The following is a 72089-nucleotide window of genomic DNA, read 5'->3' on the forward strand; positions in this document are numbered from 1 at the left end:
AGGGAAATTTTCATCTTTCTAAACATCCCAACGAATGATTTTACAGGTTCTTTGTTTCTTCTTTGTTTTAAATGTAAACAGAAAGAACATGTTCACAATTTTAATAGAAGATGATGGGCGCAAAGCGCCTAAAAGCCCAGTAATTATAAATTGTAGGATTACAAATTAACGTTTCAATTTCAACCCCATTACACAAAAAGGGTAAAAATTAAAATATTACCTGTATGTTCTTGGAGCATAAAGTGGGAAGGTAAGATTAAAAAATCCTTTGTAAGAAGGAGAATACGCCATATTAGGAGAGAAGTATATTGCACTTGCATTTAACTAAAACGATTCATTCATACTTGAACTTTTTTTTCATGTGATCTTTAACTCTTGGCATTCTCTTCCTTTTCCCAACTTCAAAGAGTAAAGAAATTTAGAATAAATGAATTCCTTAGGATTTGCTGCAACATCTGCCACAGTAGAGAGATAATAATACATTAATCCTAGAAAAATAATCATAAGTAGTGCCCTTAATAAAAATAAAATCTATGTAAAAACGGAAATTTTAATTTCTAAAAAAGACAAAAATCTGTACCTGGGTCATGCGTATCATTTACTCCGGGTCTATTGAATCTTGTCTGAAGTGCGAATGAGAAGAAGAAAGCTCTATAAAAAATTCAGATAAATTCCTGTATATTCATATACATATATAAACAATATAGATGTGTATATATGTAAGGAATCATGTATATTTATATTTATCCTGAAGAATGCCTACATGAAACATAATGGCGATACAATAAAACTTCAAATCATGTTTTGAATACTTATTCTCTTATTTGTATATGTAAATATATCTCTATCTATGTATATGTATATTTATATATATATATATATATATATATACATTGCATATTCATATTCCTGATATACATTTCAGGAATATATAGTAAATATTTGGCTGTGACGCATTTGGACTATTAGATATTATTTTTATCAATTCAAAATTAACAAAAAATGTAAACAAAGGTTTGCAACTTCCCGGACGGCGGGTTTGTTCAATGAACTGTAGTATCAGTTCCAGATAGCCAAGATGATTTAATATAAATACTTTTTGATGTTGTAACAAAGCAAATAGTTTATCTAATCACTTATCAAGATACACTATAGCGCATTTGCTGTAATTCACCATCTCATGTTTATTAAAGTCATAACTTAGGTCTATAAGTCGTCTTTCTACTTTAGGGTTTACTCTTCTCACAGTAAAATATCATGATGATTTATAAAAAATTCAAAATCACCTAGAAAGTGCCATGTTGTGTAAATGAAGTAAAGCAGTTCTATTCGGGAACACGGGGTTAATATTAATCTCTTTGATGTCGGGAATATGGGAGACGGTGTCCTTGTGTAGATATAGATCTCCAACATGCTAAAGAGGCAACAGTTATTTTCATAATCATTTTAGCATAACATTATCTTAACAAAATCAAACTGGATACATCAAAAGTACATTAATTCCTTATATTTTATAAAATGTCAACTTCACCGTCACAAGACAAATTCTTGGATGATAGTTAACTCATTTAATTTTCCGGGTTATATGAGAAACTAGCTAAAGTGCCCCCACCGTTGCCCAAGTTAAAATTATTATTCATAGTTGCTTTCATCGTATACCTGCGATTGGTATTAAATCAAGATTTTAGCTGAAGTGCCCGGCGTTGTCCGTGGAATTATAAAAATTTCCAACATTTGTTTAGCCTACTCACTTTAAGGATACCAATGGACTAAAAAATGTCGTCCAATTTGGTCCAGATGTTTGGTCAGCTATATAATATATAATATATTATATATAAGATGAGCGAATTAGATTGATTCGTTGGAGTATTGTGTTAGACTTGGATACCTTTATTCCACAGTTCTCTTCTGTGACGGATTCCATTTTCATCCTCACTTCTTCAAATGGATCAACATAATCTCTGATCAATAATTCATTTAATAAGAAATGAAGTATTATTTAAGAATTGCCGTAACGGGGGGGGGNAGATAAGATAAGATAAGATAAGATAAGATAAGATAAGATAAGATAAGATAAGATAAGATAAGATAAGATAAGATAAGATAAGATAAGATAAGATAAGATAAGATAAGATAAGATAAGATAAGATAAGATAAGATAAGATAAGATAAGATAAGATAAGATAAGATAAGATAAGATAAGATAAGATAAGATAAGATAAGATAAGATAAGATAAGATAAGATAAGATAAGATAAGATAAGATAAGATAAGATAAGATAAGATAAGATAAAAATCTGCAACTATTTATTTTATATATTGTTTACCCTATGTATGTATTATGGCAATTATGTGGAGATTATATTTTATATAAGAGACGATAAATTAGGTTTTTATCTATCTCTCTTTGGAGACGACATTTTCCGTACATTGGACCGCATCGAGAGTAACCCAGCTTATTCAACCTTGACAAGACAATTAAGAAGATAGGGGATTATGTGAACAAAATAAATAAATTATTTCCTAAGAAAGAAGCTCTCTCTATCATCAGCTTCGATGCGCGCGCTGACAAACAGCAAAAGCGCACTCAAAGGTAAAACAACCAGCCAGGTTCGATAAAGAGTTCTCATTTTTGAATCGAAGATTTCACTTTGCTCCAATAACTTTATTCCATGTCTTTTTCACTTTTCAAGCTGTAACCAGCATAATTGTTCAGAATTTCAGTGTGAGTCCTACACCGCCAACCGCCTAAACAAACCATGAAAACAGGTAATTATGTGTCTACCTGCATTAGTATCTATCTGTCTACCTTTCAAACATCTCTCTATACCTGGCTGCTTTTGTTGGGCTCCAGGCAATTGGCCTAATACCTGTTTTCAAACCCCCCCCCCCCCTCCCACGCCCAACGGCTGCTCGTACCACCCTTAATTCTTGGTTTACCTGCCGTAAATATCGGGGAATAGATAATCAGAAAAAGTAAACATGATCTATCGTAGGATAATTACAAAATATTAGATGTAAGTCTTTAAGATTAGAGCCACTGAATATATAAATAAATGGATTAACCATTTATTTATATATTTAGTAGTAATTACTTTAGTATAGTTCAAATGAATACATATTACATGCGCACCTTAAATCATGGAACAATATATATATATATATATATATACATATAATTAAATATAATATATAATAAAATATAATAATTATATATAATATAATATAATATATAATATAATATATGATAATTTAAGGCAAGAAATATATATATATACATATTTCTTGCCTTAAATTATTCAAAACATTCTATATTCATATGATGAATAAATAATAAAGATACGTTTTTATCATTTAATTCATAAATTTTTCACATAGTTAAATCCTTATCTTTAGAGTGGTCCTGGATGTCACACATCAATTAATTTATTGGTATATTTAAAATGTGAAACTTGCTTGATAATATGTTAAACGCCTGGGCAGTCTTAAATTTGAGGATTGTTTAATACAGAGTGTCCCAAAAAACATGTGAATTCAGTGACGAATTCGATATCGTCTTTTCAAATAATTCTTTGATTTAGTATAGTGATACCTACTGAGAAAGCTGTAATCTGTAAGAGTTTCGTCTGCTATGTTTACATTTTGTTTGTTTATGTTTTGACTGCATACGGTTGTACTTAGTAAAACAAGAAAATTACAGTATACAAACAAAGTAAACTTGTCCGTATTCACTGTTCATCTTGCGGAGACATTATAGACACATCTTTACGGTCTTTTACCCTTTTCATTAAATAAACTCTAGCAGACATAATAATATTATGGTTTTTGAAATTAGGTATTACAATGCTAATTCATAACATAGACGATATCGAATTCGTCACTGAATTCCCATGTTTTTTGGGACACCCTGTATCTAAATTAATTTTATCCCTTTAGGGTATGACCATCACAGGATATCGAATAGGAATTGAAATAATATGTTCATCTGTAACACAAACGTTCTGGCTTTCTAGATTAAAATTGCATTACATATTTTCAAAATGTGGGTTATTGAAGACGACCTTGAAACAAGTATATGTTTTTTAATGTAGCGGGGTCTGTAATACGTCATGTTTAATGTACAAGGTTACCGGGTGCATATAAGGGAGGGTCTATAGTACTCTTGCCCACTCTGGGATTTATGGGCAAAATTTAAAATCGGGTGTTGTAATACAGGGTGTCCCACGAAACATGACAGTATGCAAGACAACTTGAATATCGTCTTGATTTTTGATATAATTTGCTGCATTTATTTGTCAACCTAATGTTAGAAGTAAATTTCTAGAGATAATAATCACAAAATTCTCCTAGTCCTACCATTTCCAAAATGTGGTCTGCATTTTTTGGGCTTTCAATATTGCCCGAGATATGAACAATTTCGTTCAGATTTCGACAATTTTGCTTTTATTTAACAAAATTGAAATCTGAACCAAACTCTTTATATCTCAGGAAATATTGAAAGCACAAAAAACGCAGACCACTTTTTGGAAATGCCTGGGCTAGGAAAATTATGTGATAATTGTTTCAAGAATCGATCATACATGTTAAAGTAGATAGAAGACTAAATGTCACAAATAAATTCAAATATCAAAGACGACTTTCAAGTCGTCTTGCTATTGTCATGTTTCGTGGGACACCCTGTAGGTAAAAATATAGCTTGTCCCCATCTGCAAAAGGGTGTTTTCCCCCTTAAAAAGTAGTTGAAAGGCCATTTTTTGTCTTAACTAAGCCAGTTTTGACATACAAGGAACCTGGATGCAAGAAACGGACTAAACAAATTACGCACAATCGTCTCTGAAGTCTCAACTCATCCTTTGTGGGTGACCCTGTATGAAGTATACATCCTATTCTTGATATAATGATGTAAACAAAGATTGCTTACAACATTTTGTCTATTTTGTAAATGTCATGTTTATTATCAGTACTCCCCCTCTAACCCATATTGGATTTTTCGCCCCCACCTCAGAAAAGTGCTAGTTGCGCCCATGCTTTCAAGTATTGCAAAAGTATTGCATCATTTGTTTAACATTTTTTTATTTTGTACAAATTTAAAATATAAAAAAAAATATTTATGGTTTTCCAAGAAAAACACAAAAGTTTGATATCCACAGTGGGTTCCATGATTTCAGTAATAAGAAAAGAACGATAAACAGTAGTTCTAACGAATCCCAAACCAAAATCTGAGGCAAATTCAGGAAATTTGAAGCTTGTAAAACTAAGAAATGTATGCATTTAACTATTTTTCTATTTTTTTTTAAATTGTCTTAATTAACTATTTCCACAAGGTGTTAATGAAACTTTCTTTATTCGGGTTTAATTTTTTATAATTTTGGATATTTGTGATCGAAAGACTCCAAAAATGACGTCTGAAGCACCAAAATTATGGAAATTATGTCAATTTAAAATTCGATCCTTTTGTTTGAATGAGTTAAAAAATTTGTTATCTGTGTTTTTCATCCATATTATGTAATTTAGTTAAGGTCTCAAAGAAGAAAATTCTTTTTAAAAAATCTAAACCAAGGCCGGGAATTAAATGAATCGGAATTTTTATTAGAGATGGAAATTACTAGAGCTAGAGCTAAGAAATGAAAAATAGTGGACATTTCAAATAAGATACGATCAAAGTATAACAAGAAGGGCCAGAGTGAAGATCATTTATTTCAAGATTTTGTATCTTTTATGTATATTTAATATCTCTTATTTCATAAAATATACATTGTTGAACAGATCTTGTTTCTTTTACGTTTCAGAATATCTCGATATCAATAATCATCCAAGCCAAAATTTTAAATTTTTAAATGTTTTAACTTTCATATTTTTCATTGATGTTCATTGTTCGGTAATTTTATTCAGAATTCGAAAATATAAAAACCGAACCATGTATAAGAGTCGTTTTACCTTCAAGAACGTTATTTTTTAATACCCTTAATATAATACCTACCTACCTAACTAACTACCACCTATTACACCTATCCATCTCTCTATCTATCCCTCTAAATATTTAAATGTATCTACACAACAATCAATCTAGGCTCTAGCTAACAATTCGGGAATTCCCACCCGAATTTTGCTTGTCCCTTCCCTGCACTAGGTTTCCAGCGAAAAAGAAAAAAAGTTTTGCGAAAATTTAGCATTATTTTCGCGACAATTTCGCTTTATTTTTGCGAAATAGAAAATGCGAGAATTTCGCGAAAAAGCGCGAAAATTTTCAACAAAAAAGGGAAAATTTCGCGATTAAAATGGAATGTCTGCAAAAAACCCGAAAATTCCATGAAATATTTGCGAAATGCGACCGGAAATTTTAGCATTTTTCCGCGAAACGTTTCGTTCGCTGGAAACCCTACCTGCACCTGTGAAATATGTGAGCGCCTGAGCACTTGTTAGTCATACGTTTACTCCGTCGGAGAGTGTTTCACTGTTCCAAGTCCTTACTCTTCAGGATACAAAGGCTCTCTCTGCAAAGTGAGACTTTTCTTTGATTTGAATACGTTTAAAAGATTAAAAGATTTTGCGAGTATTTAAGAAAATGTTGGTAGGAATCCTGGTTACTTTACTCTTCCCAGGATTTATTTTGGCTCAAGGTAGGTTTTTATATTTATTTAAATCTTTAATGGTTTACAATCTAAATGTTTTTAAAACGTTATGTTAGGTACTTTTTTATAACACGAAATGTTTTTTTTTCAGCAGATGTATAAATACTAATTAGGATAGAATGAGAGGCCTTGGGATATTAAAAAAATTAAAACTAATTTCTCATCACATATGTTTAATAGTATCAAAGTATAAAACGCCTAGATGTATTATGTAGGATAAAACGCATGTAATTAATAATGTATTTTTATCATTTACTCAATCTATTTAATTCATCAACAAATGTTTAAGCACTTATTGTATTGTATGTAATATGCATATTATGCAATATGTATATTGTATAGTTGTCGTGAGACGTGAAACTTAATTTAGTACAAAAATATTTTTAAATAAAAACATGACAGTCGGTCCATGAAACATTGTGTATTAGGATGTTTATCTGTTTTTTGATTGAATAATAAATTGATTATATATAAATATATATGTACAATATGCCTCACATAAAAGTTGGACCAAATGGGCTGAAATTTGTTAAGGGAACACTGGGGGTGACGAAATCTATTTTTTGTTTTAGTTGTTCCAATTATTTTAGTTTCTTCTGCCAAACATAAACTAATTGTTTCCAAATTTACATTAAAGAAATTAAACTCAATGAGTCCGCCAGGTAGAAGTAATTGCATAAAAAACAACGTCTATTAAGCCCCAACAAATCAAGGAGACCTCGTTAACGCTACATGCACTCCAGTCCAGCTAGTTGTTGCAATTATTTTTGTTTCTTTGACCGAAATTCTGCCAAACATAAACTGATTATTTCCAAATTCACATTAAAGAAATTACACTCAATGAGTCCGCCTCTCAATCTAATTCTATAATATCATCCATTCAAAGTAATTTCTCCTAGATTAACCTATTTAACCTATAGGCTTTGTTTTCCATAGAAACTTGCATTTCCTTTTTCACTAATACATTGTAATTTTTATATAACAAACATTATGTTATGCTTTTCATATGTACGAATTAAGGTAGTTTAATGATAATCCAATCAACATTTCAATATCTATGCACATTAACATTATGGGATATTTAATGCGTGTGTTTATTTTCCAATATTTCCATCAGTATGTTCAAATATTTGTTTAAAGAGAGGAGGTGATGGGTCTTGGGCGTTTCTGTGTTTAAATTTACAAAGTTAACAAAGAGAAGGAGAAACAGGGAAATGACATTTCCGTCGAAAAATCAACAATGCATAACATATAATAACAAAACAGACAGTCATTAACAGTTCCAGCGAAGTTTACAGTAGATATAATAAGCTTAACAGCTGCTTGCAATGAAATTCTAATTTAAGTATAGGGTGCTTAAATAATAACAACTCAAAATTTACAAAAGTCTTAGAGTTGAAAAGAACAAGAAGACTAATTGGTAACCTAAATATCTTCAACCCATCTTAAAAAGACAGACAGAGAACAAAAAATTACTATTCACAGGGTTGCTCGATCTATGACATTACTAATTTCTGGCACCAATACTTTTTGAAAAAGAAAAACCCTTCACCCAATCAACTCCATGAGGTTGTATATATATATTTTTAAAAGAATTGTAGACTTCAAAAAGGAATGCGAATAAATGTACAAACAATAACATGAACATGAGTATACATTTCTAATTAAACTGTTGCATATTTTAAATAAGTCTTGACTTAAATAACTCCCTGGAAAGATTTAGGGCACAACAATGAGAGGATATGCTAGATAAATTCTGTCATTCAATCCGCCCTGATAAAGGAACTTTTGTGGGGATATTATAAATCTTGAACACTTGATTTCGATATCCAATTTATATGGGTACTTTTAAATTTGAGGAATTAAATTTATCCGTGGATCTGTATAAGATGGAGAATGGGGATCAATGTTTGTTTCCGATATACTCAACACACATTCTGACTTCTGAGTTGAAACTTTATAATTGGATACCCTTATCCTGATCATCCAATCTAAATATCAACAGAGCTGGGAACTTTTGAATGGTGGATATCGGGATTAAGGCTTAATCCACTCTTTTTCTTAATCTCCAGATTAACATAATCTTGCAAGATTATCTTAAAAGAGTATGAAAAACGATAAAATTCAAATTAATATTTAATCATCTGAGAAACTGTAGCAGCCAATCAGAGAAAAGCGGGCAACCAATGAGAGAACAGAAATATTCTCATTGGAGAAAACAATCAACGGATATCCAAGGAGAGAGAAAAAGAGTGGATTAAGGACTAAAATGAAAAGTTTCCACAGTGGATATTCGGATCAAGAAGTCAGGATTAAAGTTTATCCATTCTAAAGTTTTCAGCTCTGTAGAAACTTTTAATTTTTCTTAATCTGCTCTTTAACTGGATATCACATTTTCTACTTTATGTAATAAAGACACGTTAGATTACACATACAGATATGATGATACATCGATTGGACTAATATCCTGTAATATATTCTTTATCAATGTGTAATGTAATCTATGTTATCCATGCTAGTAATATATATCTTAGTTATCTGTATCTGTATGTTGACCCTGCCGGGCTAGCCGGTCAGTTTTGTTCACCTGTATATAAAATAAATTAGTTCAATACGATTTTTCGTTTAATACGGACGTATACATAGCCTTGAGTTTTGGCTAAGGATAGAGAGTCTTGAGTTTTGGCTAGAGTTAGAGTCAGTTAGATTCTAATTAGACTTTGAGTATAGTTATCTCGGATCTAGATTGCTTAAAATCGGACTGAACTAAAGTAAGCAGTTCACAAGCCTGCTTTTTAGATTTATTTAGACAAATATAAATTTAATCATGCTAATTTAATAAACACATTGAGGACATATAGTCCTTAAGAACGTTAGTCTTAATAAACATTAATCCAAATTTTAAATGTGCATCTCTAATCCCTAAAAGTTGATTTAAAGACTAGATTAGTCTTGAGATTAGCAAAAAGAGAGGATCTCGATATCCACCATTCTAAAGTTTTCAGCTCTGGATAAATTGTAAAGATAAAGATTTGAGCAGGAATTTACTCGCATTCATTACTTCAGATCGGTTCACCGACAAAGGGTCAAACAACAAAGGGTAAAACGACACTGGGTCAAACGAAAAAGGGTCAAAAGCGCGACAAAGGGTAAAACGACATAGGGTCAAAAAAAGCGACATAGGGGCAAATTATCTTTAAATTTTCACATCTGTTACAGTTAGTATTTATTTATTATTATTTAGGGTTAGGTTAGATTAAGACACTTTCTGGGCCGAGCGCTGTGGCTAGGACAGGCTAGGGGGCCGAGCGCTGCGGCCACGGGTTAGGTTAGTTAAGAGACTTTCTGGGCCTAGCGCTGTGGCTAGGACAGGCTAGGGGGGCCGAGCGCTGCGGCCACATGGTCAATTATATCCATGTCTAACATATAAGATCCATGTACAAAATTGATAGAGGGGTTGTGAGTTTCCTATGATTCAAATCAAAAATTTTTTAATCATTTTGACATTTTGTCATTTGACCCTTTGTCGCACTTTTGACCCTTTGTCGTTTGACCCTTTTTTGTTTGACCCTTTGTCGTTTGACCCTTTGTCGTAATATAGAAACATGTCAACTTGAAAAACTTTTAACCTCTAACTGCAATCTCCAATATTTTTTTCTTTTATAATTTTACTGTCATTACTATTATTATTATTATGTATATTTTTATTATAATTATTATAATGTTTTCCTAAATTATTTGTTTTACCTAAAAATGAAATATTTAGATTATATAGATGACTGCATAGACGTCGCCGGGGCTAAGCATAAACTCTCAGAGTCTTATATAGGTGAAACTGTTGCTGGTTTAATTTTGTAAATCCTTCTTAAATTGTTTCATGGTCTCTACTTTTTCTTTCTTTTTAGTAAAATGTTATTCTCTAACGACCTCATCAATTTGACCTTTCTTGTCCTTCTCACCAAATTAAATTTGTCTAACCCTCTTTGTCTTTGTTCTATCTTGAAAGCGCGTCAAAATGTGACAAAACAGGTCAGCCGATCATCGAAACTGTAGAGGTTTTTTCTCTTTCAGCACAAATTAAGATTCGGGAAATATCCTTGTGGGAAATCATCATTTGAAAAAATTACTCCGAAAAAGGTGTATTTGGAAAGATTTTAAAGAGTCGACAGGTGATAAAACTACGTGGATGTGTGAATTTTCGGACATAAGTTCTTTTATATCTTCTCCACCCTAATTAGTGAGCGTCCTTCCTTATCCGAGCGTTGCTCCCTAACATATCTCATCTTTTATCTTTTCCGCATTTACGTCAAATTAGCTAACTCAGATTTTTGCACAAACTCAGACTTAAAATTCCTATATCTTTACAACTCGAAGTATGAATTGTTTTAGCTAAGTTTGAAATATTAAAGGTTTAATCCATCAAGTTGCCAAAATATATGGATTAGCAAATTTAATTCGTAGCAACAACTTAGTTCATTGAGCTTCTCCTTCTGTCTAGTTCAGTGTGTTCTATTGGCATTTTAACCGACTTCACAACCTTATCTCCGCTATTTTGATTTTGCTTTTTTACATTTATTCCATAGGTCCAGATGGATGCAACAAGTGTAAATGTATGCCTTTTGGTAGCGGGTGTACCAAGTAAGATATATTTTTAAAAATGTTATTTTAATTCTGTCGATGACAATGAAGTTGCAGTTGCATTTTTTTTACTTTCATACACTCCCTGAGAACTAAAATGCCCCACTTATGGCACAAAAATAGGAGAAGCTAAAACAAGCGCTTTAAAGTGCTCGTTGTTTAAAATGATATCCCAGAAGATTTTGAGGGTATAATAATATTATTATTATTATTATTATTATTATTTATTAAATCTCAAGACTAGAAACCTTCAATGTGTCAACTGTTTATTGCGCCACTGTGGTATTTAGGATTTCAAATGTTTTCCAGATTCATTTGAATCCGTAAAGTCCGCCGTCGCCGTACGGAACCATTCTGGAAGCTGTTAATAATAGAAATCATTAACAATTTCAGAAATCATGAGCGGAAACTTTCTTTACCAACCTTTTAATACATCTAACCCCCTAAATTCTTCACAGAATTAGGTGTAACATGTTTAAATAAAGTTTACGGTACGATTATTCCTCATGAAATAGATCCGGAAAAATCGTTTTGCAAACATGTTTTTCAGCAAATCACATCTAGCTCTGTAAAGTATCTATGAGGTCGATTTTTACTAAATTGATATGTTAAGTTCGGTTCCATTCTTAATTTCCTCAAAGATTTTTTCTTGTAAATCTTTTGCCTTATCCAATGTTTGTTGTATTTTAGTTGTACATTTCTCGTTGGCTTTTTTATTTAAAGTTGAGTTTCCATTATTTTCTAGAGTTCTTCATAGTTTTTGATATTTGCTTAGATTTCCTGATGATGCTAGTGATGAATTTTATGTAAATCCATCATTCCTGAAAAATCATGATTTGTTTACCCTAGAAAGTTCTGCGACCCAACTGTTGATAAGGTTGAGGCTGAGGCTAACTTGTGCATTGATAACAATGGCAACATCCACGAGGTAATTTATTATGAATAACAAAAAATTGTGAAATGTACGACAATTCAAAGAAAGAGTAAAAATGTTGTCCAAGTACTCAAAACGCAGCTAAAGATTGAGAACCGTCATATACATACTCTGTTTGCTTTGATAGTTGCTTGTAATAAAATTACCTTTATTTTTTAGAACGTTTCAATTATTTCTTATTAATGTTATTTTATTTTAGCCTGGAGATTCATATACACATGTTGATGGATGCAACACTTGTGTGTGCAAAGAATATGGTGGAAGATGCACGCGAAAACTTTGCTTGCAAGAAGTATAAGATAATTTTTTTTAATCTACTAAATCCCATTTAGAAATTTATTTGTAATTTTTATTTTATTGGAGGAGCCAAATTATCAATTTTAGAAAAATCAATGTTGGTCAAACTTATCATTTTATTTGAAAATGATTCAAAAATCAAAATATCAAAAAAAGGTGTATTTTTTGAATGAAAATCAAAAACTTGTGATACTGTATTTATACAAAGATATTATTGTAGTCTCGGGAGTTCCTTTCTGTGTGCAATGATACAATTGGAAATATTAAATTTTCTGAAGAAAGCTGGTTATCAGCTGATGGATGTAACAAGTGTGCATGTGGACCACTCGGGATAATTTGCACTAAGTAAACCTTTCTTCTTCTATGTATATTAAAAAGTATTCTGCAATTTTGATTTAATATTAATTTGTTCTCGTGCAGGCACATAAACATGTTAAATTTTATACAACCTTTTCACACATACAGTTTTAATTTTAGAGTTACTCTCAATATGTGTATAACAGAACTTATTACTCGCCAAAAACTTTATTTTTATATCTCTGCAACCTTGATGACGTAGATCTTTAAAACTTTAAACTTTGACATGTTGTGCTTTAGAATTCATATGTTCATATACGGAATCTGATCAACATCAGGTGGCGAGTATTTACAGCCCTTTTCATCTCGTTCAGATTAATATTTTCAGATCTGATTCCAAAAAGCAATGCTATTTTACTAGCAACGAATTTAGGTTTACTTTTAATTAGCAGCTTCTTTTTGTTTCCATGGTTTTACTGTTAACCTATCTGTCTTCAAGCTTGTTTAGAAGCAAGAAATCGCCGTTTAATTACAGCTGGAAACCTATCTAAAAAAAATTGGCTTCCAAATGTGTTTAAAATCCGTTGTATTGTAACGTTATAAGTACTCTTACTAGCTAGTTAGTGCTTACCTGTATTAGTTATTATAACGTTATTTTGCAGAAAACTCTGCTTGCGCCATGACGGGGTCGAAAAAAAAGCAAAAACTGAACTTGGGGATATTGTTGACGAAACTGGCGACTCTCCTTGCAGGTTAAAATACAAATTGTATATGTATATTTTTGTTTTTAAATTTAAAAAGCAATAATGACTTGAAAATAAATTGATTATAATTTGAACATTTCAAATTTACATAAATGATGTATAAACATACATTTAAAACATTTCAACGTTGACAGAATTTTAGCTAATGAAGACAATAGAAAGGTAGTCCATATTAAAGAAACATATGTCTTATACTCGGTACAAAGCACATGTTTTGTTAAGACATTTTTGATTTGTTTATATTAAGAATTCATATAAATGTATTCTTAAAAAGATCTGAAACCAGGAATCCAAAGTAACGTAATCGCACGCCAAAAAATAGCAAAGTCCCGAAAAACAGAAAACTTGGATAGTAGTACAACAGGTTATCAGAATGTCCCAATAAACAAGTCAGTATATTCAAAGACGACTTTAAATAATTGTCAACCATTTTTTTAATAATCCTTATTACCCAGATTAAATGACGGAGTAACTAAATTCCCTGGAGATATTTGGCTAACTGAAGATAGTTGTAACGTCTGCACATGCACAGGTTTTTAATGTTGAAATTGGTAATTTCCAATTGCGAGTTTTACTTCACTCGGTACTTTATTAAAACAATGTATGGTATAAATAAATTTCCAGATACCAAATTTAATGAATTTGAGCTAGGTCGCTGAGCTACCTACCGCGCGCCGTGGAGTTTACATTTAAGAGATATGGACAAATTCATTATATCCGTCCCAGTTTTTATAAAGCAGAACGGTCCAATAGGTAACAAGCTCTTACCCAAAGTAGATGAGAATTTTGCCAATAACTTTATTTAAACGAAAGCTAAAAAGAAGGCCAAGGCGTGATACTCTTTAAAAGTTGACCTAGCCTTCATCGAAAAGATATTGATGCAACTTTTCACAGATGGTCTAGATCTCTTAACAACTTATATATACTAAACATAGACTTGGTGACTGAGTTGATTATTTGATTAAGGTATGAATGGGAAGATCGAGTGTACTAAAGAAGGATGCAGGGTTCGACTCTTGAGACTCACAGACCCTGACAAGGTATCCCTTGCGGTTTGATTTAAATTTTCATATTCTTATGTTCTTGTTCGTTTGTTCTAAATGTAAGTATTGCGAGTATCAAAAAGAGAACAAATCCATGAATAATATATATAAATAGTCATGAATGTAAATTTTACTTCTGTTATATATATATATATATATATATATATATATATATATAAGCTTTGTTTGAAAATTTGTGCAGATTTCAAGGCAAAGCTGGGTTTACAAGCTAGCATCTTTTAAAACCAAACTAAAAACATTTATTTTTATATAGAGATAAGAATATATAAATATATGTATATTAGCTAGGAAACCCAATTTTGCTTGGAAACTAAGTTTTCCCTATGAAAAAAATAGAGGTACTTCTGCTCAGCGGGTCCTGTTTATTTTTTTACTATATTTTATCCATACCGGAGAATTTACTCGGTAAGAACATATAGTGAACACTTTTTAAAACAAATATTTCAGAGTTAATGCGTCTAGAAGTATCTTAACAACTGTTTTTGCTAAACTTAATATTTGCTAAACTTACAGATGGTACTCCAATTGAAAATGACATTTTAAAAGGTCGTCTTTTATTTTTTATATGTTTTTTTTCTACACCATATCAATTATAAAACCGATATTTTTATAAAAAAAAATACATTTGTATTGCCAATATTTTTGCATTAAAAAAAATGTATTTTTTTATGCAAAAATATTCAGCCTCATTTGTTTCCTGTTCATTTTATACAATAACCTATTCTGAAGACATGTACGCGGTAGTTTTACATCAGACAAATATTTCTTATTCAAATGAAATGCAAAGAATGTATGATCATGTGGTAGGGCGGGCTGGGTCGATTCCTTCTCCTATATATTCCATACTCCTTGGTGGTATCTTACACAAGTACGACGACCTCAAAGGATTGTGATTTTCCCCTCCTTATAATTATAAAGAAGACCTAGTAGTTTAAACTTGTTTCTTATTCAAAATTTAAAATTAACTAATTTAAATGAATATTTTTAGGCTTATGGAAGTAAATCTTCAGTATTGAAAATTTCTTTTTTTCTGCAAGCAGCAATACTTTTCCTGGGTTACATATTTTAACTATCTATGTATAGTAATTAGTATTATGAGATTTTTATGTAAAAAAACTGCTTTGTTTTTGCTCTTAAGGAAACCCTGTATATAAAGGACAATACGACACGTTGTTATTTTGCAGTACAAAAGTTCGAGCCATTGCATGCAAGGTTTCTTCTGAAGGCAAAAACAAGGTTAACGAATGAAATTCCATTCTTTTTGGAAATGCTTGATGCTTTGACTAGTGAATATGAAATAAATATTAGCAAAAGAAAATGATGTCGTGTTTGACCTTAATTATTCTACGTTATCTAAAATAAATTGAAATAAAACAAGGATTTCTCGAGCGTTTTTTATTATACATCAGCTGTATAAAACGGTATTTACTTAAAACTCGTAAACTCGAAAAGTAATTGGTTAAAAAACGCTTTTGAATTGTTAACGCAGAAAATCAGAAACACGGTCTAAATCATGTTCATGTCATACAATAAAAGGAACGGTTATAAAGTTTCGGGAGACATAAGAGGATCAAGCTAACAGAGTTACGTCCCGTTATTCTAATCCCTCCCTCTTCCACTCTTTTGACCTCAATAGTCAATACCTTTATCCCCTTATAAAAAAAACCGACTCTCCTCATTTTAAAACCCCCAACCAAGTTCATAACCCCCCCCCCCAGTATTAAATCTTATTTAAAATTTAAATACACTGCAACTCATGTATTCTATGAATGAATTTTATTTTTTTGTACAGCAATTGTGCATTGAACACAGTACCCTTTACTTGAATAAAAATATATAATATGCTTATATTTTCTCAGGTTTATGGGTCTTACTATTTTAATCTTACTTAATATATAAAAACTAGCAAATATTCTCAGGATAGCAAAAATTTATAGTCTTTAAATATTTGTTGAAAAAAGTTTCATATTCATATCTATGAAAAGAAATTTTACTTTTATAAATGGTTGAGTCACTGCAAACAAGACATAAGAAGAAAATGTATGCGATATTCAAAAATGGCCGAAAATAATTGTGCGATTAACTTACCTCTACGGAAACATTATCGTTATTTTACCATATGCATATGAACGAAGAGAGCTTAATTATATGCAGCGATAACTATAAAACTCTGGAATAGTAAGACGACTTTGAGAATCAAGTTTTAACTTTAGAAAGTTCAATAACCATGAAACACAGCAATTGTGCAGTATAAACAGACCCATTTCACAAGTGCTTGATAAAACTTTTTGCTTTATAATACCATCAAATACACTTAATTAGTGTTATAATGTCGCTTTCCTATTTCATTGTTTTCTGGTTATTGATTTAATCATTTACGTTACGACACAGCCTAGCATTTTAGACGAACAATAATTTCTGGAAACAAATTAACTTTCTATTGACATAATAGTACATAAAAAGCAAACGAAGTGAAAAAATCTAGTCTAAAGTTTAAATTAAATTGGACGAATATTGTTCAATAGCATCTTATTTTCGTTAAATTAAGGTGCAATTTGCCAACATGTATGTATTGAAAACAGCACAATCTTATCTTACTTTCGTTATAAAAGATAAAAAAGAATATCTGTTTCATGGAGCGTTACAAGTGACCCGTAACATTTTCAATTTTATAACAATATTTTGTTTGAGAAAATTTGTCGGAGATATTCATGTCTAATTATATCCAAAAGTTTTCCACTTCAGTTTCTGTGTAGAAGTGACTAACCCGACTAGACCAGAGAGCGTTCTTTTCTTCTTAAAGAGCTACGTCTCGGCCCATTAAAAGAGCGCACCTCTTTCTTAAGCAAACCTCGTCTAAATGTTACGATTTCAACTCGTTTTTCGCCGCATCTCATATTTTGTCTGGGTATCAAAATTTCAGCCCTTTAGATATAGCCTGCTTAATATTTCATAATACTTTTTATATTTATATTTTTTGTTGTAAAGTTAGGCACTCCTCTAGGAACTTTCCGATCCGTGTATCCGAGTAAGATGAATTCTGATTGTATTATTGACAGAACCATTTTTACAGAGAAACCACTCTGAATGGTAATGTGGTACCGCCCCTTACTCTACAAAAGAGCACAATTTTTACGAATATATAAAAAAGTGAATGGATACGAGATGTGCATATTAAATTTAGCAAAATAAAACGTATTGGTACCTCACTTATTGAAGTCTTATCTCGATGTAATGTTCTTTTAAAAGTTCGATTAATCTAAACAGGATAATTTTTCGGACCTGTTTGTGAAGATCAGATTATTTGCATGAGAAGCGTTCTCCCGATAGTGTGGCAGCTTTGACGTCTGCACAGCATAAAGATATTCCAATTAGTCACGAACTTGATTCTTAGAAGCTATGAAAAAAAGCCTTCCGCTAATTACCCACCCTTTCCCTTATTCATTTTTACCCCCTCCTTACCTTATTCCTAATTTATCATCATTGTTTTGTTTAAAATGTGCACTTTACAGTGTACATCCATCTATTTATTTACAATTCTTATTCGCTTTATAATGGGCCAATCAATCAAAACAACCAATTCTGGTTAGGCGGGTACAAACTACATAGTGAATTGTGATTATTTATTTGTATTATCTCGTGCTTTGTAGTTGAATAAAATTATGAAATGAAATATGAAATGATTAGGTAGTTTTTAGATTTTATAAACTATGTAGTATTTGTCTATGAAATGTTTTATTGGTAAATCCAGAAAAAGAGTTTTAATGTTATGAAAGTAAATTTTAGATTTAATTAAAAATAATAAACTTGTTTTCTTCAAAATGTGTACGTTTTCAAATCAACCCAAAGTCAAGTTAAAATCTAACAAACTGTCTGCAAATTAATCTAATTAATGCAGGGTTTTTATTTCTTTTTTCAGCATAGAATCTTTATCTGTTTTGTTCGATTTCCAACATAGATAGAATGAGATAAGTTCATTACATAACTAATTTGGTACTCTGCTTTCTAAGTTATAATTCCTATAAACATTAACATTGTGTGTTTTTCTCCTATCTTTACTCAGGCTACCTTCATACTATTGTATGTATATATTCTATGAATGAAAAACATTTTTGTCTCTGGGTCTAAGAGATTACAAGGCAAAGTCATTTATCAATCCTAACCTAGAATAAACATTATGCAAACGCATTTTATGTTCTAACATTCCTATGTAGACATTTGATGGATAAAAAAATAGTAAAACAAAAGAAACCATTTTAAAGCATTGCTAAAACCAGCTGTCGATAATACATTTAAAAAATGTTGACTTTTTCTCCTAGACGAATTTGATAAAAAAGTTATGACAATAGAGATTCTAAATTCCTCATCACACCCAGAGGAAAAACTAACTTTGCCGACGTGAAAGGTATATAGATCGCTACTGTCAAATCCTACCTTTTTTGCTCGAGTTTTTGGATATATTATTGCATAACACACCAATTATGAAGCATTAAAAGTTATACACAAGACATTAACATTGAATTATGTGACAAAGGAAAAAAACAACAGTGCGAGAAAACCTCGACTCTTGGCACTAGCAGATGGGGTTCTTGGCACTAGCAGATGGGGTTCTTGGTCCTTTATTCGTCATGCATGTATTTAAAGAAGGGTTTATATATATATGCGTGTGATATTTATCACCTAAAAAAAACATGTCAATTTGTAAATCATACAGATATGGAACTTATCAAAGGAACAACGTTATCATTTAAAAGATATTTGCGTAATTTTACATGGTTCCGGCCTACACTACATCCGACCTACAACAGCTTATTAGCATAAAGCTTTTTTTTCGTTTATTCGATGGTCACTTTTTGGAGGTCACTCGTACATTCTATGGGTTGGATACTCAATATTTGTGGGTCGAAAGTACAATATGAATTTTTGTAGGTAGGATGCACTCATTTATTAACATTGTTAGCCAGTTCGAAGCCGGCCAGAGCAGTGCTTTTTATTTACAGTACTTGATATACTGAGGATGCTCAATGTTCTATAAAAAAGGAAGTAAAAGTTCAGTTCTCAGGTAGAAGAGTCATCCTTTCTTTTTTTTTAATACTTCAAATTGAAAAATAGAAAATAATAGTAATAAATTCTATTTGAAATGATGACAAAACGCCAAATAAAACTTTGTTATTTTTATTCTTTATTTGCGATCTAAAAAGGAGTCTACAATCCTGATCAAGAATCATGATAGTCAAGGAATGAGAGGGGGTGGCTAAATCAGCCCCCCCCCCATTTGCGACTCTAAGTATCGTAGAACAAAAGTTTTAAATCGATATTTATTTATATTTTTATTTATTTATCTGGGCAACGAGTATCCAGTTTTCGATAACAAATTTCAAAAATTAATACTTGAATTAAACAAATGTTCATCTTGCACCCACAGATAGAAAATAAGAAATTGATTAAAAACTGTCTTGAGATTGAATGAATGCCAAAATTGACAATTATTTGGCTCGTGTTTATTTCTCTATAAGCAGGTGTTTGGAAATATGTACAATCGTGATGTTTAGAGCCAAGAAATATATAGAACCACCAATTCAAATACGTCGAATCTGTTTGTTGCAGTGGAAAGAGATCAAAACAAAGAATTCAAGGGAAAGACATTATATTTGTGGGGGACAAAGGGAATAAGAGGATATTGCTGTCGTAGTGGTTTTAATAATTATAAAAAGCAAGAATACGTGTGGTCAGGGACGTATTCAGGAATTTGTCCAGGGGGGGGGGCTTAAATTTTTTTCTCTTTCCAGGGGGGGGCTCAGCACCCGTTGGGGCCTGAAAACCCCTGAAATCAACAGATTTCACTGGTCCATGGGGGGGGGGCTTAGCCCCCATAGTACCCCCTGAATACCCCTCTGTGTGGTAAAAGATTATATATATTCATAACGTGAATTAAGATGATATGTTGAACAATTCATTAGAAGCAAAGGAAAAATGACATTAAAAGAAACTTAATTTTTAGTTAAGTGACTGATAATTTTAAGATCTTTTTAGAAAATTGAACCTTGGGAGGAAAAATGTAAACCTTGGGAGGAGGCCAAGGAATAAAAACTTGGAAGGAACGTATCAAATTTTAGAGGGAAATTCCACAAACCTAAGAGAAAAAAAATATTCTTAACTTGAAATCTCGCTAAATGTCACAACGTTTTTCATATAATATTTTTAATATCATATTTAAATGATTTATTTGTATCTGCACAAACTTTATTAACTAGTGTTTTATTGGAAGTTAACTGCCAGGAACACACGTTTAAGCAAACAGTAAACATTTATCAAAGATTTGATCCTTTCCCTTCAGAAATTATGGGAGAACTGGGTTTGTTTACATAGCTCATAGAGTACACACATAGTGCACACTTTTCATTTACTTGATTTGGACGTTCCTCTTTATAGTTTCTTTATCATTTGGGGAGGTTTGAATATTAGGTTTGAGGTGTACTGTTTTAAATTGATACACTTTATTTAATTTATGTAACCATTGAATTGTTTGCTTTGTTTATTGAGTAAGAATATTTCTGTCATTGAGTGCCTAATTTTACTTTATCTAGTTAAGTAGATATGTACGTTTGTTAATTTATTTCTATATATTGTGATAAATCATGATTTCTGATGATTCCAGATTATTGAGATTGCCAATCCTTAGGCTCAACATTTCTTATACAAAACCTTGGCATCCTCTACAATAGCAGACAAACACATGCAAACAGACTCAAATACACAACCGTCTTCCACCATACTCCTTATAAATAACTATATTTTTTTCAATGCAAGTTGGGTTTTAAAGGTTTTTGAAATACTTGCATTAGAATTCAAATGTTTTTAATGTCTCATTATCAAGATTTATTTCATTTAATGAAATGAACGGAACACTTTAATAATCCAACATTTACAGTAGAAATCTTTACAAATTTAGCCTAAATTGAAATTTGGGAAAATGTACAATAAGGAATGAACATCCAAAGGTTTCAATCTCTCATGTAAAAATCGATATGAACTTAGCTAATTATTTCTTTAAAACAAATAAAATAACAAAAGTTTCCTCTTTTTAATGTAAGATGAGATAAGTGAATGTGAAAAACTAGCCCATGCAAAAAGAAGTCAAATTTCGAATTAGTTACCAAAGTTGAAAAAAGCAGGAGTTAGTTGAACTATGTAACACTTGGTTGAACCACTTTCTGTCGATCCAAGTCTCAGAGAAGCGGTTTAATTTAGTCTACTTGATTCAAACTACCTCTAAGCTTCGAATTTAGGTTCCAGGCCTCCACTTTTCCAAGGGGGGGGGGAGTCCCCATAGCCCCCCTCCCCAGCCTAAGTATGACTCCGGTTAGAAAAAATATTGTTTTGAGCAAAAGAAATTTCATATTCTAGCTCCTATCCGCTATCCCACACTTTCTAAATGATGAAATGGTCCCAAGATATCTAAGAAAACCTCGGAGCAAGATACGGAGTCTATCTTGTACTAGTTATTCCCGTCTCGCAGCAGAGTCTCAACTAACTGTAAGGAAACTTTACATATATACATATATTAGGAACATTAAAAAGTTCACGACTGTGAGGAAGGGAAGTTTAAAATTCATTAAACTCAAAAAAAGGCGCGCGTCGCCCAGTTGAACAAAACTACGAATTTTCTATATCATGGGTGTAATGATATAATGAAAAATAAACTTTTTAGGAAAACACATGAAAAGTTGTTTTAATTGCAGACTTTTAATTGATTAATTTCAACAAAAAGATGTGAAAAAATTGTAAAACTTCTTAAAAATATTCTCAGGCCGTTCACACAAAATAGGATAATTTTAGCTAAAAGCAAATTAGTAATGTGGCGAAACAATCAAATATTAGTTTTAAAAATAATAATTTAAACTTTAATGGGACACTATGTATTTTTGTTGCCAACATTTTTTTCATTCTTCTATAAGCTTTAATTTATAGATTTACAAATGCAAAATTTTCTCATGAATTGTTTTTGATTGTATTTGGTTTCATATCATTTATTGGAAATAGAATGTTTGATCTAAATTCGGCGGAAATATAAACTTCGATTCATGGATTTGAACTAAATACATTGAATTATTTAGATAATTTTCAGACTCTACGTATTATTGTAATTTCTGGTTATTACTATAATACATTTAAAATTCGGTATTGATGATAGTAAAAAAATAGGTGTCAATTTTTACTTTTTTGAAAATATATTTCGGTCCGGTATGACCCTCTTCAATTCTAACAATATAAATAACCATCAAAATCAATATCAAAAAATGTAAAAAATCATAAGAAAAAAAAACAAATATAACGAGGAACTAATGAAATAAAAAAGACTTTCTTTACATGGAATAATCGTTAACGTCTGGTTTTGTCAATGATTTCTGAGATATCTTCCGTTTACACCGTTAATAAAATTGAGATCATTGAAGAACAGAATCTTTTAGAAAGAGGAGGAAATACCGTCAATTGAACGTTCATTTATCAGCTACAATGTACAGATTTTTAACTTAAAAGGATTAATATTGTAATTTTTAAAAATGGCAAAAATATATTAATTCAAGGATTTATGCTAACAAGCGAAGATGTTAAAAAATGTGAAAGTTTTAGTCAAGGGGGATGATATGTTGTCAGCCTGTCGCGAGGGAGGGAACCCCCGGACGCCATGAGCCTCCCCTATGCAGACACGAGCCTCCCAAAATTGCTAGGCAGACCAAGCCTCCGCTTTGCAGAAATGAGCATGCGCAACACATCAAAATGTGCCTGTGTAATACAGGAGGTTTTTTAAAACTTGTGTTTTAAGTTTAAATAAAAGATTTTTTTGAAATTTTTTGACATAGTAGCAGAGGCTTTTCAAAGATGAGAAGTATTTATTATCATAAATGGTGCCTAATTATGACTATTAAAGTGGTATCTAAAACTTTAAACATTTTTTAAACAAAAAGAAAAATATTTAGATAAAAAATTTGAATTGAATTTCATTTCATCTTTTGTAATCTTTGATTTTAGCGATACCTTTTTTAGAAGTTCAAATTAAAACTTAAAAAATTTGTATTTATTATTTAAATCTTAACATTTTTCAACAAAGGTATTGTTTAAATCAAAGATTACAACAAAACAAACCAAGTTTACTTCAGAAATATTTCTCCAAATATCTTCCTTTCTGTGTAAGAAATGTTTAAAGTTTCAATATAAATCTTATAAACCACTTTATGAGTCCATATATGTTTCTAATCATGACAATCTACACTTAAGTAAAATTCTTATGCCACTACATCAAAAAAAATTGTTAGAAGTTTTTATCACTCATAAAAACCAAGATTTTAAAAAGAGCTGTGCAGTATTGTGTAGGCTCGTTTACTGCATAGCGGAGGCACGGTCTGCATAGCGTAGGCTTTGTCTGCATAGTGGAGGCTCGGTCTGCCTAGCGAATCTGGGAGGCGTCGGGGGGTTCCCTCCCTGCTGTCGCACAGTTAGGTGGACGGTTTATTAATAAATGACAGGAGTTTGTGGTCTATAATAATCACTTATGCAGCACGCTCTCGGTGTAGTTCCTGGCCTAAACATTAGTAATTAGGATTATCATGCATTATCACTTTATACACTATAACCTCGTTGGTTTTAATCTATTTTCTATAGATAAATGATGACTATGGACAAAGAGGATGGAGAAGACAAGAAAATGATTTTACTGAGACGGTTGAAGGAATGATTTATTTTTCTTGATTAACTAAAAATTAAGAATATTTTTGATATTCTCTTTTTATATGTGAAAAGTAATCAAGCCAAATTATTTATTTTTACAATGTTCCTTTATTATTTCAGGATTTTCTACTTTTTTACACGACAGCATTTTTTGTTCTACTAGCAATATTTAGGTAAGAGTTTAAAATGTGTATATTTCAAGTTTAAAAATTGTCTTAAAATTTCAGTATGTAACCAGATATATTTTCTTATTTGTTAAACCAAATCAAGAGGAGCTACGAGATAATAAAGCGGTACCATTAATGTTGCACAAAGGAATTGAGTCTTTGCCACAAACTCGGGTTTTTAAATCCCAATTTCTTTAAAACCAAATATCGCAGACCGTAGATATTTCAAACTATGAATTCTGGTGGATCAAACAATGTAAGTTTGAAATATGAAAGGTATGCATCATTTTGTTGTTGAGATTTTGGTACTATAAAATTGGAATTTGTGACAAAAACTCAATTCCTTTGACCGTTTTGTTCTATCTATAGTTTACAGACATGAAGTAATACATGTTTTGTTCTATCTATAATTTACAGTGATGAAGTAATACATGTTTTGTTCTATCTATAGTTTACAGTGATGAAGTAATTCATGTTTTGTTCTATCTATAGTTTACAGTGATGAAGTAATACATGTTTTGTTCTATCTATAGTTTACAGTGATGAAGTAATACATGTTTTGTTCTATCTATAGTTTACAGTGATGAAGTAATACATGTTTTGTTCTATCTATAGTTTACAGACATGAAGTAATACATGTTTTGTTCTATCTATAGTTTACAGTGATGAAGTAATACATGTTTTAGTCAATATATAAGGTTTGGCTTTGATTGAAATTGTGCAGAATTTAAAACCAGCGTAATTAATTAAAATTCTATATTGAAGATATACTTTTAAGTTCTAACATAGTGAGTTCAGGTCCAAGTTCTGATCTTGGTCTCAAAATATTTCTTTATTGAACATCCTTGGTCATTCCTTTCATTTTTCTTGCCTATTGTAACTTTTAAAAACTTGAGAAAAATATTTGTTTTCTGTGAATTCAAGAAGCCCCCAAAATATGTCAAAGGTATCTATAATAAATCCTCTTGGGCCACGTTATACTAAATAGTAATTCCCACATAGGGTCATACTGCATCAATTTTCAAGACTGTTTCAACTTTAAAGTGTCGCATTGCCTTAATTATTAGGCATCATCAACATTGGAACTGAGCCAACCACCCATCATTTAGAACTTAAAAAAAATTGTTACCTAAAAATAAATTCTGTGATGGGACGATTTAATATCAAAGAAATTACTGCATAACATGGGCCTCAAAAATTTAAATTTTCAATTAATTTCATGTCATGACTCATTTCCTTGGAAATTTTATGCTAAATTGAAATTTAAAAACCATTTTAAAATTTCAAAAATTTAATAAGGTAAAGCAAAAAAAACAATCCAAAAATTGCTTTCAAACTTCTTTGGTGTTTTTAGCGAGTTTTTGTGCTCAGCTTATTTAATTTTGAATTATTTCAAAATTTGTTTTCAAATTCGTATTCAGCATAAAATATCCAAGAAAATGAGGTGTAACAGGTAATTTTTTGAAATATTTATTTGGAGCATACGCAGTGATTACCGCGATATTAAATCGATCATCCCTTTTATTTAGATAATAGACATGAACAAACATTTTAGAACTTAGCACTTGTTTTAAGTCTAGTTGGTAAAGTGCTTATAGATTTTTTCATAACAGGTTTGCAACCTTTAAATCACTGTGTTCCGTTCAAACCATTCTCCCCCACATGTCTGCTCAAAAATCAATCTTTTTATCCGTCATCGAACTTTCACGATTTAAACGTTTCCGAATTTAATCATCATTAACAAATCTTTTACTGATCAAGTATGAGTTCACATAGATCCAAACTTTGAAGTGTTGCAACGCCTTGGTCAGGTTGGTCTTGGTTGGTTGGTTGGTTGGTTGGTTGGTTGGTTGGTTGGACTTTAAGGGTACTGTTTTGGATCGGGCGTTGCTATTTTGCACAAAGGGTCACTTGAAATTACGCATGCAGCCCCTTTAAAAGGCATAATTTTTTTGTAAACCCATCTTCATCTTGGATGATGGATCACTAAATATTCTTGTAAAATGATTAGTTTTTATTCTTAATGTGTGTGTATAACCTTATACTATGTTTACCTAATTTACTGATGAGAAGAAAAGTTTCTAGTGGATTTAGCGATCAAACTTAGGATTAGTTAGGAACACCATGAGAGCGAAAGGGGGGATGATTTTAAATTTGTAAAAAGTTGGATAAACAAAGTTAGCGGATCAAGTTTAAACCCTAAGAAATTTTAGAGATTCGAAAATGTTTAAAACATTATGCAGCTTAAATCCTTAATCAACACCTGACTTTTTATTTAAATATTTTTTTTTGTCTATGGCTTTGAAAAACGAAAAGCATGGCAAAATTACGAATTTTTGGTAATTCTGGAATCCTCCATGACAGTAGGATTTGTCAATACCAAATCTAAATTTCGATTTATTTCAAATATCCCTAAAGAAGAATTTGGTTTCATAGTTCATGGTTGGTTCATGGTTTCAAGTTTTGAGCCGTGCAGTTTCAGAAAAAAAACTTAAAGTCTTGATTAGCAGCCCCACTGTGCAAAAATGCTAGATTTTTGCTAGAAACCCTAAGTGATACCCATCTTGATTTATTTTAAAAAATTGTGTTTACTTGCTTTTTTGTATAAAAAATAAAAAAATTCAGAATTTGGCTAAGTTGGATTCCAGCTCTAAAAAGCGCCCCAAAGTGTCCACAGTATTTTGTTTTCTAAAGCATTGTGATTTTTAGTGCTCTATCTTTCTGTTTCCTTGTTCCCTTTCTCATAGACCCAGCCTGGTCGACTTTACAGCAGGAAAAAACAAAACAGATTTTATAAATCAAATTCTTTAAAAAGGAAATTTGAGAACTTTAATCTTAATTAAATTAGAGCAAATAATATTTCAAGATTCTCAAAGCAGTTTTTAACTGAGCTCTCAAGTTTTAGTTTTGATTTGGTGTAGAATTTTGCGGCCACAAATTGTACAACATACACAGGACGATATCTTGAAGGTAAACTCTATTTTTATTAAAATAAGACACAGTTTTGAAAAATGCCTAACACAATATTTTTATAAAAAGATGTTTAATAATTTCTCTTCAAAAGAGGACTATGAACTTAAACTAAATTTTAATAAAAATCAGTTGTTCCATCGGTTTGGGCATCAAACATTAAGTTGGCACGGGGTCGAAATATTACTAAATATATATTTTTACTGTTGTTACATTTTGATATCTGCTTTTAAACTCTTGCCTGTCAGGTCGACGTAAATTTCTGACAATTAAAATATTAGACATGCATAAATTTATTCACGCTCTTGTTTTTCAAATTATACAAATTCAATTATTTTCTTCAGATATCTGTTTTATTCTTATTTTTACAGATCTACAAGGTGTTTTTTTATTTCTTTAATTTATGATTCCGGTACTGCATAGGTTTAAATCATTGTGGATTACATTCATTTAACAATTAAGGTTGTTTACACATTTGAAAGTTTGGTATAAATCAAAGACATTATTTAGATTTCCTGTTCTCTTTGGCATACAAATAGGTTCTGGAACGGAAATTGTCTGCTATACTCTGACATTGGCGAGAGGGGGGGGGGGCGACAGGGGTTATAACTCTGCCCCTTCATTTTTCAACCGATCAGGAAACCCTCTCTATGACAAGGCCTAGGTCGTCTTTACTTCCGGCCCGCCCATTCAGAAAACATGATTTTTGGTGAAAGTATGAATTGAGACATAAGCTATGAAATTGCAGATTTAAATGTTTTTATTTCCAAGAATTTTTTTACGGATTATAAAACGACCACTATATAAATAAGCTACTCAGAACTTTTTTAAATTAAGAATATTTTTAATAATGGCGTTTTCATATATTACAGAATCAAAAACACCCTGTACATACTTTTAGGAAAACATAACTGCACTTGGACATCTTGTAGTGAAGGATGTACAAAAGAAATTTTTACTTGCTGGCAGGTAACATGGAGTTCATAGAAACCATCAATTTTAAAATGTGACGGTTAAACTTGTTTTTACAGCCTTCGCAAAAATCTGCAAGGAGGAATAGCTTGAGTCTAGTTTTGTCCCTGACAATAAAAAAATAAAATACCTAGAGTTCATGAAGAGTAAAAACATATCTTATGCACCAAAAACTATTTTATACTAAAATTGTCATTTACTGTTACAAAGGTCAGACTTGAGACATCTATCTGTGAATGAACTGAGAACCAATAGAAGATTAACATGATGATATTAAGATGAATCAAGATAATCAAGAATTAATGAGATATCTTTGTATAATCAAGGATTAAAGAGATATCTTTGTATAATCAAGGATTAATGAGATATCTTTGTATGATCAAGGATTAATAAGATATCTTTGTATAATCAAGAATTAATGAGATATCTTTGTATAATCAAAGTATAATCAAGGATTAATGAGATACCTTTGTATAATCAAGGATTGATGAGATATCTTTGTATAATCAAGGATTAATGAGATATTTTTGTACAATCAAGGATTAATGAAATATCTTTGTATAATCAAGAATTAATCGCATTTTATAAAGCAGAAAACAAGCATTAGGCCTTTTGTTCGCTTTTTATAAGGCAGAAAACGAGCAAAAGCCCTTTTGCTTGCTTTTTATAAAGTAGAAAACGAGCAAAAGGCCCATTGCTCGTTTTTTATAAGGCAGAAAATGAGCAAAAGTCCTTTTCCTCGCTTTTTATAAGTGAACAAATGACGACATATATATTACATTAGGCCCCAAGTGTGGCTACAAAAGATCCCTTTCCAGTTATTAGAAAAAACAGATTTAAGAACTGATACATGGCTCTGAAGAAAGAATACACTATACGAAGAATGAAGAATGGAAATATTTTTTGGAAAATTAGAAAAAAATGAATTGTAAAAAATTATCTAAATTCTTATTATAATTCCTTGGATCATATTTACTCTACATTTTCCTAAAGAATTTTCATGGAATATCTGAAAACATATAAAATCCCCCCATTATACCATTTAGCACATGCTGCATGCACGGCACATGCGTTTCTAATTAAAAAAACTAGATTGAAGTTTGGTATGAACGCCAACCTGCTCATGAAGTTTCAAAGAGTTTACAACTGCTACCATCAAAGGTTAGATTTTTGCTAGCACAATTAATTAAGAAGATGCATTATCAACGATTACTGGACATAGCTAGTTTACGCTTTATTCTCAGCGTATTTTGTATTCAAAATGATCCTTGCCTTTTTTGGGGGCACTTACAAAAATCAGATGGACACAGGACACTGTCAGTTTATAAAACTAAGAAAATATTTGTTAATTTATAGCATTCTCCAAAAGCATTAATTAATGTCATAAGGACTGCATCAAATACACTGTAAGAAACCCAGTTTTGGCAGAATAAACTCTCGGGTTTGGACTAATTACTGTTTCTTTTTCATGATCTCATAATTATTAACCAAGCGAATATCTCAACCATATCTGCAGATGTTTAAACCAATCTTTTTAAAACATTTGATTAAATAGCATATGTAGAATCTTGAATTATTTATAATTTTTAGGATTTAGTAACTGGAAGATTATTTCCAAATGTAAAAGGATGTGGTTATCCTCCAAAGTAAGTTTAATTTAAGAGTATAGATTATAATAAATTTCATAAATGATGGCAAATGGAAGTATTATACTGACTGAATATCGCTGTAAAATTTACAGTTTACAAAATACAATTTGCCCTATGTTTATTCATATGTTTTCTCAGCGCTTAAATAAACATTGCTAAAATCGAAAGAAATTCAGTCTTTGTAAAAAAAAACTCTGATTTTCTAATACCTATATTTTTTCCACCTGAAACCTTTGATATTTCAAACTTAGATTTCTTCATCTCATAGAATTCATAGCTTGAAATATCTAAGGTCTACGGTGTTGGGTTACAAAGCTAAACCTGTATTTATTGACAATAGGAGATTTAATGTACTGGGAAATAACAAAAGAGTTGGTAAATATAAAGAAATACTCTCTTTGTTAAAATTCTGATGAGTTCATCATTTTTCTACCTCCAAACTTCCAGGGAAACTGACACTACCGCAAATTGAAGTATTTGTCTCTACAAGAACCTTGTAAGAATAGCTTAAAATAAATAGTTTTAACATTTACAATTAGTAAAATTATGAATTATCTAATTTGAGAATTTCCTGTAAAATGATGAAAATTATGAACATATTGATTTGCCCCGGGCTAAGAACTCAAGAAAAAGCGGGAAGAACAGGTTGGCAGCAAAGAAGGAGTTCTGTTTGGATTCAGCAGTCGTGAATCGTCATTAAACCACAGTCAGAATTGGCGACCTTGAAGTGAAATAGGAAAGAAAGGCAGTTTTAACTTTGCGCTAATATATCACAAGAGCTGTATTCTGTGAATTATAAGAATTTGATCATTTTATTTATTAAATCTGTCTTTTGTCTATTGTTTATTCTTTTCTCTGTATAATAAAATGAATTCAGCATATTTTATTACGTATAAAAGGAAAGAGAATTAGTGTTTTAAATAAAATTTCAATATTTAAAAAAATAAATTAAAAATTAAAATTTCAATTTTATATATTTAAAAATTTAAAAAAATAAAATTTTAAAACAATTTGTATATTTTTAGAGTTGTTTGTGGAGAATTTGCTGAAAAGTTCGGAGAAACTGGGAAAGTTTTTCCTTGTTTCTATTCACAACTGGAACCGAGTTTAGTTATTACTAGCCTAGATCTGCAAGAGGTAAAACGTACATTGCAAAGATCATGATTATTTTCCTTGTTTCTATTCACAACTGGAACCGAGTTTAGTTATTACTAGCCTAGATCTGCAAGAGGTAAAACGTACATTGCAAAGATCATGATTATTTTCGAAGTTTTTAATAAACATTATCCCATGGATGCTAGGGATCCACATGTAAAACGTTCGCGAAAAATTTAAGGCTAATTCCTACTCATATCCAGATACGCCTACTAAATTTACTTCTATCTATTGCGTCTATACCGTTTAATTTAAATCAAATCCAGAATTTACATATTGTAATATTTGAAGAATCAGTTTAAAAGTTTACTAAAAATTAACGATTTTTGTGGAACAATGCAAGTCAGTGCATTTACGTGCTCTAAATTACTGATTTTCGTGGAACAATTCAACTAAGTGCATTTACATGCTCTTGGGTATTAAGTGTTTTCAACCATTTAGTCTTTATATAGCAGCAACATATAGAAGTAAACTTAGTAGCAATCAAATTCGAGTTTTATTAGGATTCAGTCTAACCCCCCTTTAATTTTTCGCAAACACTTTCTTAAAGGCTGGACGTTTTTGCATGCGCCCACATGTGCGTTACCCTCACCCAGGACAGGGTTTATTCAAAACTTTGAAAATGCATATGATGACAAAAACGCTATGATTAAGAACAAAATTAACAAAAAAAGGGCAGAGGTTGATTAAAAATCTAAAGCTAGCCGAAAACTTTTTAATTGTTGAGCTTCAATAAAAACTTGTTCTCTGCTTGCCTATTCCAAGAAACGTTCAAATTTCAGTAAATAAACGCACCACCTTTAGTTAACCTTATTCATCAAATTTGTTTGTCTTAAAGGTATACAACCATCTATTGTACTCTACAGCTGTTCCTATTCCAGCATTTATAGTTTCTGTTCTATATATATTCTTTGCTTATTTCTACATTTATGCAGAGGTTAGTAAATAAAATTTAATTTCTAATGAATAAAGAAATTAAAGGAATAAGTAAATTTAAAAACATAGATAAATATTTGTTAATAACAAATAACCTATCATTAATTCTCATTTGAGTGATCTGCATAAAATTCACGTCTTTTTTTACCGAATCAATTGAGCCTCTACATTGGTATACATATGTTAAGGTACTTAACTTACGTAAAACTTTGTAAGCTAAAGAACTTGCGTATAATTAGGTATTATTATGTTTTTTTCTTATAACAAGCGGGATTTTTTAAGTGCTTAGTTTTTCCAGAAACGTATTTTAATGAATAATTGCGTATACTTTTTACCAAGTTAGTTTTTTAAGTTCTTTAGGTTTGTATTTTACGTATTTTTACGCTTTTTTCGCTTTTTTCTTTATTTGAAAAATTGTTTCTTTTAGAGTTTACAAGTTTGATGCAAACCAAAAAATACTTATTTTTTTGTAAATTTCATACAAGTAATTTTTCTAAGTTTATAGGTTTTATTTTACGTATTTTAAAGTATTTTTTGGGGTTTTCTTTTACTTAATTTTTTTTAGAGTTTATTAAGTTTGAAACAAACTTAAAAATACGTATATTTTCGTAAATTTCATACCAAGTAATATATTCACAAAACCTCAACTGCAGAAAAATGCATTTTTAATTGATAATTTAAAAATATTTTATGATCTTTTTAAGAGAATTGTTATGTAAGAAATTTAAACCAAACATTTTGGTAAATAAAATGTTTCAAAATTGCTATCATTTTGGAGTAAATTGATGTGTTTGTCAGTAAATTCTCGATTTTTTTGATAAATAGAAGTTCTACTTAGATGCAATCAGATAAAGGAATGAAGATGGTGTGAATTTGTGTATACAGAATATTGGATTGGATTGGATTGAACTAATTGATATCTATGAATATAGATTTAAGAAATTTGTGGAACTAGTTGATAGATATAAAGGAACAATGTGCATGTCAAGTTCTTAACATTTTGGTTTTAGAACTTGAATATGCCTTAAAAATACGTAGTTTTACGTATAGGTAAAATCTTTAAATTTTAAGAAATGTTAGGATTTTTAAAACCTAAACCTAAAAATCTATGATTCATTGGGTTTTAAATTTTTTTTTACATGCGCATTTTTACGGATATAAATTACGTATTTTTACCAAGGAACTGGTTACAAAAAATACAAATGTCATACATATTCCAAACTTAAAACACGTATATATATATATATGAATGTCAAACATATTTATAGGGTTTCCGGTTAATAGGGAAGGACAAATAAAATCCCGTTTGCATAATGTTGGTTAGTTCTGTTGGTCCGATCAACTCTAGTTAAAAAAAAACCACTTATTTAAAGAAAAATGAGTGTCCGACTTATGGTCGGATGCGCAATTTTCAGTTAGTCGAAAGCACACATTTTGTACGGGTGGGATTAAAAAATTGAGTAGATCGGATGCGCACATTTTGTAGGTTCGATGCCCACTTGTGTAGATCGGCTTTACCTATTTTTTATTACGGATGAACACTTCTTGTAGGTAGGAAACACACAGTTTGTATAGGTCGGATGCACACATTCTGTAGGTAGGATACACATTTTGTTTGACAGATGCACAATTTTTGTACAGGGTGTTCCACGAAACATGACAGTATGCAAGACGACTTGAATATCGTCTTGATTTTTGATATAATTTGCTGCATTTATTTGTCAACCTAATTTTAGAAGTAAATTTCTAGAGATAATAATCACAAAAATCCCCTAGTCCTACCATTTCAAAAATGTGGTCTGCCTTTTTTGTGCTTTCAATATTGTCCGAGATATGAACAATTACGTTCAGATTTCGACAATTTTTCTTTTATTTAACAAAATTGAAATCTGAACCAAACTCTTGATATCTCCGGTAATATTGAAAGCACAAAAAACGCAGACCACTTTTTGGAAATGCCAGGGCTAGGAGAATTATGTGATAATTGTTTCAAGAATCATACATATTAAAGTAGATAGAAGACTAAATGTCACAAATAAATTCAAATATCATTTTGTTCTTCGGTTGCACACTTTTGTAGCGGATGCAGACATTTTGTTCTTCGGTTGCACACTTTTGTAGCGGATGCAGACATTTTGTTCTTCGGGTAAACACTTTTGTAGTTCGGAGGCACACATTTTGTTCTTCGGATGAAAACTTTTGTAGTTTTTCAACCTTTTTTGTAGACTGGCTATTCTTAGGAAATTCAATGTAACTAAATGAATTGTATCGAGGGTTTCCAGTCGTAATTACGTTACATGTAATGACGCGTAACACTTTCTTTCACTTATTACGTGCTAATTACGTATACTAGTAATTAGTAAAGTACATCTTAATCATCAGAAATGAATATAGCGGGAAAATATATGTAAGGATATTTGTGATACAACCATGTCCAATCTGATTGGATAATTTAAATACTTTCAAATTGAATTAAAATTCGGTGATGGTGATGGACCAAACCTCTGTACAGAGTAAAAAAGGTAGATGTTAGTTCCACATTTTATTCCATTTTTCGGTCTAGGTTGACCCGTGTCAGTTCTAACGATATAATAACCTTCAAAATCGATGTTAATCCCCACAAGAAAATAAACAAACAAAAAAAGATTATTTTGAAAATATTTAAATGGGCTGTCAAATGGACAAAAGGGAAACGAACTCAGATTATGAGATGGAAAAAAGATAATTTTCAAATATTTACTTTTTAAAGAATGTTTTAAGAAATTTATTATTCCTTGAGATTGTTTCAGTCGAATGAAGATTAAAAACAAACTAGTTTATATGTATAGTATTTAAAGTGGTGCCGGGGTCGATCTAATTAACAAACTTTTATGTAAATCTCTGATGTATTTAGATTGTCGTACTTAAAGACTAAAACTAAACTTCTCATAAGGTCTCAAACCTTCTCTAGTACGCTAACTTTTAGATGGTAGAGTTCATGTCCAAGAAGGTTAAAATGTTCTCCTGTAGGCTGGTTTGTGTGGAGGTTTCGCTAATTAGGCATACTCATTTCAAACTTTCGCGAAATTACTTTTGTAGAAATTACGCGAAATTACGGCATAATTTCGCAAAATCGAAGTTTCGCTAATTACGCGTAATTATTACAAAATTTCGCAAAATATCGTAGTAGAAATTACACGAAATTACGCAGTAATTTCGCGAAATTGAAGTTTCACCGATTACGCAAAATTACACGAAATGAAAATTACTTTGCGTAACTGCACATAATTTCGCGTAAGTGAATAAGCTATTACGTTGGAAACCCATACTATAAGAAAGAAATCAACCTAAATTGATACACAAATTGTTTAACTGATCTATTAATCTTTGGGAGCATCTTTGAACATAACATTAAAATTAAGTTAATGTAGATTAACAAACTTTAATCGGCCTGTTTAATTCTGACTTTTTTTTTATAAATGGTGTTATGTACCAAACCACGGCAGAATTTAGTACTGGGATAACTATGCTGTTTTCGATTGCCTGAAAACCTTTTTAAAAATCAGAGCTTCTAGAAAGTTTTTAACTTATTAATCATACCTCGTACAATATAAAGAATAAATAAAAAACATCCTTCCTCTTTAAATCATCCATCCAATCTTCGAAAAGTGTGCATCCGACTTGCAAAATGTGTGCATCGACTTACCTAGTCTGAATGTGCTTAAATTAAGCCTAAAAGAAGACTATGCCTCAGAAAATATTTAGTGTCTTTGGATTAATTTTAAAAACTTTTTTGAATGCGTAGAACAGCTTTATGAAATAAATGGACATACATCCGACTTGTACAATGTACATAGGCCATAGCTCGGATATTGCAGTAGGTATGAAGTTTCGTAGGACGGAAATTGCGAAGGACCAAAATAATATTGCCGAAACTAAATTTAAAATGTTAAAAGACGACATTTGAATGTATGATTTTCAGATTCCTGAAGATCTTTGTGAGCAAGAAATATTGAGTGAAAGCAGTTCTTCGAAGAGCCAGAATTGCTTAACCTCATCAGAAACAGGTTTTGCAACTCATAAACCCGTCCAAATTTGTTATTTTTTAAAAAATCACCAAGCAAAATTTGTACATACAGGGTGTCCCACGAAACATGACAATAGCAAGACGACTTGAAAGTCGTCTTTGATATATGAATTTATTTGTGACATTTAGTCTTCTATCTACTTTAACATGTATGATTCTTGAAACAATTATCGCATAATTCTCCTAGCCCTGCATGGCATTTCCAAAAAGTGGTCTGCGTTTTTTGTGCTTTCAATATTACCGGAGAAAGAAAGAGTTTGGTTCAGATTTCCATTTTGTTAAATAAAAGCAAAATTGTCGAAATCTGAACGAAATTCTTTCTATGTCGGGCAATATTGAAAGCACAAAAAAGGCAGACCACATTTTGGGAATGGTAGGACAAGGGGAATTTTGTGATTATTATCTCTAGAAATTTACTTCTAAAATTAGGTTGACAAATAAACACAGCAAATTATATCAAAAATCAAGACGACATTCAAGTCCTCTTGCATACTGTCATGTTTCTTGGGACACCCTGTATGTAAAGTACAACCCGAGATAGTGATTAATTATATTAAATTAACTTTTTACAAATTACGGTTATTTCGTTCACAATGAGTTTTGGAACAGACTAAGGTGCAACAACGACAGGTTGGGCCATAATGTTTTATTTGGTTTGGAAATAATTGCATGAAAAGATTTCTTTTGGAAAGTAAAGACGAGAAAAAATAACCTAGGGACTCATGTAAATGTCGTCTTCAGTGAGATCTTCGAAATTTTCATAATTAAAAATCTAAAAATTTGGTATGTTTGTGTGTATAGTTTATATGTAATACTATTGTAAGCCGCAAAGAAATTGTTTCTCGAATATATCAAAACAAACCACGCTTCCAGAAATCGATAATAATGAAAATCTCTTTATTTCCTGAAAAATTACATTTAATTATATTTGGTATAAATAATGAAAATAATGTTTGTAATAAACCTTACGATCTAGAACAGGAAATGTGGGTACAAATTAGGGTACAAACCGTACTAAAGACGTTTTTAACTTCTGAAATAAGATGACAATTAATTATGAATGAAATCACTGTTTTTTAAATGAAATTTTCTTTGTTTAACTTTTGAAGATAGATTCACAACATGTGAGGTGTGTTTATGAAATCTGGGAGAGAGGAGGGGGGACTTGAAATTGTTTGGTTTGGCTGTGGCTGTCAAAGACGACTTTACAATGGGTGTTTGTTGTTTAGGGTCAACAACTATATAGTCGCTTAATCAATTCATTGATTTTGCCTGGCACTTCTAATTCTATACGAATTTATCTTTAAAACTACTTAGTTCTGTTTTTTCAAATCTCACTCCATTCCGAAATATGTTTGTAAACTTCTTAAACACATCTATGCTATCCAGAGGCGTATTAAGGGGGGCTATGGGGCTGGCACATGGAGGGCACACCAAAGATAATATATATATAGATATGCAGGCAGGTAGAAACCTCCTTCCTATAAATTGCTTGTAGCAGACAACTAATTTTTGAACCTCTGAGATAAAGTGCAAGGAGAGACATCTATAGCAAATTGATTACTTTCTATATTTCTTTCTCCCCTTGCTGCCATCTGTAGGAAATACGCATTTGTGTTATATAAACATACAGTACGCGCATTGCATCCTGTATAGTTCAAGTGTTGCTATCTGGACCTGTTTGACCAATAAAATTAAATTTCAAGGTAACACAAACATACAGTACGCGTTTTGTTTATGTTATGATCAGATCATTTGTACTTTGTCCTAGATTCGATGTACTTTTATAGTCATAATTTTTATTTAAATTGCGTTAATTTACGTATGCCATTCAGTACAACTTGCACATTTTAACTTTGTCTAGTCAAATTCCTACCTCAGTTTTATTTGCATTGATTAACTTGTTTCATAAAGTACAATATGCAGTATTCATTGTTACTATAGTACGCATTTAGTGTTATCACGCATAAACAAAGTGATAAATTAGCAACAATCCAGAGGATAAAATGCCATGCGTACGACAGAGATGGTGCTGTTTGCACCTTTTCTCAAGACCTCAAAATTTATACCTGCCTGCATATATATATATATATATTATCTTTGGGGCACACACATCTTCATAAGAGTGGTAAATCATCTTCAGGTCATACTTCCAACTGAGTTGCGAAATCCATAGTTAGTTTGACAACCCCCAAAGGGACTGAAAATTAAAGTTTCTCAAATTTTGAAATCTATAATTTTAAACTTATAAATTGCCAAAATTTAAAATTGTTCTGGGACATAAACCCTCCCTTAGATTTATTTTATGTCATCCAGTAGACATACAGTAAACAAACAGAAAACTATTCTAAATACAAGAATAATTTAATAAAAAATTAAGATTTATGACAATACCTCAAACTGTAGCAGTGACTTATGCCTAAATGAAGAGGAAACCTTACAAGCTAATAACTCCAAAGAAGAAACTATAACATCAAGGTTCTTTCAACAATTGTTCAAAATGTAACAATGTAACATGCCCCAATTAAATGGATGAACAATGTACATTTAGCCAAACAATACAAATAACTCCATCTAAGAAGTTAATGAATGTTGACTCTTGAACTGGTCCCTTTAAATAAAAAGAGGGAACGGTCCCTTTATTGCTGTAAGTTAAAATACTTCAGTATATTTAATGCACTAAGGAAAGAAAATATTTGGTTAAAAATAATATAAATTTCCTCACCTAATTTTTTTTCAAGCTATTACTCTTTCACAATTTATATTCAACTGAAGAAAATTTGAAAAACACGAGAGATATTAACGAGTGAAAGCCAAATCCTGGAAGTTAAGTCATGCAACCTCTCTATGAATATGACATCTATAATTCGTAGAACAGATAATGTGACTGGATAGATACGTTTCAAGAATTTGTTATGGAGTAGGTGTTTACTACATTTATAGTAATTTTTCCGAAAATAAATTGTTCGATTACAATCATGGTGATGAATTTGAAATGTTTAACAACTTTTTAAAAGAATCTAATATTTTGAAATTTTAAGCATGAATTACATAGGGTGCAACCAGTCACAACTGATTCATCAAAACTCTACGACATTTTCTCAAGCAAGTGAAGAGAAACAGAAGTAAGAATTAACTATCCAGATTAAAACACAAAGAGAATAGAATATATATTAAATTTAGAAAATCCCTCGGTATGAATTTTGTCAGTCCATTTCAGCCTGAAAGGGAGTTCAAAGTGTACAAACCATATAAATGTTCACAAATTATATGCAGTAGAGTACATTAATACAGTATGTTCCCTAGACTTTCCATTTCAATTGCAAATTTTTTAAAGCTATTAAATAAACTTTATAAAATTAGTTAGGTGAATAAAAAACATCATTTGATTTATAGTTATAACGGAAAATCATCGTTTGTAAAGTGAAAGGTATAGAGTCTATGTGAAATGATCATTGGTCAATTATGAAACCAGCCTATTTCATAATTTGGTTTTCTTTTAATATTAATTTTAGATTTTCCATAAAATGATATTCCAGGGCCAAAAAGGTTATATAGCAAAAATATGTGAAGTACACCTGCAGTATGGAAACAGTACAACAAAATGGCCGTTTTACACTTTTTTCTAGTAAATTCAACTCTAATATATTCTATTCTCTTTGTCAAAACATTTTAGAATAATATTGAATGAGTGGGAAACTGTAAAAATAAATTGTTAATTTACATTTAAAAGGCAATTACAAGTCTACAAATACTGTATTTATTTACATTTATTTTACCTTTTGTCTTTTATTAAGTGAATATACTTTTTTATTATTCAAAGTGTTAAGTAATACATGTATTTAAGGACGGCTCAAGAAAGACAAGCGGCTGATAGAAAGATTTACAGAACACAGTAAGCTTTAATTTTTTCCAAAACATAATCTTGTAAATAAATTGTCAGTAGTAAAGTTCACAGAGCGTACATTAGTACGTTAAGTTTAGATATTTTTCAAAATATCAAAACAATATTTTACCTTAATGAAACTTACCAGTAAGTCACATAATTGAAAAAGTTTTTCAAATAGACAGACGTAAGCCGTACTTTCCAATTGCATTATTTTCAAGAAGAAAGAAAGAATGAAAGAAAGAAAAAAAGGAGATAAGATGAAAGAAAAAGGAGGAAAGTGAAAGTGTTCGCCGTTCACAGTTTCAATAATCGTCAGTTTTTTAATCCTATCTCTGCTGGGGTACTTAAAAACCAGGATATACTGGAGGGGGGGGGGTCAAGTGACCCCCCCCCCTCTAAATCCCATGTTTTATGTCCAAATATGACAAATGATACATCATTGGAAAGCTCTTGGGCTCTTCTTTTGAAATCTTCAAAAAAATTTGCAAATTTGCGAAAATTGAATTTTTTATCGCAAAATCCAGTTATATAGTAAAAATGTTTGCAAAAAAAATTTGTAAAAAAATGAAAAATTATACATTTTTGAAAAGCCCTTGACCATGCCATTTCAAATATGCAAAAAATTTTGCAAAATTTTAAATAACCTGATTTTTAATCAAGAAAAACTAAAAATGTGCAAATTTCCTTTGACAGGTTGTTTGCAAAACATTTGCAATTTTTTTTCGCAAAACTTGTGCAATCCGTTTCCTTATATCATAGGCTTTCCAAAAAGCTAAATTTTATCAAAATCTGACAAGTGAAAAAGGGTCAAAACAAAGATTTAGTTTGTTACAGGAAAAAACAGTCATTCAGGCAGTGTGCCTTAGGACTCAGGCAGTTAGTATTAAAGCCCGGTTTTAGGCCTAAAGGGAGGGCTTTGGGTATGTAAGAAAAGTTAGAAAATTTCAACAGCCTCAGACCAATACTTTTTGAGTTATGTAAAAAAAACCACAGGGGGGGGGTCGAAATTGACCCCCCCCCCCCAGCAGGAATAGGGTAAAGATATAAAAATATATAAAAAAAGATATTAAAAATATTGAAACACATTTAAGTTTTTTACATTGTCAAGTAATATAAACATTTTTTAATTAGAACTGCGAAATTTCTGCATTCAAAGCAGGAGGAGAAAAAGTAAATTGTTTGAAAACCGGGTGAGGTACAATATATTGTGTACGCACTACGCAGACTCCAGCCACTTGCCACGTTGCAATTAGCGGGAAAGAAAAACTGCATTTAGCGCATGAATGAAGCTGTTCTGTCTGCACAATCACAATGTCTATGTATATATATATATATATATATTCATCAAACATTTTCAGGAACTATACACTCTTAAATCAGTTTATTGACTTCTACGATTAAATTATAAGTATACATTCTTTTGATAAATTGTTAGAAAAGCCACAATATCTTAAATATTTTTTCTCCAAATTATAATTTTAAGGATTTTGATATTGTGGATAATAAATGTTAAAAACCTAATTCAATCCCCTTTCCATAATTTTGGGGTAAAGCTTATTTTTTTAATACCTGCTGGAAATTATTGCCTTAAAATGCTTGTAAGCATGATATCTTTAGATGAATTAAGAAATGGACATCTGACGATCTATTAATTCTAAAAGATAAATAAATCTAGCTTGTTAGTTGTTAGTGCGCTGTCGCTCTCATTATACTTCACTCATTTTTATCTCTGAGTTTTGAGTTTGGTAAAAGCATTTTTTGGAATCTTCAAAAAAAAACTTTAGAACATCATCTGGTTGTCGCATATTTTTCAGATATCTTCTTGTATTGATTGTAAGTAATTAGAAAAAAAGTTGAAAAATATATGAAAACTTCGTTAAAGAGTTTATCTGCCTTTCCCAAACATTGAATAAAAACCCACATCGCAATCCGCATCAATCATAACAGACACTAGAAAATAGATATTCAGAAAACAATTTATGATAAAAAACTAAAATTCAAATATTGTCTACCTTATCGAAAGGAAGAAAAACATAAAACAAAACTGTGATAATTCATATTCAAACTCTCTAACTGTAAACGCTGTATAATACTATTCTGTGTTTCTGTATGTTCAGGCCAAAAATGAACAAGGTTTGATCAGTTATTTTCTGAACTAAATTTCTAGGCGAATAATCTATAAATTAAAAAAAAATTATTTTGTAACAATTTTGTTTTGGCTGAGTACAAATTTTTGTAATTTTGAGCATTCATAAATCTAAACAAGCATAGTATTTCTGCAAAAACTTAGGTTAGAATATCAACGACTTTAAAAAAAGAGATGCATTGCATGCTTACAGCCCTTAGTTTTAGTTTCGGTATTTAAAACATAACATACATAATAAGTATTTAACATAGTTAGCTTTTATAGAAGACATCTGAATAGATTAGAAACTTGCAAAAACATTAAATGAAACAAAAATTAATCATTGATTTTCTAGGTCCTGAGGTTATCGAGGTAATCAGATTCCGATGCAGAAAATGAAAATTAATAAACTTGTTAAAAACTTACAATTTTGAGTATTCTTATTTTCTACAAAAGGTGAACTTTCAAATTGGAATTAGTGTCACCTTTTTCGTCCCAAACCTTACACTTTTTAATGAACAAAATAAGATTCCACATTATGATTCTAGTAAAGCCTAAATACATAATAAAATTATTATATTATACACAGTAATTTAAACCCAATAAATGTATGTAAAAATTAACTTGAATTTTATGTAAGCTTTCTAGAAGCTGGCTATAGACTGTGGTACTAGGTTCCCATTAAAGAGATGATTAAGTAACGAATACAAGATCGTCTTTATTTTGAAGTAGCACTCTAAAACCTGATTTCAAAAGTCATAATTTTATTAAATCTATTTTATGAAAACAGCAAAATGCTGATATGTTGTTTTTATGTTGTAAAGTTTAATTTAGTTCATGGTTAGCTAAAATTGTTCAAAATACCAACTTTTAAAATATCCTTTCCTTCTTAGTAAAGAACTAAACGTTCCCTTCAGTTAACAATAATTTCCAATCTTTCAGAAAGTTACCATTCGTTAACGATCTCAATCTTATTAACAACGTCAAACGAATATATTTTAGAAATCAGTCAGCTAAGCTGAGCTAAAAGCAAAAAAAAACGAATAACTCCGTTATTTCTAATTTTAAAACACATTTTTTCTTTTTTTATTTCTGTCTTTTTATACATTACTATTATTGTTTGTTAACGATTTCAAAGTTAACGGTGTTTGCCATTCTTTATGCCAAACCTCATTTGTTTTTTAAAAACTTTTTTTGAAATTTGTTAACGGAACGTTGCCTATCCTACCTGTACCCTACCCTATACATTAAGATTTTATAAACCCTATATATTTCTTTATCTTAAAAGTCAAGTTCAACACCCTTTCTCATAGCCTGTGTATTATTAAATGAAACTACAAAAAACGACTGACAGCTAAAATTATAATTAAATATGACACCTTATCTCCTCTTTTTAATGAACCACAAACTAATTTAATTTAAATTTCAACATTTAAAGTCAAACTCAAAGCAAATATGTGCTAAATTCAAAAAAAAAAGTTGAAGACATTTTTATCAAATTTCATTACATTCACAAAAAAATCATATTTTCCAAGATTTCTGAAAAAAATTTCTAAGATTTGAAATACTTGTTTCCGGTATCTAGTATCTAGTATAACTTTTAAGAAAAAAACCTTTTATTTTCACGCATTTTTTCTAGAAAAAAAACGAACAAATTCATTTAATTTCAAAATCCGATTTTCTACTTATTAACTGACAAATTTTAATTTTTACTAGTACAACTTCATCATCTTCCCCAGCACGTGGTAGAGCTCAGGACTGCAGAAGCCCATCGCCAAACCTCCGAAATCAAACCCCAGTGGCTGAATTTAAAGAATTTGAGCGGCAGTTTAAATTTAAGCCGCGGTTTAAATATGGTTGGTTCCACTTAAAATTGTATCAAATGTTTCAAGATTTAAGCCAGCGCTTAATTTAAACCGGGTTTTGGCGGATTTTGGCGGATTTAAACTGCGGTTCAAATTCTTTAAATTCCATCTTGAGTTCATTAAACTCTGAGTGTTATTTCCACAAACGTTTTGGTCCTGCAGCCAACAATTGTCTCCCTCCTTGCAGTTTTCAGGGAAACTCCAGAGCCAACAGGAGGAGTTAAAATTAAACAGCCTTCCAGTCGGCGGTTATCTCGTGTACCTTCAAGATTCCCTGGCAAACTGTGATTATTTAGTGGTCACTGGAGCTTCAAGATCTGTGTTTCCCCATCGTTCCTCAGCTGCCCCGACAGGCCCCTGCCTCCTAATGGCTGATGGACGGCAAACTAAAGCTTGGGGTTCCAGATTAATTCCTCTACAGTTTGGTTCCCGCCGTTTCCAGTTCCAGTTCCTCCTCACCGATGTGGACCAACCTATTCTTGGAGCAGACTTCCTGGCAGAGGTTGACTTCCTAGTTGACACCAACAACCCCCAAGTTCTTCAAGGTCCCTCCTTTGAACCTCTTGTACCGCCTAGGTTTTCTCCTGCCGATTCCTCCACTGCCTCTGTGTGTAAACTCTCCCCTGATGTTGCCTCTCTCTTGGATGAGTTCCCTGCAGCCTGGAATCCACGAACACCTAGTAAACTCCCTGAACACAATGTTGAGCATGTGATTGAGACAGAAGGACAACCGTTATATGCTCGCCCCTGCCGTTTGGATCAAGTTAAATTATCCCACACTAAGGCTGAATTGGAATCGGTGGGGATTATCTGTCGGACTGATAGTCCTTGGGCCTCACCTCTACATATGGTTAAAAAATCTGATGGATCCTGGCGTCCTTGCAGCGATTACCGCTGTTTAAACAATGTTACCAGGCCAGACCAGTATCCTCTCCCTAACATTTGTGATTTCACAAACAATTTAAGAGGTTGCAAGTTTTTCTCCAAACTCGAACTAGTGAAGGGATACAATCAGGTTCCCATGAGTGAGGCCAATATTTGTAAAACTGCTATTGGGACTCCATTTGGATTGTTTGAATTTATATATATGTCCTTTGGACTGAAGAATGCGGCTGAAACATTCCAACGGTTGATGGACAGAATCTTTAGAGAATTACCCTTTGTTTTCATCTACTTGGATGAAGTACTAATTTCAAGTTGGAACAGGAAGCTTCACATCAAGCATCTCCGGGTTGTCCTGGAGCTCCTGGTTCAGAACGGAATAGTGTTAAACCTGGATAAGTGCAGTTTTGTACAGAACAAGATCGAGTACCTGGGACATAAGATTACTGCTGATTGCATTGTTCCCCTACGTTGTCATGTAGATGCCCTACTCCACCAACCACATTCCCAGGATGTACATGGTATCCAGAGATTTCTGGGCATGAAAAACTTTTACTGCCGTTTTTTACCTGGGATTGCAAGAACTCTCCGCCCCCTCACTGATGCCCTAGCTGGAAATCCTCAGGATATAAACTGGGTCCAGGAGTTACAATACGGCATTGTTAAAGCCAAATCCGCCCTTTCCTCCGCCATTTCTCTCACACATCCTTCTCCATCCGCCGAAGTGTCACTTGTCACTGATGCCTCCAACACACATGTTGGTGCAGCTCTACAGCATAAAAAGTCAGGTGGTTGGCGCCCTCTAGCTTTCTTCTTTGCCAAGCTCTCTGCCACACAGCAGAGGTACTCCGCCTTTGATAGAGAACTCCTAGGACCTCCACGCCGGGGCAGACCCCCACGCCAACTTCCTTCAGATTCCCCTAGACGTAGAGGACAACCTTGAAAAGTTGTTGCAGAATCCTCCACCGTTGCCAAAGAGGAAAAAGTGACTTTTAAACTCAAACCAAAGTTTTTTATGGCTAGCCTTTGACTTCAGCTTCTGCCTTCAGCCTCCGCCTTCAGCCTCCAAACTCTCCGNGGGGGGGATGTGGAAGACGATGTCTAGCCGCTTAAAACAAGACCCACAAGAATGAGATAGAACGGATACGGGGCATTGTACTTTGAATCTACACATTTGATATTGATATCAACAGATGTTCTAAACCCTCTAGTAATAAGTAATAAGAAATATATATACTGGAAGTTACTTCATGCGTTTTATTAGAGTTTGACCTTACGTCCTCTATACTTTCATGGAAAATTGAGTGTCTTGGCCTGTTTTGTGGACGTCTCAGATCTCCTTCAAGACTCCACGGATCTTAAAGGTATGTTTGGAATTCTAATTTAATTAAAAAAAGAATTTCAGATTTTTTTGTAAATTTCATGATTTTCCTCTTCGTTCGAGAGGCTGAGGCTTCGAGAAAAATATAAATTCTTTGCTTCGCATGGTTTCTTATTATTTCCGTCAAATCAAAACTAAATTAAACAGAAAAATCAACTAACCATGGGTTTCCTTAAATTCGATCCTCTGCCTTACTTTCAATGTGCCGGTAAAGGAGTGACTGGGCAAAATGAACGTGGTGCGCGTTAACGCGGCATTCTCTGAAAACCCGGAAAAGGAATCTAGGGTGTTTCGAAAAGGTGATGAAATCCCAAATCTAGGGTGCTCCGAAAAAAAAAATATTTCTTGGAAATGAAATGCTAGTTTATTTTGCCAAAAATTGATTGCGAATCCAAACTTCGCTATAGAATTGTAATATTAATTAGACATTGAACAGATGCGACTTATGACCTTTTCGAAAATTGTATTGATAAGACACTTGACAAATAAAACTATTTACAGATATAACATCTCAAAGATGCGACATATGACATATGCCTTAATTCATTAATTCAGCAGAAAATTGTATCTTCCTTCAAGTGAAAAACTTAATATAAAACACCTTCATAAATCAAATATAAAAGAAATTCTTGAAAAATAACTTTATTTTTAAGAATGTTTATCTTTATTTCTCATCCAGAAAATTGTCGCAAATAATATAACTCATATCTCTCAAATGTCTGAAAAATTATGAAATTTACCAAAAAAAATTTTTTAATTTAATTTGCATTCAAAACATTAAGAAAAATATAATTTTGTAAAAAAATTTAGCGGGAATTTTTAATTTAATATATGAAGTCAAGTTTTTAACTAAAAAAATATACGATTTTCTACTAAATTGTAAACAATTAAATTTGCACTCAATACATAAAGAAAATCATAATTCTGAAGAAAGATTCTGCAAAAAAATGCCAACCCAAACAGAATTTTTCCTTTGAACGAAAATATTTAGCACTTATTTAGAAGCTTTTCTGAGTTGCACTTTACTCTAGTTTTGCATTATTTCCATTTGTATATAACAGTAAAAAAGAGATTCTGTTGATGGTTTAAAACTAAACAGCTTATGATTCATTGGAGGGAGGGATGGCAAAAACACCAATTTTTAATTCCTAAATCTTTTTATGGAAAGTGATTGTAACAGGGTATACAGAGTACTTCAGGGTACAGGGTAGTGCAATGCACTGCAAAGTACTGGGCTTTACTTGGGTACAGTAACCAAACAGAATTTTTTTTTTTAATTAAAAATATGAGTAGTGTCAGAAGCACTTCTAAGAATATTTTCTTTATAGTTTTGCTATTTTCATGGACACTAATCACTTAATTGAGGGGGTGATGGTAACCACGTCAATTTGTAATCCCCATATCTGCAGGGTACTGCTGGGTAGTGTAGAGTACTGTTGGTACTTTGGGGTACTGTGGGTTGCTGTGGGTACTGTGGTGTACTGTGGGGATAATATGAGGTACTGTGTGGTACTGTGGGGGGTACTGTAGGGTACTGCATGTTACTGCTGGTTACTGCTGGTTACTACTTGGTTCTGGGAGTACTGGGTGGTACTGGGGTGCACCCCAGTGCCCAGTTGTATCAAGCAGTACCCAGCAGTAAAATGCAGTAACCCACAGAACCCCACATATTCACATCTGTCAAATGTCATAGCTGTAAATTGGTTTACTTGTCAAATATCTCATCCATAAAATTGTCGCAAAATCCATAAGTCGCATCTGTTAAATGTCTCAGAAGTTATGAAATTTACATAACAAATTAGAATCACAAAAAGAAAAACATATTTTGAAGAAATTTTTTGCGGAAATTTTGATATTTCAATTTAATACATAAAGGTGTATTATGTCAAGTTTTTCACTTGAATGATGATACTATTTTTTACTGAATTAATGACAAATAAGAAGATTTCTTTGTGAGTAACTAAAATTGCATCCCAACCCAAACATAAAGAAAAAATTTTTTACGGGTGTTTTTTTATTTCATATGTCATATATCGAATGCATCAATATGAGGTTTTGAATCGGTGATTCAGGAATAGAACTGGTATGTATGTAGTTCAGTCAATTATCCAATTCATTAAATTCGATCCATGCAATGTTTAACAATTTCTTTTTTAATGTTTTACTGTCTAAATGTCAAGAACCTCCATTTTAAAAGTATAGAATTAAATTTTCCTTATTTCTGAAACGCAATGACCAAAAACATGTAAATATTTTTTTTTGAGATCTTAATATTTTTTTCAGTAATTATTTCAGTTGTTTGAAACGACTCAAGAAGTAAATATGGGAATGAGGATATTTGTTAGTTGACTGCTCCTATACAGGTCTAAACCTGTGTTCGGTTTCAAACAACTCGCGCTTTGAAAATAATTAACAGAGTCGCCAGTGTTTACGTAGTGAAGGGGATATGACTGATCATGTGTCATGCTCTCATCGAGGAAGCTCAACAGACAGGGATAGGAGGAGAAAACAGGAAATGTGGGATATTTTTCTTTTACTCAAAAACTTTTCCGTACAGTCATGAAGAAATAGAAATAGAAAAGTTTTTAAAGTAATAATATTAAGTCCTTAGAGTGCGACTAGCATTGTAATATGCAACTATTAAATGTTGAGATAAAAAAAACTTCACACCTTTTTTCTCAAATGCTTAATTATTTACCCGATTAAATTAATGTCACATATTAACGTTTTCATTTTTTGAAAAACGGTCGTTTCGTTATGAAAACGACGACGAAAAATCTAAAACGAAACGATCGTTTTTAAAAACGATAGTTTTTTCAAAAAGTTCTTTTTTTAAAAAATGGTCGTTTTGAAAACGATCGTTTATATAAAAATCGTCGTTTCGTTAACGATCGTTAACGACGACCAGTCGTTAACGATCGTTATAACGATGACCCTTCGTTAACGACGTCCCTTCGTTAACGATCGTTAACGAAAATAGGAAGGGGATCTGTAGTTATCATTGAGTAGTTTTAAAGAAAATATCGAGAAGTTAGATAGCTGGATAGATATATATTTGACTAAATATTTAATTAAAACAATTTAAGTTTTACAATTTTTACATCTTAATTTAGCCAGGGCCTCTCTAACCATTGTTGGTTGTTTTGAATGAGAGGCCCTTCTGCAGCGATACATCCATGTTCAATTTAAATAAAACCAATTAAAACAAAACAATTTAGAACAAAAGGAAAAGGTGGAAATTGAAAAGTAGTAGATAGAGGAAAGTTATTTTAGCTACCCCACAACTTTTTAACATCATGTAAGACGACATTCAATGCAGCTCGATGTATTTTATTTTCAAAAATGACCGTTTTTCCAAAAACGAGCGTTTTTAAAAAGTTCGTCGTTTCGTTGACATAGTTTATTAACATAATTTTCAATAAATTTTTTTTTCAAAAGCCATTGTTTTTAAAAAAACAATCGCATAAAAACCGGTCACAAGTCGTTTTTTAAAAATCGACCGTTTTCTAAAACTATCGTTATTCGGTTTTTAAAAGTTCAAAACGATTAAAAACAATTGAAAAACAAACAAAAAACGATCGTATATCATGGTTTCCAACGTAATAGATTATTCTCTTACGCGTATAGTTACGTGCAGTTACGCGTAATAATTTTTATTTCGTGTAATTTTGCATGATTACGCGTAATAAGCGAAACTATAATTAAGCGTAATTACGGCGTAATTTCGCGTAATTTCTACAACATAATTTCGCAAAATTTCGTAATGATTACACATAATAAGCGAAACTATAATTATGCGTAGTTACGGCGTAATTTCGCGTAATTTCTACAACGTAATTTCGCGAAATTTTGTAATGATTGCGCGAAATAAGCGAAACTATAATTACGCGTAATTACGGTGTAATTTCGCGAAATTTTGTATTAATTACGCGTAATTTTGCAAAACTTCAATTTCGTGAAATTACGCCCTAATTTCGGGTAATTTCTAAAAATAATTTTGCGAAATTTTGTAATAATTACATCGTACCTTTAAACAGAAACTTGCCATTTTCAAGCCAGTTCCAGACAGCTTCCTCAGCTTTTTTAAGGGTAGGCTGATAAGTTTCATCCCCAAGAGATTATAGAGCCGTCTTTCAGAACAGGATGGGCCAAATAAGATAATATTAATTTTATTATAATTGAATAATTTCAATATGGTCGAATAATAATTTATTATTTGAGAGAGAAAAAAGTCTAAAGTGATTGTTTTTTTCAACGATTTTATAAAAGTTCAAATAAATCGGTTTGAAGGAACATGCCTCATGTTTGTGATTGTGAATATAGCAAACACGAAAAACTTTTCGCCAGGTCGAAGAGGTCGAACATATTAATTTTTCTTGTTAATTTTTAACTACAAATTCAGTATTCTTAACAGTTTTCAAACTTTATTTGAACTCTTTGAACCCATAACTTCAGTATTAGAATTTAAAAACTGTTAATGGACTTTTCGGACATTCTAAAAGGCTCAGTAATTTTCCATGAGCCTGCATGGCAGGTATCTCTTGGTTTCATAGATCAGATATCAATGAAAATTATGATTCAATCTTGTCAATGTAAAAAAATAAAACATCCATATCAAAGATTTTGGTAGTTAGCAAAGTCTTTGATCCGTACAAATATTACAATTACGCAAAAGAAAGACGACATTTTAGATTTTATATTTCTTAATGAATTTTCCTCCAGAAAAGTGAAGTATTTAAACGTGTTTATTTTGGCGCCCTATGGTATAGTAATTGAATTTTAACTTACAAGGCTTTCAGGGAGCTTTGCGCCCATCTTCTATTTCAATTGTGAACATTTTCTCTTTGTATTCATTGTAAAACAAAAGCAAAAAATAAGATTGCTGATTTTATAAAAATATTTCGTGGATTTTCAAAATTTAATGGAAATCGAATTTTTTTTGAAAAATTGTATATTCATAAACCTTCCCTGTGGTCACGTGAGGTCATACACAAAATTTGGGCTCCATCGGTTCAGCCGGTTCCGTGGGAATAATTAACATATCTTCTTCGTATCAATTACCCTTTCTTATCTCCCACCCTCCAGGTTAAAATCGGTATTTACACCAATTCATTCTGAAATTCCAGAATCTGACGTGCCTTTTCCCAGAACACCTTGCATAGTTCTACTCTTCCGTGGGTTTTATTTTATCCCATACAAGATATTTTTTTTTTATAAAAATGACCTATACAACTTATTATTATGACCTCCAGCACCCTCTTAACAATCGGGATGCTATATATTCCACCTCCCCCGCCTGCCAGATGTCAGCAGCTCTTCTTAAAAATGACTTGATAAATCAAAGTAAAGGGGAATGTCCACGTTTGCATAAACAGGTGGGGTCGGAGGGGGGGGGGGGAAGGCTTCTGCTTCTTTCTTCTTTTTAGACTTTTTATAACTTGAGATTCCTCTCTCCGGTTTTTGCATGCAGGCCTGAATTCTTATCTAGTTCTTTTATCAAAAGCCAAAATGGTGAGGGAAAAAAACATTTTCCCTTATTTTTTCTAAAGCTTTTGTTCATGATGGGGTATAAAAAACTAACAATTTTGGGTCGGAAATCTCGTTTTAGCCTTAATACATAATGTTTTCAACTACAACTTTTTAAAGTAAACTGAACTTATTAGTCGCCACTAACTTTAATTTTACAACTAATATTGAAAACCTTTAATAAGTTAATGCATACTACATCTAATTGATCATAAGAATTTATAGTTTGCAATATATATACCATTGCAGGTTGCAAAAGCCAGAAATTTTTAATTTTTGACAAATGTTCAGATTTTTATTTTTCTTATAATTGGGTGTGAAATCAGATTATGGGCTCTACAAGGTCACAAAGTCGTACCTATAAGTTTGCGTTAAGTTTGCTCGTGCCTTGATTGGAGTGTGAGATAAAGATTGAGACAAGGCCACCAGGTTTTACTGAAAGTAGTCGTTATAGTCAAGACATGTTTAACAGATCTAGTTATACTGCAGTACAACTGTCAAATATTTGAGAAAAATACAAAATAAGTTGTACAAATCTGTATTCTGTATCCTGTATCATTCCGAAACCTGTATCATCTGTATTCTGTATCCTGTATCATTCCGAAACCTGTATTATCATTTGTTGGCCAATAGGCTGCTCTCTAGCAATCTTATATAATTTTATAGTTATACTTTTTTCATCATCAACTTTAATTTCACACTTCTTCTTAACCATATCCCGATTGGGCTATTTTTGTCAAATATAGATAGATTGATTTTGCCCTTAGATTTGAGATTCTTGAGATAGGGGAGTGTGATACATGTCCTAAGTCCAACTTTTCACGGCTGCTCATTAAAAAAATTGGACCTCTATCATTAATGGATAGGATGCAAGGGAGTCTTTTTTATATATAAAGTACGTCGAAAACACCAAACCGCAGTTTGACTGTCCTCCACCCGGTACCCTATGCATAAAAAATTTAAAAAATAAGTCGGAAAAATGTTCTAAAATAAATATTTTTACTTTTGAAAAATATTTACATGAGACACGTGGTACAACATTTTTCAAGAGCTTATCAAATATATAAATTCTAGCCCTTGAAGCTTAATTATTAAAAAAGTTATTAACTATTTCTGACTTTTTGTTTGAAACACCAACCCGCCATTTAACTGTCCTCCCCCCGTCAACCGTTTTAAAGTTATTAAGAAAAAACACGAGGAGGGGGAGTGGACCCCCCCCTCCCAATCGAGATAGGGTTAAAGATTTTAATTTTCTAACCATATAAGAAGTTTGTGAACGCTCTTACATGCAACATATAGTTTTAAAATATCTTCTTACGTAATGCAGCTTTCAGTGGTGTAAATAAGGGGGGTTGTTGGGGTTACTTACCCCCTCCTAGAATCCTTGGGGTAATTACCCCCCCCCCCCCCTAGAATCTTGGGGACACAAACATCCCCGTTTAGTAACTTGATCTCCATTCTCCATGTCCATTAAAAGAAAAAATGTAAAAAAAAATGCTTTGCGCCTTTCGCAAATAATCTTACTCAATCAACTTTAACAAAGTAACATAAATAAATTTTACCCAAAAATCGAGTTTTTAATGCAGTAGCGTACTTGCACTATATGTATGATTCTCATTATGTTTTGACAGACATTTTTTATTCAAGATTAGTTTTAGCTCTTATTTAAGGAAAAACAAGACTTATAAGGGAATGTTGATGAATTTTGACCGATGTATGTGTCACAGTGAACAAGAGTAAAAGGTAAAATTCCTTCTACATTACTGACCTACCACTTTGTGACCTCATTTCTCCACTAGTTTTGCTTTTACGCATAATTATGAAAAAAGCAAATTTATCTTGTTATGATGATTATGATGGTTTTGATTAAATAAAACATTTTTTATTTTAATCTTACGAGAATTTTACTTTAGTTTAACGTGGTGTATGTCTATTGTCTATGTATAACATAAGCACGATAAAGGGTTCTGGCTAAATCAATAATCATTTTTTTATTTTTGAAATTACAGCATGTTTGATATTAAACAAAGTACATATCATGCAGGATATTCCATAAAGAAGAGGGAGAACGCAGAGTTTGTATGAGATACATATAACATGAAAATTCAAGCGGCCTTATATCAAACCAGGATAAAGTAAGAAAAGCAGAAGGCACGAATATCATTTTGCGAAGGAAGGCGGAATTACAATTTAAGATAACAATAAAATATTCCTCTTTTCTTGAAATATAATATAATGTATCTATTCCTCATAGTTTTCTTTATAATTCCTCAGTTAGCAAACTATTTTCTCTTTATTCTTTTGGCTGCTAAATTAAAAGAGAAAAATTGCTATAATTGAGTTAATTTGACAGCTTAAGAGGGATCAGATCTGGAGAGATGGAGAAAAAATTGGTTAAAATAATGTTTTCAATTAAAGATTTGTGCCACAGAACTTCTTTGAACAATAGATTAAATAATTTTTACATCTATAAAAAATATATTTCTGACTTGACATCTGTACTGTAAGAAATGTATTATTATTGGATTTGATTGTCGTAAAATATCAATGCGCTCTCACTTTCAAAACTGCTTTTTTTCTTCAGCCAATCAAAATGCAAAAGTAAACAACAATATTTCCAGCCAATGCAGCCCAGATAAAAGTGTTTAAAATATTAAATCCCACTCTCCATCACAATTGGCCTCATATAATCAGTGTTCAATAACATTTCTGAATTACAAATAAGTAGAAGTAGTATAAAATGTACATGTATAGGGCTACAAAAAAGTATAAATGAGATCATGACGTAAAATCAAAAGCCAAGGAGTTGTGAAACCGTCTTTAAAAATCATTAAACTTTTCATAGCTGTCTGGTTCTAATAAAATAAAACTTTTTCAAGATCTGTAAATCCTGAGTTTGAGCGCAAATTCGACGTTCAAAACTCCTACTTTGGGGATGAATACGATTTCAGAATCAGTTTTTTAAATTACTAAATAAAGACGACGAAAAATAAAGTAAAAATCAAGCCTTAATCAAATTAAATGCTTGGGAACATATTTCTCAAAAGAGATTTGTCAATAAATCAATGCTAGAATAAATTATTTCGTTTTCATCATTATACTGAATTTCTTATTTTCTTTCAATTTATTCGCAGATTTCTTCAAATTCGTCAAATGTCGTCTTTTTAATAATATTCCAAAAATCTGCAAACAATCTTTGTGAATAATGAGAAAATAGAAACTAATAATTGAACAAGATTACTTATTTTCGATGATAAGATAAATTTTTCTTTTCTCAACCGGTTCCGAAACAACTATGTAGTTTACTGTAGAGTTTTGTTTACATTTTTGTCGTCGTTATTTAATAATTTTAAAAAAAACGATTCTGAAAACGTATCCACCACAAAAGTAGGAGTTTTGAGCGTCGAAAGTGCGCTCAAACTCAGGATTTACAGATCTTTAAAAAGTTCAATATGTCTCAAATGAATCCTAAAGAAGGTTTCCACAATACTGCATACTCAGTTCAACTACCTTATATAGCCGGTCAGTCCCTTTAAAGGTGGTTTTAAAGGGACTGTAGGCGTAGTTTCAAATGACCTCAATTTGTATTTTGGTGTGTCCGATTTACAACATTTGAATAATCAAGATGTCAAATTTATTCTAATTAAGCAAAAACGTTTCATTTTTATTTTAACGAGTTTAAAAATAAATAGTAAGTTTTTATCGGGGTCTGGGATTTAAAAAAACAGATAATTAAAGGAATTGTTAAGGTAAAATAAAAGAGGGTATAGGAAAAAGTCTCGAAAGGAATTGAGTTTTTGCCACAAGCTCTGATTTTCTATACCCTATAACTTTTAAACACATAATTGTAGACCTAATATTTCAAACTATGATTTATGTTGGATCAAATAATTTAAGAGTTTGAAATATCAAAGGTTTGAACCATTAGGTTCTAAAGATATAGGAATTATAAATTTTTAGTTTGTGGCAAAAACTCAGTTCCTTTAGGCGTTGATTGCGACAAATAATAGCGTACCTAAAATTTCTAAGTACCTCTGGGTTAACGTAATTTTCAGATTCAGAACGTACAGGGTGTCCCAAAAAACATGGGAATTCAGTGACGAATTCGATATCGTCTTTGTTATGAATTAGCATTGTAATACCTAATTTCAAAAGCCATAATATTATTATGTCTGCTAGAGTTTATTTTATGAAAAGGGTAAAAGACTGTTAATATGTGTCGATAATGTCTCCGCAAGATGAAGAGTGAATACGGACAAGTTTACTCTGTTTGTATACTGCAATTTTCTTGTTTTACTAAGTACAACCTATTGCAGTCAAAACATAAACAAACAAAATCTGAACATAGCAGACGAAACTCTTACAGATTACAGCTTTCTCAGTAGGTATCACTAAACTAAATTTAAGAATTAGTTAAAAAGACGATATCGAATTCGTCACTGAATTCCCATGTTTTTTGGGACACCCTGTATTTGCTGTTTAAACTTTAAATCCAATAACATGTCACATATATTTGAGTTTTCGGATAACTTGGACACTGTTTTATATCATTTTCTCGAGACAGCTCAGGCGCTGCAGATAGAACTTATATTGGTCGCAATCAACTTCTAAAATTTATAGGCTTTAACCTATACCCTTAACATTTAATTTAATTATTATTTCTTTGGGTATTAAGTCTGAACTTTAGAATGGCCCTAGCTTGTAAGAGCTAAAACATTCAGTTTTTTTCTACAATTTGATTTTATTATTTTTTCGTTAGAGTATTCATACTATGAGGCAGGACATAGATAATGATTTTAAAACTTTTGCCAAAACAATTTGAAAAAAATTTGACAATAAAAACTATTTACAAATTTTTATATACTGAATTCAACTAAACAATGAAAATTTAAATTTCCGCCAGAAGAAGAACATTTCCGTGTTGGAAAATTAGCGGAATTCCGTTTTCCAGTTTGTCTTTTCCGGTAATCATAATTTCCGCCGGAAAAAAATTCTGGTGAAAAATTTGAAACTCTAGTTCAAATCTATAGTTTTATGCATCAAATATGCACAGTCTAAATATATACATTTATACATTTTACAAATTACTAGAAGACGATTCAGAAATAACACTGAAAAAAAAGAGCAAATGTATCGAGTAAATAAATAAAACCCTTTCTATGCCATAATAAAGTTTTAAAACTTTTAAATGTGTTCTACTTTTTTAACAAATTAATCGTAATATTTAATATGCAAGTTTTAATCGGTTTTTATCGACTTCGATGGATCTGAGGTTTAATCCGACCAAATAAAAGCTAAGCTTCACTTTATCTCAGGCATCTTAAACGATTCACTTCACTTCAAGTATATTAGTTGAAAAGCTCTTAAAATAAAAATAAATGAGTCTCCCCATTTTTTCCTTGTATTAAATACTTAGATCATTTTTAAATGTTTATTATTGTTTTCACAGCCATACATCAGGCCGTACAGCACAATCCCTTCTTTGAACCCTCCCATTATACTTTTAGTTTAGTTTAGTTTAGTTTTAGTAGATAGACGTGTAGATTATCAAGAGGTTTAGAGGGGATAGGACCGGGACAGACCCAGTATTGTTCATAGTTAATCGGAATCCTTTAACAAATGTCTCGTTTTCTATGTTTTTCATTTTCTTTTTGACGTTGGAGACATGCTGTGTTTCTCGGTTGAAAGGTTTACTGTCATTTTCCTTTTTGTCAAATAGGTCCTCCCCAATAACCTCAACAACTTCAATGTTTTCATTCATGCTGTATTTTCTATGCAAATTTTCAGCGGATGTCTCCTTGTTACCATGATTTTGATTTTGGATGCCACTTAATTTTGTTACTTCTGTTGCATTTTTTGATTCTTCGGAGAATTTCAGGAGTTCGTTATATTTTGGTTGGTATACCTCTTGACCTGTCTTGTAATCCTTTTGATATTCATCGTAGTTTTCTTTAGGTTCTTTGCTATTCTCTTGCAAGTCCTCATAAACCTCTTGATTACCATCGTACTCTCCTAACATGTCCTCATAATACTCGTCACCGACCTCTAGTATAGTTTCTACAAAACTCTGGTTCATTAGCTCGTTAACATAGTTAAAGTGACTGTAGTCATATTCATCATAGATCCTAGATCTCTTCGTCGAAGAATTTTGACGAAACTGGTCTTTAAATAAATCACCATTTAATGTTGTTGAGTTATTAATTGTTGTCGCTCTTAATGATATCATAGTGGATGTAGTAGTAGTAAAAGTAGTAGTTTTTTTCTCCGGGGTAGATGAAGTTGTTGATATATATTGTACATTTATCTAAAAATATATGATCAGTGCCTTTTAAATTTTAAAAAAGTAAACATTTTTATAAATATTGCATTCAAATAAAATTATGATAATAAATTGAAATAAAACACAGCTTCGCCTTACCTCGATTGATTTCCTGACCGGCTCATTAACTGCTGCGTTAGTTGCTTCACATGTAAATTTTTCAGGTTTATACAACACAAAAGATACATTTGCAACTGCTATATCTCCTTCCAATCTAAATAAAAACTGATTAACTGTTTTTTTTTCCCGATTACTTAAAATGGAGATACCCAGAAATACATAAACATAGAGAAGCTTCATATCATATCATATCAAACAGCTAGGGATGCGTCCAACAGCTCCTTGACCTACAAGGGGTATGCCATCGATCACAATCCCTTATAGGTAAAGGCTTTTCAGCCTGACATAGTTTAATCCTAACGTCGGACACACGACCAAATTTGAGCCATGTCACCGGTCTGATTCTTTTTGTCAGCTAGTTTCCAAACAGTTGTATTAAATACATAGTTAATTGCTGACAAAGAGAATCTCCCTCCTGGTTAACTGAATTGTTAAAAGGGTATTCATGAGTTGAGTCGATATATTTACTATGAAATGTAAGAAGGGGGAATTATAAAATGAATCAACATATAGCTTAAAGGGACTGGTAAGGTAAAATAAAAGGGGGTATATGCTAAAGCCTTATAAATTTTAAGAGTTGATCGCGACCAATAATAGTTCTATCTGATATCCCTGTTTTGAAAAGAAATGCTATAAAACTGTGTCTGAATTAAACGAAAATTATAATATATTTGACATGTTAATTGCATCAAAGTTTAAACAGATCATAATTAGTAAATACGAAACTAATCTAAAACTCCAGAGGTGCCCAGAAATTGTAGGTATACTTTGAATATAGTGCTTATTCATTCTTAATAGATGTAATTTGATTTAATCTTGTTTCGTATGCATAACATGACCAGACGCAGTGCAGTTTCTTGTCACGAGGCTCCGTCGAGTGTCGACCAGATCATTATAGTAGAGTTTTTATTACTCGGACACGGTTTTATTTCATTTCTCGAGACAGGGACATCAGATAGAAATATCATTGGTCGCGATAAACGCCTAGAATTTCTAGGCTTTAGAATTTACCAGCTTTCATTTTACCTTAACAGTCCCTTTAAGCAGGTAGGATTCTAAATGTTTTGTATCAGATGACTAAAATTGATTTCTTTCTGATAGAGTGTATGGATATACTGTACACACCTAAAGCATAATGTAGCAGTCCATATTCCTTTTAATTTTTTAACATTTTCATAATAAAACTTGTATTATACTTTAAGTCAATTAGCCTTAGGCTAGTTGACCAATACAATTAAATTCTTAGTTGGAACTTGAAGGCATGTAAAATTAATTGTTTTTATATTGAATCAGAAGAATTTCGAATAGTTAGTTTTTATAATTAATTTCACTTATAAACTTTTATTTTTATTTTACTGGCATTGGTCAACTCGTTTCACATTCACTAGTTCGTTTCACCCGAAAGGTATAATTTCCAGTATACACATTTGGTCTTATCAAGAGGATAACATGCATAAACCCTACAGTCCAGCATATATGGTGCTCCTTGCAAGAATTCAACATAAAACGTCTCTTTTGAATCAATGTGAACTAATTCGTTACCTGTATTGACTCTCTAACAACTGATCCCCATTATACCATTGTAACAGAGCAGGTGGATTTCCAGCCTTTGTATAACAGCTTAGCTGTTGCTGTCGACCTACTTCAAGGGACTTTACAGGGCTACTTATTTTCGGGACTCCGGGCGGGCCTAAAATGCGTTTATTAAGCATAAGGGAAAATTGTATCTTCGGTGTTGCGACATTTCATAATAAAAAAACATTTAAAAGATATAAAAATCATAAATAGGACATTTTGTAGACGGAAAAGATTATTTATGGATTCGTAATTTCTTAGACAGAAAAGAATTGTTTGATATTAAAAAATGCATTATGCAGTTAGTTTTTGAGAGTTGTAAAACTTTCATTTCATGAATTTTACGATTTCCTAGTGACCACACATTGTTGGGTCACTTCCGTGGATCATTCATGCAGGGATTCACATTCAGGGACTGCAAATCTGGGGACCTCACATATAGGGGCCTACTTCCAGAGGCCACCCACGAACATAGGGGTTTACTTCAAAACATGGGATATATAACTAACAATTAAACTCAAGAGAGCTAATTTGTGAAACGAAATTTGAAGATACTTCATACTTTTTAAAATCCGAAATTTGCACATTTTAAAAATAATTTTTTTTATTAAGTCAAAATTAAAATACGCCAAAATGAAAAGATCCGCAACAAAATTAGCAAAAGCCTATTAAAATGAAAAATATTTTCATAGCTGGGTAATTTTTTTAAAATTTCCAGTTCGGAGTAAAAGTAGAAATCAGAAAGTCAATAAAAGCTAACGGTCAAAGCCGTTAACCAATACACAAATTTTTAGACTAAACGTTTAAAAACTTACACAATATCTGAATGGTATGAGTATATGAAACTTGATCATCGTATAGGAGAGGATGCGAGGCAGAACATTTAACTACCATGCTATGATTAGAATCATGTGAAGCTACTATGCTGAGAAGTGACCGTGTCATGAAGCTTCCATCATCCTGTAAATAATATATATACATTTTTTGTAAAAAAAAACCGCAAGAGGTAGCCACATCCTCCTGCAGCAAGATTTATATTTCAAAAAAAAAACATTCCCTGTTAATCGCCAAGGGAGTGACAGCAATTATCAAAAATGTCAAAATAGGAATTTCTCAAATGCCTGGGTATCTGGGAAATTTTCCAAATGCCTGGGTATCTCAGAAATTTCCCAAATACCTACAGATTTTTGAGTGTGGTATATTTTTAAGATTTTGGAAATTTCTCAAATGACTGTAAATTTCCACAATACCCAGGCATTTGGGGAATTCCCCAAATACCCAGACATTTGAGGAATTTCCCAAATACCCAGATATTTGGGGGTTTTCCCAAATGCCTAGGTTTTTGGGAGACATATCCAGTCATTTGAGAAGTTTCCAAAAGCTTAAAAATATACCACCCTCAAATGCCTGAGCATCTGGGAAATTTCTCAAGTGCCTGGGTATCTGGGAAATTTCCCAAATGCCTGGGTATCTGGAAAATTTCCCAAATGCCTGGGTATCTGTGAAATTTCTCAAATATCCAGTCATTTGAGAAATTTCCAAAATCTTAAAAATATACCACCGTCAAATACCTAGAGAAATTTGGGGAATTTCCCAAATGCTTGGGTATCTGGGAAATTTCCCAAATGCCTGGGTGTCTGGGAAATATCCCAAATGCCTAGGTTTTAGGGAAATTCCCCAAATATCCAGTCATTTGAGAAATTTCCAAAATCTTAAAAATATACCACCCTCAAATACCTANATGCCTGGGTATCTGGGAAATTTCCCAACTGCCTGGGTTTCTGGGAAATTTCCCAATTGCCTAGGTTTTCTAGAAATTCCCCAAATATCCAGTCATTTGAGAAATTTCCAAAATCTTAAAAATATACCACCCTCAAATACCTAGAGGAATTTGGGGAATTTCCCAAATGCTTGGGTATTTGAGAAATTTCCCAAATGCCTGGGTATCTGGGAAATATCCCAAATGCCTAGGTTTTTGGGAAATTCCCCAAATATCCAGTCATTTGAGAAATTTCAAAAATCTTAAAAATATACCATCCTCAAATATCTACAGGAATTTGGGGAATTTCCCAAATGCCTGGGTATCTGGGAAATTTCCCAAATGCCTGGGTTTCTGGGAAATTTCCCAAATACCTACAGATTTTTGAGTGTGGTATATTTTTAAGATTTTGGAAATTTCTCAAATGACTGTAAATTTCCACAATACCCAGGCATTTGGGGAATTCCCCAAATACCCAGACATTTGGGGAATTTCCCAAATGCCTGGGTATCTGGGAAATTTCCCAAATGCCTAGGTTTTCGGAAAATTTCCCATCATGTCATGTAATCGCCTAACATCATTATAAAATTTGATCGAGATAATATTTGATTTTCTAAATTTGTGTATTTTTTTTCCTTTTGCACGTGCACAAAAATTCGTTAAGCCAAAAGCCAAAAATGTTGCAAACAACACAAGCTAATTTTTCCCGGTTTTCACTTGCCTTTCTTTTCAGTATTTCCTGTCCAAGAACAATACTACTTTTTCCATCCTGTTCAATTCTCCATGACAAAGAAGAAGGTGGATAACTAGGGGAACTATCACATTCTAGCAATAGTATCTCTCCATCTTTTCCCATGTCCTGTCCATATACTCTAACTGTCTCTGGGGGATCTACAACATTTGTTGAACAATTTATATATTACAAAAACTACTTTAGAATTTGATATTCTTTGATATTCATTTGGTATTCTTTAATATTCATCTATATATAAATTTGGCTTGTCTGTCTGTTTGGGTGTTTGTCTGTTTGTTTGTATCCAATAAACGTCAAAACTGCTGAACCGATCGGGCCCAAATTTGTTGTGGGACATCACGTGACCACAGGGAATGTTTATGAATGATAAAAATTAAAAAATGTGTTTTAAAGGTTTTTAATTTAGTAAAAAAATTTAAATTCTTGAAAATCCGCGAATTTTTTTTTTAAAATCCGCAAAATTTTTTTCTTCTTTGTTTTAAAATGTAAACAAAAGAACATGTTCACAATTTAAATAGAAGATGGGTGCGAAGCCCCCTAAACGCCTAGTATTCTATTAAAACTTAGAAAAGTACTCTGAATTTTATATTTAAAAGTTTTATGGAACAATATTAGCATACTCATTTTTTTAATTTCATAAATCAACTCGTCCTCATTTTTAGAAAGTAAATTTTTAAGTAATTAGATGTAATGCATTAAATAACATGAGCTTGTATTGGTAGATTTTTGTCATGATGAAATACATTAAAGTTGACAAAATGTATTAAAGATTGAAATGAAATATATGAACAAATTCTTTTCAATGTATATTATATATATTACTATTGTTTTTGTTTCTTATCAATCTATAGTAAAACAATAAGACCTATAAAACTGTAGAATAGGAAGACGACTATCAGACTCAAGTTTCGATGATAAAAAATGCAATGAACATGTACACAAAACAATTGTATACCCGGCAATTACACTTAATAATTTGATTTCCTAGTCACTGGTAAACATATTTGTATTATATCGAAACATAATTAAGTGCAAAAAAGATTGCTTAAATCACGTATTCCCATTCCACAGTTTTATGGGTATAAATGCTTCTATAAGTTAACCATAGTTTATCTTATCATATTTTATATTTTCTTAATCTCAATCCTCTACTTTTCGACAAATAAATATATTTTTTAATATTGACATTTGACATTTTTTATATTGATAATTCCTCAATTTTTTTTTCTAAACATATATGAATTTAAGAATAAGTTATTTATTGTTTGTTTTGATAATATTGCTTACATTGAGTATTGAGTAGTTTGGTGTCAATCACCAAATTAACCTCGTTCTCAGTACTGCCAGAACATGTAACCAATAAAGAAGGAAAAGCTTGCATCGGTTTTAGAGTAACTGTGCTTATCGTACGCCAGCCTTTTTCAACCCAGTACACCTTGGATTGAGAGACCTGAATTAAAAGAAGTTATGATTCAATCACCCCGATTGCATGCTTAAAAATTCACTTGGTATTTATTATCTAATTTTATTGATCGAAATCTTACATATTTTCTATTATAACTCCTGTTTATGAGAAGGAGAATGAATAATTTAAATTTGTAAGTAAATGCAGAAAATCAATCATATTTATTGTTTGTATTTTACAAATATAATGTGGTCACAGAATATCAAAATATTTAATCTTTTCAAGATAGTTTTTTAGTTGTTAGTTATTAATACAATAATTTTCTGTTTAATAAAAGTGAGTCTTGTTTTAAATTGTTGATTTTTCTTAACCCTATTCCTGCTGGGGGGGAAGGTCAATTTGACCCCCCCTGTAGTTTTTTTACATAACTCAAAAAGTATTGGTCTGAGGCTGTTGAAATTTTCTGACTTTTCCTACATACCCAAAGCCCTCACTTTAGGCCTAAAACCGGGCTTTAATACTAACTGCCTGAGTCCTCAGGCACACTGCCTGAATGACTGCTTTTTCCTGTAACAAACTAAATCTTTGTTTTGACACACTTCCACTTGTCAGATTTTGATAAAATTTAGCTTTTTGTAAAGCCTTTGACATAAGGAAACGAATTGCACAAGTTTTGCGAAAAAAAATTGCAAATGTTTTGCAAACAACCTGTCAAAGAAAATTTGCAGATTTTTAGTTTTTCTTGATTAAAAATCAGGTTATTTAAAATTTTGCAAAATTTTTTTGCATATTTGAAATGGCATGGTGAAGGGCTTTTCAAAAATGTATAATTTTTCATTTTTGGACGAATTTTTTTTGCAAACATCTTTACTATATAACTGGATTTTGCGATAAAAAATTCAAGTTTTGCAAATTTGCAAATGTTTTTGCAGATTCTAAAAGTAGAGCACGAGAGCTTTCCAATGATGTATCATTTGTCATATTTGGACATAAAACATAGGATTTAGAGGGGGGGGGGGTCAAATTGAGGCCCCCCCCCAGCATATCCTGGTTTTCAAGTACCCCAGCAGAGATAGGGTTAAAAACGCATTTATACAAAAGTTGGATTATAAACCAAAACATTCGTGAAATAAAAAACCTATAATTGTCTTGAAAAAGGTTTTTTAATACCTATATCGTTTCAGAAAAAATATTGAATTAAGGTATTTGTTGTTCTAATCATGCATAGCCCTAAAAAACCTTGGGGTAAAAAGCCAAGTACTGCATTATTTACCTCTCCTAGGTGGGACAAATTATTTCCTCTAAAATCCTTGATTGTCCAGGAGATCTCGGCTGGAGGAACAGATTCTTCACTCTCACAGTTCAACTCAGATTTAATATTTAACTTCAAGTCATTCGGTCCAGATATCTTTACATTGGCTGGACCAACTGCAAGAAATGAATAATAAATCTGCATGTTTGTCCCATTCGGTCCAGATAGCTTTACACTGGCTGGACCAACTGCAAGAAATTAACAATAAATCTGCATTGTTGTCCCATTTATTCGTGAATGGGACTAAGAACAAAATATACAAAACTAACGTTTTTCTATGCTCTTGTAAAAAATATTAATAAAAGTAAACTTAAAAATATTAGAATGGGGGTTGGTAATAAGAACAAAATCGAAAATGGCCCAAAATATTTTTTTACGATTGAGTTGTATTCTTGTTAAAATTTAAATCTTAGACCAGAAACTCCCCGATTAAGATTTGCTTTAAACAAAATGTTAGTTAAAGGTTCAAATATTTGAGATGGTAGGTCTGGAGAAAAATATGTACTTCCATATTTATATCTGCAGTTGTGTAAAAAAAACTAACTTGTACATCTTGGAGCAGTGTCATTCCAGTGCTTTCCATCACAGAATATCATGGGCGATCCAATCAAAGTAGCTTCTCTCTTGCATTCATATCTGTGAGTAAAAAACTGTTTAATTAAAATATATGGCTTGTGGTTATAAAAAAGAGGAATAATAAATTAAAATACCTGTATATTCCTCCCTCCGCTAAACGTTTACTAAACCCAAATTCAAGGTTTTCAACCAGCGACTCATTACATCCGGTATCTAGATTTATAGACTTTAGATGTTGACAAATAATTTATACTTATCTCTTCCAACTCAACAATGAAAGTCTGGAAATCTGTAGATGGTTTTTATAATTCTTAAGTGATCGAAATTATCAAAAAGGAAAAACTAATTTTTCTGCGCTAGTTTAAGTTGATTTTGCAGGCAAAAATCAACTAGATCTTGTTAGTTTACTAAATTTTGCAATTTTTTTGCCTTTGGTTCACCTCGCCAATTCATTTTAAAACTGTGACGCGCTTTCTATCTTTATAAGGAGTAATTGGCATAATCCTGATTGATATTTGTGTAAGAGTCTGCACATTTTGGTGTATTTTATATTGATTCCAGCCATATTAATTGTTTCTATAAATGAAAAAAAAATATACTTCTTTTTTTGCTAAATTTTGTTTAAAATTCGTAATCACTTGTTTTTTTTCGGGTTTGTAATGCTTTATTCTTTTTTTAAAGAATTTAGCTGAAGTGGAAATATTTTTTATTAAATGCCTCTGTCAAAAATTGCTCCCGAATATATTTAATACTTTGAAGAAAATTTAGATTGATAAAAATGTATTTAATATTTTTTCTGTTTTTTTTAAAGAATTTAATAAAGAAAACATTAAAATTTTAAGAACTAATAAGAAACTTGATTTGAAACTCTTGAATCAAAGATAAGTAATCTTTTAGGATACATTTTTATTTTAAAAAGATTTCAATGATGTTGTTCTGACGAATAGTATACAGGGCGCCAAATGTCATTACCAAAAAAACTTTTCTGTCTTTACATTGTCATAGTAAAGGACACATTTCATAGTCGACATTAATTTAGTCTTAGATACTAAAGAATGAATTTGATAAAATGTTTTTTTTTTATAGGTGTTAAAGGGCGCTTGTCATTTTGGCATGTTGTTGTTGGCTGTGTATATTTCAGTATTGTATTTTTATCATAATTATTTTCAATTTTTATCCATTAATGCTAATAAATATAATAAATTTTGAAAACTCCTGATTTTACTATTCTATTATTATAATGTTCAAGTTAATTAAAAATAAATATCAACTTGCACATAAATATCTTAGTTAAGGATAAAAAATCTTACTTGAACATACAGGAGCTGCCCTGAGATCCCATGAGTTGCCGTTACAATGCACCTGCTTCTGACCATAGATGTAAAACCCATTCTCACACTCATACCTGTTCAATGAATTGATTATACATCATTATTCGTTCTTCTAAGATGAATAAATTCAAGATTACTTTTACTTTTTTTAAAATTTTTGTCTCAATGTAAGAAATTTATAATAAGACTATTAATTTATGATCTTATCGCAGAAAATTGATTTACAAAATTATATTTTTAAAAGAGCTTTGATTATTCTCTAGAACATTAGAATTAACACTAATTCTTTTAATCAAAATAAGGTTGGAATCTCTTTCAACTAGATACACCCCTGTATGAACACCAATCCAGTTTCCATGAATTCATTCTGAATGGGAACAGATACGTTTTTTTTAATGATAAAAGGTATGAAGATTAATAGTGAAAATCTAGTCCTAACACAATAATTTTTTCTCACAAAATACTTAATTTGTTAAAATGGAATTTTAAATGACAAAAGTAGGAAAATAAGATAAATTAGGAATGATTTATTACATTCAAATTAATTTAAAGTTATGGCGAAGTTCTCATTAAAAGACATAATCTTAATACATGAATAATAATACATATTTCCAAGAACATTTAAAGAAATTATCCTAGTTTTTATCATGCTTTTATCTTAATCTTGTTTTCATCTACCTGTAAACTGCTCCACGGAATTGCTTGACTCTAACCTTCTGTCCGTTCACTATCTCGGGAAGATCATTAGGATCACATCTACCAATTGCTATTAAAAAATCACATTTACGATTTTTAACAGAACCATAATATTTTTTAAATTTTAAACATATCCCGGGTTTCTAAAATTACATGACAGCTGTACTCCTTAAACCTCTATCTGAGTAACAATGAGGATGATTATTGTGATGGGGGACATCTTTTCTGAGTTGAAATTATGTTCAAAATGTCACGATAGAAATTTAACCAAAGTTATGAAAATCTAATTGTGCACCAAAGAGAAAAATACCTGCGCAAAAAGGGCTCTTTGAACTCCAAACTCCTCTTCCACATTTTAGTAGCCTGTTTCCAACCAATAGGTAACCTGGTTTACAGCTGAATTCACCTGTATTTTGTAATAAATATCCATGATCAAATTTTACTTTAGTTTTTCGTCAGAAAATCATGTTTCGATCCATTTTAAACAAGTTATCCGTCCCTACCAAATCTCCCTGTGCTTCCTTATTTTTCTTCTCTAAATTTTTGTATATTCTTTATGTTTTGAGTCTTTGGAACAAAATCAAATATTTAAATCTCAATATCTTTAGAACTCGATGTTGTAAACCTTTGATATTTCAAACTCAGATTACTTGATCTAACAGAATTCATAGTTTGAAATATCTAAGGTCTGCAACATTTGGTTCCAAAGATATAGTGATTAGAAAATCAGCGTTTGTGGCAAAGACTCAATTCCTTTCCATATTTTTCGGTCGATGCTCATAGTTTTTCTTTTAGTTTTAATGTTAATAACGGTAAGACTTCTTTATCAAATTTTTCTCTTCACTCTTTGCAACTGTTTACGGAACCTCTTAAATCATATATCATTGACTTACTAAGTTTAAACTCCTTTAAAAATGATTAAATTAAGCAAGTATTTGGATTATTTTAAATAAAAACAATTTTTGTTATTCTGTTGACGGATATAGATTGTTTAATTTATTTATTTAATTCTAGCGGCTTCTAAATATACATATTCAAAGAAAATTTGTCACCAAAAAATGTGTTAATGATATATTACAAACACATATATAATTAAACAAACAAATTCATATACAGAGTGTCTAAAAAACGGGGAATAAGGATCTACAGACTCATTTGTAATCGGATTTTCAATATTGAGACCATTTTTAAATCTTCGTACAATTTCCGATACAATAAGCCCACTTTTAAGCTTATGGATCTAAAAATGACAATTTTAAAGTCGCCTGAAGTTTCTAACTAGAGTGAGTAATTTTGTAAAAATAAGATAATCTCCGTTTGTAGGGTTTTGTTTAAGGGTCTACAGACTTGCTAGTAATAGGATTTTAACGATTGGGACCATTTTTAATATCTACCTATAATTTCCAATTCAATGAGTCGAATTTTAGGCTTGTAGATATAAAAATATCCATTTTATAGGCTCCTAAAGTTTCCAATTGGAGCGAAGAAAAAAGTAAACGATAATCTCCGTTTGCACAATTTTATATTCAATGTTACATTACAGTCTATTACAGTACAATTATTATTTTAGATCTACACGCCTAAAATTAAACTCATTGAATCGAAAATTGTACGTAAAAATCCGATTACAAACCAGTCTACATATACCCTTATGTTTAAAGAGTTCAAACGGGGATTATCTTTATTTTTACCAAATTAAATTTACTCATTCCAATTGGAAACTTTTAAGTTGTCCTTTTTAAATCTACAAGCCTAAATATGTGCTCATTGAACCGGAAATTGTACGTAGATTTTAAAAATGGTCGCAATCTTAAAATTCATCCGATTTAATATCGTGTCTCTGTACAGTGTACAATTAGGGATGTTAACGTTTTCATTTTTCAGAAAAACGATTGTTTCGTTATGAAAACGACGATCGTTTTTAAAAACGATCGTTTTTAAAAACGATCGTTTTTTAAAAAGTTCGTTTTTTAAAAATGGTCGTTTTTAAACCGATCGTTTTTCAAAACGCTCTTTTTTCAAAACGATCGTTAATCAAAACGATCGTTTTTATAAAATTCGTCGTTTCGTTAACGACGACCCTTTGTTAACGATCGTTAACGACGAACCTTCGTTAAAGATCGTTAACGACAAACCCTTCGTTATCGATCTTTATCGACAACCCTTCGTTAACGATCGTTAACGACGACCCCTTTGTTAACGATGGTTAACGAAGAGAGGAAACCGACCTGAAGGGCATCTGTACTTATCATTGAGTAGTTTTTAAGAAAATATCAATGAGTTTTAACTCCCCCACAACTGTTAAACTTCATGTAAGACGACATTTAATAAAGTTGCATGTAATTATTTTCCCAAAACGACCGCTTTGATAAAGTTCGTTGTTTCGTTAACATAATTGTCAATACATTTTTTTTCAAAAACGATCGTTTTTTTAAAAAACAATCGTATAAAAAAGCTCACAAATCGTTTTAATAAACACGATCATTTTCAAAAACGATCGCTATTCTTTTTCTAAAAGTTCAAAACGAGTGGGTCGTTTTTAAAAACGATCGTTTTTAAAAACGAAACAAAAAAACGATCGTTTAACGATCGTTTACAAAAACGATTAACAACCCTATGTACAATTCTTCAATTTCTTTTCTTTTCTGATTGTATAAGAAAGTATTTAAAGGTATTACCCATCCATCTATCGCTAGTTCCTTGTCCAATTACAATTCCATTTTCTAGACTTGGCACCTCACATTTATCTAAATAACAAGGTATATTTTCTTCTGCGGAATTATACCATTTAGAATTTCAAATCACAATTTTAATTAGTTAAAATGCTGTCTGTTTATAAGATTAGGAGTAGTTTGTTGTTGTCACACCTAAAAATTCTTTTCTTTAAACAATATTTTTAAAATAGTTTTAACAATACTATTTTTTTCATTAAAGGGAAAAAGATTCAGAGGGTAGCAATTTGCAACGTTTTCAACAAAAATTTGTAATAAAGTTTGAATGCGGAAAAACATCCAGTCTGAAGTTTTTGATGTTAAGACTCTTTTAATGATTGGGGTTTTAAAGATATACATTGTCTGTACTCTGTATAATTATACTAGATTTCGAATTTTATAAACCTTACCTGCAAACACGGACGATAAAGTTAAGAAAAATACGATAGCTTTCATAGTTAGTTTAGGTTTAATCAAAGCTTGATATTCATTAATCAATCAATCAGTTGTTAACTATCTTCACTTTGCTAAAACTGGTCCAAACATTTTCACTTTATTTATCTGCGCAATCTTGCCAAGATGCTCTCCGTAAGAAGTTCTGCGTTTAACTGAAGAACTGAGCTAACTACTAGTGCAGTACCCAAACCCAACCCGGAATTCACCCCCTTATTCTTAGTTAGACTCAATGACCGCTCAGCGGTAAATACATATTTACGTGAACGGAGGAAGATACGAGAGGAGGAGTCATTAGAAGGAAAAGCAGGGGGGGGGGGGGTTACTAGATAACAGTTTAGACATTTGAGGGAATTGCACATGTGGTCCATTTATTGACATAGCCTACAACAGTAAAAATCATTTAGATTAAACTTAAAAATTCTATTGTAATAAATAAATAATATTGAAGAAATATTAAAATGGAAAAAAAAAGTAACTTTATTTTTTTTCTTATTTCTTTTACAACATCCAAATTTTCCAAATGATATTTGCTTTATTTTTTATATTCCACCTTTGATCAACTATTGAAAAATCAAATTGGTTGGGAGAGATTTTTATTGACCTTAACTTAACTTCACAAATACAGACTTTTATTTTTAAACTTTGTTAATATTTTGTCTCTCTGGTCAGAACCACCCAAACGTGTTTTGCGGCATGTTCGCTCCTCAATTTGTAATTGGGGAAAAAATGTTAACTTTAAATTGTTTGTGCCTTAAAATTAAGAAAATACTGACCCTTGTTTATGACCTTGTGGTGTATACAAAATCGTTAAAGCTTTATTTATTGATCATCATTTTTGAAAGAAAATCTATAAATATACCGCGCTAGAAATAAAATAACGATTTGAAGTTGAAGTTTTGTTTATAAATTATTTGTGGCATTTTCCGCTATACGATTTGGCCTTGCCAAACCTTTTAGTATCTTAACTCCATAAATAAAATGCGGTCATTAAATAATAACCGTGTCTCTAAGATATAAACTGTAAAAAAAGGAAAATGAAAACGCATTCATTTGTCATCTCAGAAAACAAGATTTTACAAACTGATCAGTATCTGGAACAGAGAAAGGTCCCGTAAATACGAATCTCGACCCTTAACAT

General features: G+C 31.5%; 4 protein-coding genes and 1 long non-coding RNA gene across 8 annotated transcripts in view; 2 read left to right on the plus strand and 3 right to left on the minus strand.

The window, feature by feature from the left end:
• Positions 1 to 216: 216 nt before the first annotated feature.
• On the minus strand, positions 217 to 2800 carry LOC111715147 (uncharacterized). The gene is made up of 6 exons (XM_023490415.1): positions 2523 to 2800; positions 1889 to 1961; positions 1287 to 1414; positions 581 to 651; positions 436 to 488; positions 217 to 324 (listed from the first exon to the last, which is right to left on the minus strand). Exons 1-6 carry the CDS (start codon positions 2627 to 2629, stop codon positions 217 to 219), a joined length of 540 nt encoding a protein of 179 aa, XP_023346183.1. The 5' UTR covers positions 2630 to 2800.
• Positions 2801 to 6416: 3616 nt separating this feature from the next.
• Positions 6417 to 16010, plus strand: LOC111715148 (kielin/chordin-like protein). Its single transcript, XM_023490416.1, has 10 exons — positions 6417 to 6619; positions 10398 to 10460; positions 11215 to 11269; positions 12119 to 12197; positions 12403 to 12495; positions 12721 to 12845; positions 13460 to 13549; positions 14017 to 14093; positions 14528 to 14601; positions 15614 to 16010. Exons 1-10 carry the CDS (start codon positions 6565 to 6567, stop codon positions 15692 to 15694), a joined length of 792 nt encoding a protein of 263 aa, XP_023346184.1. The 5' UTR covers positions 6417 to 6564; the 3' UTR covers positions 15695 to 16010.
• An 11430-nt stretch (positions 16011 to 27440) lies between these two features.
• On the plus strand, positions 27441 to 42889 carry LOC111715146 (uncharacterized). 4 transcript variants are annotated; one of them, XR_002768173.1, is made up of 11 exons: positions 27441 to 27491; positions 28393 to 28460; positions 29556 to 29624; positions 30054 to 30109; positions 31138 to 31343; positions 32106 to 32204; positions 36165 to 36249; positions 39325 to 39394; positions 40117 to 40164; positions 41517 to 41566; positions 42639 to 42889. It is a non-coding gene; the product is annotated as an uncharacterized LOC111715146 (long non-coding RNA). The 4 variants fall into 4 exon arrangements; XR_002768174.1 differs by lacking the exon at positions 41517 to 41566; XR_002768172.1 differs by lacking the exon at positions 42639 to 42889 and having other exon boundaries at positions 41517 to 42613.
• Positions 42890 to 57354: 14465 nt separating this feature from the next.
• LOC111715150 (uncharacterized) lies at positions 57355 to 71110 on the minus strand. Its single transcript, XM_023490418.1, has 14 exons — positions 70906 to 71110; positions 70463 to 70531; positions 68095 to 68190; positions 67767 to 67854; positions 67068 to 67162; positions 65892 to 65970; positions 65726 to 65817; positions 65143 to 65297; positions 63752 to 63914; positions 62432 to 62601; positions 60767 to 60911; positions 59919 to 60066; positions 58356 to 58470; positions 57355 to 58241 (listed from the first exon to the last, which is right to left on the minus strand). Exons 1-14 carry the CDS (start codon positions 70949 to 70951, stop codon positions 57462 to 57464), a joined length of 2241 nt encoding a protein of 746 aa, XP_023346186.1. The 5' UTR covers positions 70952 to 71110; the 3' UTR covers positions 57355 to 57461.
• Positions 71111 to 72024: 914 nt separating this feature from the next.
• Positions 72025 to 72089, minus strand: part of LOC111715149 (complement receptor type 2-like) — a gene marked incomplete at its 5' end in the record, with an annotated part of 4517 nt that continues 4452 nt past the window's right edge. The window contains one exon of the mRNA XM_023490417.1: positions 72025 to 72081. Within this exon, the coding sequence (XP_023346185.1) occupies positions 72025 to 72081 (57 nt within the window). The remainder of the gene's footprint in view (positions 72082 to 72089) is intronic.

Source organism: Eurytemora carolleeae, unplaced genomic scaffold (genome assembly GCF_000591075.1).
Source record: "Eurytemora carolleeae unplaced genomic scaffold, Eaff_2.0 scaffold1447, whole genome shotgun sequence".
NCBI lineage: Eukaryota > Metazoa > Arthropoda > Copepoda > Calanoida > Temoridae > Eurytemora > Eurytemora carolleeae.

What these genes read in the sequence shown, in the direction of transcription:
- LOC111715148 (XM_023490416.1), top strand. Translation starts at nt 6,565, where the DNA reads ATGTTGGTAGGAATCCTGGTTACTTTACTCTTCCCAGGATTTATTTTG. An exon ending in GAAAACTTTGCTTGCAAGAA is followed by an intron (nt 12,496 to 12,720) that starts GTATAAGATAAT and finishes ATATTATTGTAG; the next exon opens with TCTCGGGAGTTCCTTTCTGT. An exon ending in CTCGGGATAATTTGCACTAA is followed by an intron (nt 12,846 to 13,459) that starts GTAAACCTTTCT and finishes GTTATTTTGCAG; the next exon opens with AAAACTCTGCTTGCGCCATG.
- LOC111715147 (XM_023490415.1), bottom strand. Translation starts at nt 2,629, where the DNA reads ATGAGAACTCTTTATCGAACCTGGCTGGTTGTTTTACCTTTGAGTGCG. An exon ending in AGAGAGAGCTTCTTTCTTAG is followed by an intron (nt 1,962 to 2,522) that starts GAAATAATTTAT and finishes ATTATTGATCAG; the next exon opens with AGATTATGTTGATCCATTTG. An exon ending in AAATGATACGCATGACCCAG is followed by an intron (nt 489 to 580) that starts GTACAGATTTTT and finishes TTATTTTTCTAG; the next exon opens with GATTAATGTATTATTATCTC.
- LOC111715150 (XM_023490418.1), bottom strand. Translation starts at nt 70,951, where the DNA reads ATGAAAGCTATCGTATTTTTCTTAACTTTATCGTCCGTGTTTGCAG. An exon ending in GGCAGCTCCTGTATGTTCAA is followed by an intron (nt 65,971 to 67,067) that starts GTAAGATTTTTT and finishes CTATAAATCTAG; the next exon opens with ATACCGGATGTAATGAGTCG. An exon ending in CACTGCTCCAAGATGTACAA is followed by an intron (nt 65,298 to 65,725) that starts GTTAGTTTTTTT and finishes CATTTCTTGCAG; the next exon opens with TTGGTCCAGCCAATGTAAAG.